Source organism: Rhineura floridana, chromosome 10 (genome assembly GCF_030035675.1).
Source record: "Rhineura floridana isolate rRhiFlo1 chromosome 10, rRhiFlo1.hap2, whole genome shotgun sequence".
Lineage (NCBI taxonomy): Eukaryota > Metazoa > Chordata > Lepidosauria > Squamata > Rhineuridae > Rhineura > Rhineura floridana.
The window spans coordinates 81,868,466-81,929,413 of NC_084489.1; the positions used below are offsets into that span (position 1 = coordinate 81,868,466).

At 43.9% G+C, this 60,948-nt stretch overlaps 1 protein-coding gene across 1 annotated transcript; it reads left to right on the forward strand.

The window, feature by feature from the left end:
- The first annotated feature begins 28,885 nt into the window (after positions 1-28,885).
- Positions 28,886-60,125, forward strand: XIRP1 (xin actin binding repeat containing 1). The gene is made up of 4 exons (XM_061586225.1): positions 28,886-29,039; positions 47,054-47,214; positions 48,623-48,676; positions 51,382-60,125. Exon 4 carries the CDS (start codon positions 51,382-51,384, stop codon positions 59,038-59,040), a length of 7,659 nt encoding a protein of 2,552 aa, XP_061442209.1. The 5' UTR covers positions 28,886-29,039; positions 47,054-47,214; positions 48,623-48,676; the 3' UTR covers positions 59,041-60,125.
- The last annotated feature ends 823 nt before the right edge of the window (positions 60,126-60,948 follow it).

The window sequence follows — 60,948 nt, forward strand, 5'->3', positions numbered from 1 at the left end:
CTCAGTTGTAGCCACCAGGGCCAGTGTGAGGGATGATGGGTGTTGGAGTTCAACAACATCTGGAGGGCAACAGGCTCCTCAGCCCTGGTTTAAGGTGACATAAATTTGCAATCCTATACACACTGGCCTGGGAGTAAGTCCCATTGAACTCAATTATTTTACTTCTGAATAGACATGCAAAGGGTTAGGGTACAAGGAGTATGGTAATGACTTATAAGAATTATTTATGGTGCAGAGAAAATGGATGAGAGATGCTTTTCTCAGTCTTTTGTGTCTGATGAAGCTGATTGGTGGGATCATGCTAATGTCAGTGAGTAGGGATCAGAACGGCACTTCCCAAAATAATATATGGACCAAAAAGCAAGTAGCCTTCAAACTTCAAACTTCTCCAAATGTTGTGATACAGTTCTCCAAATGTATAAAAATACATATATTGGGGGGATGTGCATTGAAGTGTATATATTTGGGAAGAAATGTGCATTAAATACATACGTTCAGGGGGAATATGTGCATGAGAATGCATATATTTGTGAAAAATGAGATACAAAAATGCATTCTGTTAGGGGAATTTGCTTGCAAAAGTGCATATCAGGCAAACCTGGATACAAAAGTGTGCGTATCAGAGAAATTTGCACTAAAATGCCAATGAATTTTCATGGAGACTTTAAAAATTCACACGCTATGCAGATTTGTGGAGAACTGAACTTGAGACTGGAAAATAAGAAGCTGAGAGAAACTGGGGTCCAGTGTGCTGGGGAACACCTATGCTAAAACGTACCTCAATATTGTTTGTGCCTCTTCTTTGGGGGAGGCTTCCCCTCTGCTCCTGAGCAAGGAGGGGCAAGTCTACAAATTTGGGGTTTTCTCACTTCCTCATTTTTTCAATCTCTATTTCACATCTCCACATTTTGACATCAGTTTGGTTTAAAAAAAAAAGTCCTTATGGAAATTCATCAGTGTTTGGATGTGAATTTTTCCTAATATGTATGTGTTCATATGCAATTTTCCCTAATATGCACATTTTTGCAGAGCAATTTTCCCTAATATAATGCATTTTAAATGTCATTTTCATGAATGTATGAATTTTTATGCACGCTTTACCCTACTATAGGGATTTTTGTAGACATTACTTGGCTGGAGAACTGCGCTGCAAAATTCAGAGGATTTCAGAGGACAGCTGTGCTTCAGTTGTCTTATTGTTTGGGAAAGTGCAAACTAGGTACGTTCACCTCCAAATGCAAACTGAATTTAATTTCCCTCCCATCCCTACTCCTGGGTTACACATAGCTTTCACCAAGGCTGGAAAAAAAACCCCACACTGTTATCTGGGAGCAAACCCTGCAGAATTCTCATATCCAGTTGGTTTGTAAGTTAGCCATGGGCTAAATGTACCATCTGGCTGTGGCCTGAGCTATCATCATGAGTAGATTTATTTTTTTTTGCACAATCTGCCATGAATCTTGCTCGAGGAGCGTGGTGAAGCCTGCATTGTACCCCATCTATCTCATAGTGCATTGCACCACTATCTATCTCATAGTGCTCCACATCTGGTTTCCCCATGAAACATTTGTTTGCTCTGACAGTCATCTTGCACTTTTCCTCTTTCTAATCGTTGTCCACGTTTTCTTCTCTCTCTCTTTTTTCTTTATCTGAATATTTTTTTCTTTTATGACGAACACTTACATGCATGCATCTATTCATCCTAGACATTTTGTTAATTTCTTCTGCTAATTTCTTTTAGCAGAAGTAATGTGTCTACACCCCCTGCCGGCCTGACATGGAATCACATGTCCATAAACAGGGAATCACATGTCCATAAATATGAAACAGCAAAATCTTTAGCATATTAACTCTGAAGAAATCCTGCTGCAATGGGGCTTACTTTTAGGTGAGCATGGGCATGATTGCAGCCCCTTCTGCCATTGGTGCAGAAGCAAAGTTTAATAGACAGTTAAGAACAAGCACTCAGAACTTGGGTTTTGATGGTTTCAAACAGTTCACACTTTGAGGAATGCAATCCAGTGGAAAAAAGCATGCAATTTAAATAATGCAAATGGGTTTGCACAAGGTTGAAGATAAGACTTGTTTTTATGCCACTTCCTGCATTCTTATGGGAAAGCTGTAGATTTATTAAAACAGAGAATTCATTTGGGAATTTCTTCCCCAAACTTTGCGAGTATTTTTCCACTTTTCTCACATTTCCTGAAGAAGTGATTGATCCTCGTTTTCAATCATTTCCCCCCTTTTTCTTAGTACATCTTTCCTGCTAAAACATCTTTTTCTTTAAAGCATCTTCCCTACACAAGGGATGGATGAATCTGTCATTTCAGCCCCTCCCCATTTCTCATTTTCCAATCTTAAACCGAGGTCTCTACATTTCTACATCAGTTTGCTTCTTTTCTTTTTTAAAGCCCTCTTGAAAATTCATCGGCATTTTCAGTGCAAATTTCTGGCATTCCAGAAAGAGGGGAACTTAACCAAATCTGGGGTAGAATTTGACTCTCCCTATTTGGGGCGGGGACATAGGAGGCTGCCTTGTACCGAGTGAGACCATTGGTCCATCTAGCTCAGGGTTGCCTACACTGTCTGGCAGCAGCTCTCCAGGGTTTCAGACAGGAAGTCTCTCTCAACCCTATCTGGAGATTCCAGGGCTTGAACCTGGGACCTTCAGCATGAAGGCAGATGCTCTACTACTGAGCTATGGCCTATCCCCTAAATGTCCAGAGAAATGTCCAATATTCAATTTTTTCTAGTAAGTGGCTACCTTGGACTATGGATCTAACAAATGTCAGGGCTTTAGGATCCTAAGAAATTGGTGAGTGAGTGAGTGAGTGAGTCTCTCTCTCGTACTTAGAGAGAGAGTGATAGGGATTGGCAAATTTGTCAGTTTGGTTTCTTACATTTGTTGGTTTCTTATTTTTCCAATCTTAAATTCAGTTTCCCATGTTTCCACATCAGTTTGCCATTTAAACAACAACAAAAATCCTCATGAAAATTCATCAGCATTTCAGTGCAAATTTTTCCTAATATACACATTTGTTTGCAAAGTGTCGTATCCAGGATGGGACTCAGGAACCAGACCAGTTGATGAAAGCAATTCAGTCTTTATTAAAGTAATATCCAGACACAAACTACGTCTTCTCATGAAGTTGCACTACAAAACATATCCTGCGACATACAAGAGAGTTGACAGAACAAGGGGTCACTATCTCTCCTGTCCCTTAAGAAGGGGGGAAACTGGCGCGAATTCTCTCACTCCGCCTCAAAGTGCTCTCATCCACCACCCTTCTCTCCCCCCTCCTTTCTCTTCGCTTCAGCTGCCTCCTGGTGCACGGTGAAGGAGGAAGCACGTCCCCCTCCCCTTCTGAAGGCTCTGACTCTGGTATGGGTGAAAGCGGGGGGGGCAATGTTTAAACTGTCTGGTGGTTTCTCTTTGCTTGTCCCTGGCTCAGGAGGCCCTCCCTCTCCCTCTAACTGCTCTGAACTCAAGGGGGGAGGAGGTGTGGGAACTTCAAGGGAGTCTGCGAGCCTTCCAAGGTCTTTACTGCTAGACAGTTCTATCTCTGGGATTTCCTCCCCCCCTTCTTCTGCTTCTTCGCACAACTCTGGATAAATGACCCCCTCCCTTTCTTCGTCTTCTGAATCCTCAGGGCCCCAATCCTGCATCCTGACACCATTCCCTCTCTCATGCTGAGCTCCTCCCTAACTTGTTGGCTTAGGACAATGGGGAAACTGTTGGTGAAAAAGTTTTACTAGTTCTGGAGCATGCACATCGTTTTCATTTTCCCAAGATCTATCAGCTGGCTCATAACCCTTCCAGTGAATCAAGTACTGTAATTTGTTACGTCTGATTCTGGAGTCCAGAATTTCTGCCACTTCGAACTCAGTCTGTCCATCCACTATGAGCGGCGTCCCTGGAGATTCCTCCGGTCGTAAATCACTGGGAGGGGCTGCTTTCGTTAATAAGGAGCGATGGAACACAGGGTGTATTTTAAAAGTGTCAGGCAACTTCAGACGGTAAGCCACTGGATTGATCTGCGCCTCTATTTCGAAGGGCCCCACTCTCCTATCCTGCAGCTTTCTACATTTGCCAGGCATCTGCAGAAAGCGGGTAGACAACCATACCTGGTCTCCTATTTGCAGTGGAGGCCCCTGACGTCGGTGCTGATCCGCCACTCATTTGTAATCATTTTTGGCTTCGTCTAGTTGTTTTTTTAGTACCTCCTGCACGGCCTGAAGTTCCTGCAGAAAGTCCCCTGCAGCCGGCACAAGCACACTCCCTGTACTGCTGGGAAAAGCCTTGGGATGAAACCCATAGTTAGCAAAAAAGGGTGTTTGTCCTGTACTGGTATGCAAGGAGTTGTTATAAGCAAATTCTGCAAAATGCAAATATGATACCCAGTCAGTCTGTTGGTAAGACACATAACAGCGTAAATACCTTTCCAAAACAGCATTCAGCCTCTCAGTCTGTCCATCCGTCTGGGGGTGATGCGCAGAAGACAGTTTCAACTCTGTCTGTAGCTGTTTCCAAACAGCCCTCCAAAACTTTGCTGTGAATTGAGTTCCTCGATCCGAAACTAGACTATTGGGCAAACCATGTAGTCGATAAATCTCCTTTATGAATAGCTTGGCTGTTTCTTTAGCCTCTAAAGCCCCTGAGCAAGGAAGGAAATGTGCCATTTTGGTCAGGGAATCCACGATTACTAAGATGGCCGTCATTCCTTGTGACTTCGGTAAATCCGTTATAAAGTCCATGGAAAGTTCTTTCCAGGGTTCAGACGGGGTGGGTAGAGGTTCCAGCAGTCCAGTTGGTTTTCCTGTGTCTGTTTTTGTCCGCATACAGACAGAACAGCATTTTACATAGTTCTCTATGTCCCGACGCATTTGGGGCCACCAAAAGTCCTTAGCTACATTCTGAATGGTCTTAAAGATGCCAAAGTGCCCCGCTGTGATAGAGTCATGGCATTGGCGCAAAATTCTGAGTCTTAGGTCTCCCTTTGGCACATATCTGGCAGCTTTAAACCACAACAATCCATCTCTCCAATGGAAACTTACTTCTGCATTCTGGTCCTGTTCCATTTCCTGGACATATTGTTGCATGTCTGGATCCCCCTGCTGTGCCTCTTTGAGCTCCTTTTCCCATGAAGGCTGGCACAATCCCAACATCAACTTTTCCGGCGGGATGATGTGCTGGGGAGGGTTGTCAGCTTCATCTCCTTTGTATTGCGGTTGTCTGGATAAGGCATCTGCCCTCTGATTTTTTGCATGGGCATGATAAGTAATCCTGAAGTTAAACCTGGCAAAAAACTGCGACCAACGTATCTGTCTCTGGTTCAACTTTCGAGCGGTGTGCAGACTTTCCAAGTTCTTATGATCAGAGCGCACTTCTATCTGATGTTGAGCTCCCTCTAGATACTGTCTCCAATTTTCAAAGGAGTCCGTGACGGCCAACAGCTCCTTCTCCCACACTGTATAATTTCTCTCGGCATCCTTTAACTTTCTGGAGAAGTACGCACAAGGATACAATTCCTTTCCTTCCATATCTAATTGTAACAGAACCCCCCCTATGGCTAGGTCCGAAGCATCTGCTTCCACGACAAAAGGGCGGGTAGGGTCGGCAAAATGCAGAATGGGCTCAGACGCAAATTTTCTTTTCAGATCCTCGAAAGCTCTTGTTGCTTTTTCTGTCCATTGAAACTTCCCCTTTCCCCTTAAACAGTCAGTAAGGGGGGCCGTTAGCTTGGAAAAACCTGGGATGAATTTTCTGTAGTAATTGGCAAACCCCAAAAAACGTTGTACATCCTTTTTTGTGGTTGGCTGTCCCCATTCTAATACACAACTCACTTTTCCCGGATCCATTTCCACTCCTCCTGCTGAGATTCAGTATCCAAGAAAGTCCAAAGATGATAGGTCAAACCCACATTTTTCCAACTTAGCATACAAGTGATTCTGTCTCAGTCTTTCCAACACAGTTTTCACATGATGGTCATGTTCTTCCTGGTTCTTAGAAAACACCAGAATATCATCCAGATAACAAATCACATACTGATCCAAGAGATCCCTAAACACTTCGTTCATGAACTTTTGAAACACGCCAGGACTTCCACAAAGCCCAAAAGGCATCACCAGATATTCAAACTGACCATACAAAGTAAGAAACCCTGTCTTCCATTCGTCCCCCTCCCTCATTCTGATCAGATTGTATGCTCCTCTTAAGTCCAATTTTGTGAAGATTTTTGCAGAACGCAGTCGGTCTAACAACTCCGGAATCAAGGGCAGCGGGTAACTGTTAGGGATAGTAATTTGATTTAGGGTGCAGTAGTCATTACAGGGTCTGAGTTCCCCCCCCTTTTTTCTTCACAAACAGCAGGGGGGGCCCTGCAGGGGACTGTGAGGGACGAATGAATCCTCTCTTCAGGTTTTTCTCCAAAAACTGTCTCAAAGCTGCTCACTCCATCTCTGTAAGGGAGTAGATTCTTCCAGCTGGGATGCTTGCTCCAGGCACTAAATCAATTGCACAGTCATAAGGGTGATGGGGGGGCAAAGTCTCAGCTTCCTTTTCATCAAACACATCCGCAAAGTCCCCATATTTCGAGGGAAGGATCACTTCCTTGCCCTCCAGCACTGCCCCTGCCAGCACTTTTGCGGCGATCTCTAGTTGGCAGTTCTCATGGCAATACTGGGAAGTGAACCATACCACCGCATCCTTCCAATCTATTTTTGGGTCATGCTTTGCGAGCCAGGGCATTCCCAGAATCACATCAAAACTCGAGAGATCTGACACATACAAGGAGATGAACTCTTAGTGCCCAGGAATTTCTAGTTTCAACTCTTCCGTGGCTCGTGTCACTCCTCCGGATTTTAAAGGCCTACCATCTATGGTTTCCACGGACAAGGGGGTGTCCAGTTTCCATTGAGAGATCCTGTGACGTTTTGCCAACTTGGCGTCGATGAAGTTGGTCGAGGCTCCACTGTCAATCAACACTGTGGAGTTAAACATTACTCCTGTGGAAGTTGTAACTTGAATAGGTAGTACCATTACCCCTTTGGAGGGGGGCTGTACTAGTTGAGGGCCTTTATATAATGCGGCCCCCAGCCCTCCGGCCTTTGTGAGAGCTGGGTATTTTAGTTTTCCGATGGCCCTGCTTTCTCCCCTTTTAGTCCACATTCCCTAGCCACATGGCCCGGCTTTGAACAATAAAAACAGAGGGTGTTCCCGACGACGTCTTTCTTTTTCCTCTTCTGACAGTTTCAGCCGAGCCCCTCCCTGTCCTTCTCCTGCATTACCTGACACACCTGGGGTTGAAGGGATCTTGTTGCGTGAGGCCGAAGCTGAATATCTCTGGGCTTCCTGTTTCTTCTCCAGGCGTCTTCCTTCCAGCCTGTGGTCGATCTGCAGACACAGTCGAATCAGTCCAGGCAGGTTAGTTGGGGGTGTAGTTCTGGCCAGATCATCCAAAATCTCAGCATTCAATCCACTCCGATACATAAACATCAAGGCTGAGTCATTATAACCAGTTTCTTGAGCCAGAATTTTAAAGGCATTAGTGTACTCTGAAACAGTTCCTTTCCCTTGCTTCAAAGCGCCCAATTGCCTCGCCACAGTCTCAGCTCTTTGAGGGTCCTGAAACATTTCGGTTAGGGCTCGCATAAATTCTCGGTATCTTCCCAAAAGGGTATCCTTTCTTACCAGGTAGGGAGTGACCCACCTGGCCACTTCCCCTTCCAATAGCCTAATCACAAAGGCCACCTTGGCCACATCACTAGGAAATTCTGCATTTCTAATGTCCAGATACATTTCACATTGGGCCACGAAGGTGGAAAGCTGGTCACTCTGTCCTGCATATTTAGGTGGTAATCCAATAGGGATCTTCATCACACCAGCTGGAGGGGCTGACCGCATCTGATCTATCGTGGTTTTCAAGGCTTGATTATCAGTTTTCAGCATCCTAACTGCCGCCAACAAGGTTTGGACATCTGCCTGCAAATCTGCAACGTTAGTCCTCAACCGTCGCACTTCTTCCGCCTCAGAAGTGGGAATTGTCCCCCCTGCTGCTCCCTTTTCCATCTTGTCACGTTCAAGTGGTGGAAGTGCTGAGGATGGGATAAGTGGTTCTGTCAAGCTGTCGTATCCAGGATGGGATTCAGGAACCAGACCAGTTGATGAAAGCAATTCAGTCTTTATTAAAGTAATATCCAGACACAAACTACGTCTTCTCATGAAGTTGCACTACAAAACATATCCTGCGACATACAAGAGAGTTGACAGAACAAGGGGTCACTATCTCTCCTGTCCCTTAAGAAGGGGGGAAACGGGCGCGAATTCTCTCACTCCGCCTCAAAGTGCTCTCATCCACCACCCTTCTCTCCCCCCTCCTTTCTCTTCGCTTTAGCTGCCTCCTGGTGCGCGGTGAAGGAGGAAGCACGTCCCCCTCCCCTTCTGAAGGCTCTGACTCTGGTATGGGTGAAAGCGGGGGGGCAATGTTTAAACTGTCTGGCGGTTTCTCTTTGCTTGTCCCTGGCTCAGGAGGCCCTCCCTCTCCCTCTAACTGCTCTGAACTCAAGGGGGGGAGGGGGGGACTTCAAGGGAGTCTGCGAGCCTTTCAAGGTCTTTACTGCTAGACAGTTCTATCTCTGGGATTTCCTCCCCCACTTCTCCTGCTTCTTCGCACAACTCTGGATAAACGACCCCCTCCCTTTCTTCGTCTTCTGAATCCTCAGGGCCCCAATCCTGCTTCCTGACACAAAGCAATGTTCTCCAATACCATGTATGCTATTGCCATATGCATACCTTACTGTAGTATTTGCATTTTTGTACACATTACTTGGCTGGAGAACTGCATTGCAAAATTCAGGGAACCGCGAATTTCAAGGGATGACTGTGTTTCAGTTTTGCAACTTGTTTCGGGAAGTGCAAATTGGGTAGATCTACCTTTCAATGTGAACTGAATGGAATTTCTGCCTCATCCCTACCTTACATTCTCCCAGAGGTGCACAGACAGCCAGGCAGGGTGCAGCAGGAATAGCCATGGCATCACCATCATAGAAAGCAAGTATGGGGAAACTTTGGATCACCAAGCACTGCTAAACTACAACTCCAATCATCCCTGCCCATTGGCCATGCTTGCTGGGGCTGATGGGAGTTGAGTTTAGCAACATCTGGAGGGCCAAAGTTTCCCCACCCCTGATCTAAAGTCTCCTCATCTCACTCCAGTTTCATTCTGTTGAACCTGAGTGGTTTTCTGGCCAGTCACTGCCACTACTACTGCCGCTACTACAAGAAGTCACTACTGCTTCTTTTTGGGGACATAGGAAGCTGCCGTATAGCAAAGCCACATTCACACCATCCATTTAAATCAGTATCATACCACTTTAAACAGGCATGGCTTCCCCAAAAGAATTCTGGGAAAATGTAATTTGTTAAGGGTGTTGAAAGTGATTGGGAGACCCCGTTCCCCTCACGGAGCTACAATTCCCAGAACGGTTTAACAGTCAATCCCTCTTCCAAGGGAACTCTGGGAATTGAAGCTCAGTGAGGGGAATAGGGATCTCCTAACCACTCTTGACACCCTTAACAACCTACCATTCCCAAGATTCTTTGGGGAAGCCATGACTGTGTAAAGTGGTATGATACTGCTTTAAATGTGTAGTGCAGATGGTGCCTAAGTTAAACCACTGGTCCACACCAGCATTCCCCGATCTGGTGCCCTCCAGATGTTTTGAACTACAACCCCCATCAGCCCCAGCCTACATGGCCAATGGTCAGGATTTTCTTTTATTTCAACAATTTATATACCACTGGGACTGGATGTTGTGTTGTCTGAAAGCTCAGGGTGTGTGTGAAAGAACAGGGACAGCAAAAGTCACAAAGGCAGAAGAAACTACTGTCTAGAAGCATCCTCACTCTGTTTATTACTGTTGGCCTCCTGCCCATTTCTCAGGGCATTTGCACTGCTGCTCCAGGCCAATGTGCCCTTATGCATACCTACTCCCACAAGGGTATTAAAAGGTTTCCTGCCTTGAAATGTATCATCCTCCTGCCTTGAAATGTATCTTCTCCGGACAGCCAGAACAGGATCTTTAGATTCCTTCTTCTCCTGGCTCACTGTTCAAGTTGACCTTCTGTCTCAAGGCCAATTCTTTCAAAAGCTACGGAAGTGCCTGTAACCTTCAGCTTTACATAACAGGTTCCCAACAGGAACTAATAACTCATTAGGAGAGTTGCATTCCTTCAGAAACAGCCCGGAGAATTAAATACAAATAAATAAATGTTTCGATCTCTGGTTTTTGAATAACTTTGGATAGGTTAATCCCAAAGGAGTAGGAAATAGGAAAAGCTCCTCCCCCCCTCCCCCCAACCAGTTAAGGCTCTGAGTTTGCTTCTGTTTTATCTCAGTGACTATGAAAATAGCAGCACTGTGATTATTACAGGTTTGCTAAGGAAAAACAAATGTCCGTGCAATTGGCTGGCAAGGCACAGTAACCCAGAGGGCGGTACTAAAATGTTCCCAGATTCCATACCCATGGAAACAAGGACTGGTGGATTCTGAATAAGCCGCTTGTATCTCTCTGTTTAAGCCCTCTTTCAACAAGCCTTTTAAATAGAGACCTTATCCCAGTCCACATCTGTGTTGGAATTGTTTTTAAGATGTTTTTAAAGATGTTGTTAAAGATTTTTTTCAATTTTTTAAAGATGTTTTGTGTTTAAGATGCTTTATCGATGTTTTTAGTGTTTTGCAGTTTGCAACCCTATTCTTCACCTGGGAGGAAAGACGAGATATTTATTATTATTGTTGTTATTGTTGTTATTATTATTATTATTATCATCATTATCATCATAATTTTAAAAAACAACTAGGGGTAGCCAAGATGGTGCCCTCTAGAGGTTGCCGAACTACAACTCCCATCACTCCTGTCCATTGCTTTGGTGGCAGCAGTGCCGACTGGTGGCTCCACGTTACTGCTGGCAAGGGCACTGCTGGATGAGAGTTGGAGTCCAACAACATCTTTTTTAAACACACACACACACTCTTCTTCCTCTGCTCTCCAACATCTTAGACAATGTCCCATACATCAGGAGCCCGCAATGCCTGGCACAGCCACTCTTCAGATCCAGAAAGAGCTGAGGTGGCAGAGAAGGCTTTTCAGCTATCCCCTTCTACAGCAGATTGTGATACCATGGCACAATTGAACAGGGAAGAGAGAACGTGTGTGTTGCAACAACCACGTAGCACATCACGACAGGCTTTTGAAGCAAGTTCCATTTGCTCTATATGTGAATTTGACAGATAACTTTTGGTTCCTTAACAAGAAGCCAATAATTATGGAAATGACTTCTGGGGGCTGGAAATAGCTCAGTGGGGAAATAACAAGGAGCAGAAAGAAAGAGATCTGAGACATGGTAGAGGGCCAGCTTGCAAAAAACATTAGTCAGTAGCGGAGGGTTTCAACTAGGGAGATTAGAGCACAACTCCACCAGTCTAAATGGGTCATGCTCTGTTTATCTTGCTTAATGGCAAACAGCATCTTTCTTCTCCTCCTTCCGATCCAGTCTTTCCCTGGCTGCACCATCTCATGTGCCTGCTCTTGCCCTTTCAAGCAAACTTAGAAATCCCACTGTTACCCTCTTCTTAGGAAACCCAATTGTGGCACTATAGCAGCTGTTAAGAAACAGCACACAGCACTATGGCAACTATACACACATGCTCTCTTGAAATCAGTGGTGGGCAAACTGTGGCTCTCCAGCTGCAGATCCCATCATCCCCAGCCATTGGCCATGATGGCTCAGGTTTATGGGAGTGGGAGTTGACCAATCTCTGGAAGACCACAGGTTCTGTACCCCTGATTTAAAGAGTATTACAAGATGCCACCATTTTCCCAACTGGACACAGAAGTGCAGGGCTATTTGTCTACCTTGAAAGGACTGTGACACAGAGAGGCATCTAGCTGTCCACAGTTGTAAACAGGATGCAGGACTAGATGGTCAGATCAAGCAAGGAAATTGTACGCCCTTACGGGGGTTCTGTAGCCGCTCTATCCTTCCCAGAATGAGAAACAGAAAAAACATACCAGAACATGCCCAGCAGATGGAGCCCTCCCTCATTCTTTTGCAAAGACCTCTTAGATTCAAGTTTTTGATAAGACAGAGGGATGGCGGGTGCAGTTTGAAGCCTCAAGTTGGTGGAAGGCTATTGATTTTATGATGCACCCACGTTTCTTTGGTCCTGCACTCATCACAGGTCAAGCAGGCTCTTGAAGCGATCCCTGCACTCATCACAGGTCAAGCAGGCTCTTGAAGCGATCCCTGCACTCATCACAGGTCAAGCAGGCTCTTGAAGCAATCTATAGAAAACTGGCAGAGCTCTACAAACAGGGACAACATTAGGATGAGGGTGCCAGCAAAAATAAATAAATGAAAGCTTTATATACAGGTGGCTGAGCCAAGCAGCAAGGACCACATGAACACACAATCAAAAACAACATAAAGCTGAGGGCGGGAGGGAATGAAGCCCAGGAAATGCCACCAATTACTTCTTTAAAAAAAATCCGGTGCAAATTTTTTTATATAAACTAAAGTGGAAATGCTACCATCCAAACAGGATCCTTTTAATTTTTTTATTTTCGAAAAACAAAATTCCTTACATTGGTTACTCCTTAGAATGGAAGATGATCAGTTATGGTGAATGGATGGGACACTGCCCAGCCGAGTGCTCTCTGGCCCCATTCAGCACCCACCAGCCCACCTCCTTACATACTATCAGCTCGGGGTGTGCACTGCCTTTCACCTTTCTCCTCCTTAGTCCCAGTGTTGCCCTTATTGAATTCAGTAGGGAGGGAGGGGAGGAGACAAGTTTAGAATTGGTTGGCTCTCCCTCTCACTGCCTGTGGTGCCTCCTACTGTCAGCCTCGCTGCCTTCCACCCTACCAGCCCCTGTGGTCCCAGCCTCCACTTATCCTGTAAGTTACCGGCCATTTGTTGTTGTTGTTGTTATGTGCCTTCAAGTCAATTTCGATTTATGGTGACTCTATGAATCAGCAACCTCCAAGAGCATCTGTCGTGAACCACCCTGTTCAGATCTTGTAACTTCAGGTCTGTGGCTTCCTTTATGGAATCAATCCATCTCTTGTTTGGTCTTCCCCTTTCTCTACTCCCTTCTGTTTTTCTCAGCATTATTGTCTTTTCTAGTGAATCATGTCTTCAATCTGAGCACACTTCCTACTTTTAATTCTTTTTCATCTCTTGTCCTCCTTAATACTAGATGCTCTTAGAACCTGAGGTTCTTGTACAAGGTTCTCACGATCTGGGGATCCAACACACTGACCTGAGAGATGGGTGCTACACCTCTCTGGCACTTGCACACTATAAGCTTCCCAAGTTAAGGAAATCCTTGTCTAAGACCAGGAACAGATTTAATAGACTTAAGCTTCAGTTTTCAAGTGCAATCCTCTTTGTCAAAAGTCTCTCTCCCTCCCACCCCCACCCCAGGCAAAGGACATTCCTGGATAATGAATATCCAGCAAGAAGATTCTTTTGGTCTCCAAATTGCCCTTGGTTAACGTATTAACTTTAGCTGCTTGATATCATCAAGATAGGAAAGACCAAACATAAATAAAATTGCACTCCCAGCATGATGAGAATCCTCCATGCAGACCACTAGTGGAAGGGACTCAGCAGTTACGTGCACAGATGGTTTCCACACATATAGAACTCAATCCACACAAGCCAAAGGCAGATTTATTAGCCAAGGAATACCTCCAGATAATTTGAGTAAGTTGTATGTATGTGTAGCTGACATTAGCGAGAAATCAATGGCTTGTATCCAGTAAGTTAATTGAATTTAGTTGCCAGTGGAATCAATGGCCTTGAGTTTTCATCAGCTTGTCCCATGGATTTCAATAGGACCTAAGGGCAACTTAAGTGAGGATACAACCTCACTTAACAGAGGTACTCACAAGCAGGGATGGGGGAGAAATTTGATTCAGTTCAAGCTAAATTCATCAAATCCGCACTTTCTGAAACAATTGGCCACATCCGCACCAGACAATTTATTCCACTTTAAACAGTCATGGCTTCCCCCAAAGAATCCTGGGAAATGTGGTTTGTGATGGGTGCTGAGAGTTGTCAGGAGATGCCCTATTCCCCTGACAGAGCTCCAGCGGCCAGAGTGGTTTAACAGGCAGCCTCTCTTCCCAAGGAATTCTGGGAATTGGAGCTCTGTGAGGGGAATAGGGTGTCTTCTGGCAACTCCCAGTAGCCTTCACAAACTACACTTCCCAGAATTCTTTGGGGGAAACCATGGCTGTTTAATGTGGAATAAATGTCTGGTGTGGATGTGGCCAATATGAGAACCAAAAGACAGCCATCCTTCAAAGTTTTGCAATGCAGTTCTCTAACCAACCAATGTCTACTAAAAAGGCATATAATAGAAAAAGTGCATGCATAAAAATGAATATATTTGTGAAAAAAACATACAAAATACCTTACACATGAAGAAATTGCATGCAAAAATGTGTACATTAATCAAAACAGCATACATAAATGTGTTGATGAGGAGAAATTTTCATTAAAATACTGAAAAATTGCTGCAGAAACCTGGAGTACTGAGTTTAACATCAGAGAAACTGAGAGGACCAAAACTAACAAATCCTTTCACCCCTACTCACAAGCAAGTTCTTGTTCAAACATTGTCTTCTATATCAGCACTGGGGAATCTTTTTCAAACGGAGGGCCACATTCCCATCCAGGCAACCTCCCAGGGGCCACATGACAGTGTTGTGTGGGGCCGGAGAAAAAAATGGGTGGAACAAGTGTACATTTTGCCTTAGTAAGGTAGGCTAGTTTCTACGCATACTCACATTCCTCTCTCTGTGCTCCATCCAGACAAGCAAGAGGCATGATCCAAGTTCCAGGACACATCTCCAGGCAGGCAAAAATACTCAAGGAGGGTGCGAAGCAGGCCAAGGAGGAGGTGTGGCCTGGAGAGAGTTCCGAGGAACACAAAGAGAGGGCAGGTGGGCCACACATACTGGGGCAAAGTGTGCATAAAAATGCATATATTAGTGGCAATAACATACCAAGATGCATTATAATAGGGGGAATTGCTTTGCAAAAATTTGTATGTTTGGCAAAATTGCATACAAAAATGTGGATATTAGGAGACATTCACCCTAAAATGCTGATGACATTTGCGGAGGACTTTTAAGACAAATTTCTCAACCTGGTGTGGAAATGTGCAGAACTGAACGGAAGGCTGGAGAAATGAGACGCTGAGAGAGCCAAAATGGCCAGGTTCTCCCGTCCCTTGGTGTGGCTACCATCCAGTGCATGTGAGTTAATGAGGAGCAGAGGAAGCTGCCTTATACTGAGTCAGGCCATTGGTCCATCTGGCTCAGTCCTGTTTACGCTGACATGCAGGAGCTCTCGAGGGTTTCAGACAGTTCTAATCCCAGCCCTTCTTGGACAGGCCAGGGATTGCCTGATTTATATTGTTTTAAATAATGGTGTGTGGATTTCTTTTCTGTTTTTATTGACTTCACGATATCTTTTGTTCATAATATTTTTTTTATTATATTGATTGTACTTATTTTTCATTTCATATGTTATGAGCCATGTTGGGCCCAATTCTGTGGGAAAGTGGCATACAAATAAACTGATGATGATGACAATAACTTGGCTACAACTGGGGGGAGCATCATTCCATTAAAGCTCCCATAATTCAAGCTCTTTGTCTGGCCTCTCAAGCTCAGCCATTTCTGTTCTCCAGGCCTAACTTTTAATATTTAATTTGACCCTGGCCAGGGGACTTTGCCCACCTGGTTTTTGGAGTTGAACAGTACAGGAAGAAGACAAACATCTTGAAGTCTCCATCCAGAGAAGTCCTCAAGAAGCTTCTGCAGTGTCCAATGCAGGCTAGGAGACCAGTCATTGATGTGTAAGTACCATGGTCTGTTCACCAATATCTTTCTTTAAAAAACAAAAAATTATCCTGTTTGTATGCTAGCCTTCCTCCAAGACACTCAAAGCAACAGGAAAATGGTTATTCCATATTATCCTCACAACAGCCAGCAGTGAGATAGGTTCTTCCCACCTGGCGAACCACTTCTGCCACACACCTGAAGTTGTAGTCCACCAACATCTGGAGGGCACTCAGCTGGCTAGTGTCATACTCTCAGTACCTCCACAACCCCAGCTCTGGAACACCATCCCCTCTGAGATCCAACTGGCGCCGATGCTTTTGAGCTTTTGGCACCAGGTAAACATCTGACTTTTGCCCACACCTTTGCCAAAGTTTAATGTCAGATTGATGGATGGCATTGTCTTTGCTGTAAAATAACTTACCTGCCTCTGTTTTTGTTTCATATGGTTATATTATGTTTTTAATTTTTGACCCACTCTGAAATTGCTTGTTGTGAAGAATGGGATAGAAATGTTTCTAAGAAACAAACAAGCAGAGTTGCCGATGTTGTCCTCATTTGTTTTGCATGCAGAATGTCCCAGGTACAGTCCCCAGCATTGCCAGGTAGGGCTGAGAGAAATTCCTTTCTGAAACAGTAGAGAGCCACTGCCAGTCAGTACAGACCACTGTTCTTCAGCCTTGGATCCCCAGATGTTGCTGGACTCCAACTCTCACCATCCTTGCCCATTGGCTAAGATGGCTGGGGTTGATGGGAGCTGTAGTCGGACAACATCTGGGGACCTAAGAGTTGAAGCACATTGGTATAGACAATACTGAGCTAGATGGACCAATAGTCAATCTCGGTATAAGGCAGCTACCCATGTTCCCATGTTCTTTCACTCAGTCTGAGACTAGTGGCCAATTCACACACACACACACACACAGATCACTTGATAGCTCATCAGTCAATCATTGCTTGGTGATCTTCAGATGAATGTCTGAATTGTCTGTTCTGAGAAGTCTAGAATTTGTTCTGTCTGCGGCATGTAATCTGTGATGGTTGGGTTTTAATCAGTTTGAACATCTCTCTCCTTCCTTCTTTCCTTCCTCTTCAACATACCTCCTTCAGTACAACCTTTAATGTTTGTTTTGCTGGTCACCTGGAACTTTTCGAATCTATTCCTTCAAGGGCTTCTTCTTAATGTTACCCTCTGTTCCAGTAGGTGAGGGGATGCAGTGCTGTTTCTCAGCTGACATGGAAAGAGGTTCCAGTGTGAGAACCCAGGCTTCCCAGACCTTTCCTTTAGGATCTCCAAGGAGAAAACAGGGTTTTAGAGCTGGACCTCTGGGACGGAAGTCCATTTCTGAATTAGTGGTGAGGTAAGCAGCACATTGTTTTTAATGTGGCTTTAATTACTTATTTCCTTGCCTTGCTTTGCTTTGGGGGGGTTCTTTGATAGGTAAAGTGTTGTTTTACTATACAAGCAACAAAAAAAGAAAAGGGGGCAATTCGTCAACAGTCCTCATGAACAAGATGCCTCAAAAAAAGGAATATTTTTATTAACTTTGCAGTTGAACGTTAGTTACTTTGAATAACATTACTAGAAGATCTTGGCCATGGGATAGGGAATTGCTGGATTATATAGCACTCTGCTAATTAAATGCTGTGTGGAACCCTCCATTTTAATTCCATTTCCAGCTGATGGTGGATAAACAGCCCCTCAAAGGCGAAAGAGCTCTAGCATGAAAGCACGTGCGCATAGGTCTCTCAGCAGACTAGTTAATAAGTAAAGGGTTTCCTGAAGAAAGACCATTTGGAAACCTCTTTGAAAACCACATGTTTTACAGCCCAGTCCTATAGATGCAGCCAAAGCCAGGAGTATCCAACATGGTACCCTCCAGATGTAATTGGACTCCAACTCCCATCAGCCCCAGCCAACAAGGTAAATGACCGGGGATAATGGGAGTTGGAGTGCAACCACATGTGGAGGGCATCTTGTTAGCTACCCCTGGCCTGAGCTGTAGTGCTATAAAGACTGCTGTGGTGCCCAGTAGCTAAAGTGACAGACCCCCTGTGCCTGGCGCTCTTCTGCCTGAGATGGCAATGGCATTCTCCCCAGCCAGGCTCAGAACCAGACTTCAGAAGCTGGTGAACACTCAACACTAGAGCTGAGCTTTAAAAACCCTGAAATTTGGGTTAAAAAACAACCCAGAGAAGAATTCCTGGTTTCCCCCATTTCCACACACTCTATACCCCAAAGCTGCCCCCCCCGCAACCCTAAACATAGTCCCTCCCTTCTGCTAAATTCCTGGTGGATCAGGAGCACCAGGTGGAGAGAGAGAGGGAGATTGATTCTCTTCCCTCCCTTATTTTATATCTGCCTTCTCATCACACTGGCCAATAGCATGCCAGGGTGTAGGAAACTATGGTAGATGTAGCTCTCCAAAGGCAAGGGTGGGGAACCTGCAACCCTTCAGATGTTGTTGGACTCCCATTCCTATCAGCCCCAGCATGGCCATTGGTCAGGGAATCATCAGAATTGTAGTACAGAGGCATCTGGAGGACCACAGGTTAGTCACTCCTGTCCTGAGGGCTCCTCAGTTAGGTGGTGTGGACCATTCATTTAGTTTATCTGAGGTCTATTCTCCTTTTTTGTAGGTATCAGAATATTTTTGATTGTGAAAATGCTTACTCAGCTGATGAGGTCAAAGGTGAGTGGCAGGAGGTTTAGATTAGATAGTAAAGAATGCTGGCTTCTGTCTATCTTTATAAATTCAAGTTCAAGGTGCTGATTTTGGTGTACAAAGCTCTATATAGTTTGGGACCAGGATAGCTGAAATATCTTATCCCTTATATACCTAGTCGATCACTGCACTCTGCAGGTGAGGGCCTCCTGCAGATGCCATCTTATCAGGAGGTCCATTCCATACAACATAGTGTAGAGGCACCTACTGTTTGGAATTCCCTCTCCTTAAATATTACACAGGCATCATCTCTGTTATCTTTTTGATGCCTACTGAAGACCTCCTCATTCAACAAGCCTTTTAAGTAGAGACCTTATCCCAAGAGGTCTTCTGTATCCTTAAAAGTTGTGCAGGGGGAAGGGGGAATTTCACCTTGTGGTTTTTCCCATTACAGTGTTGCAAGAAAACCTGCACTTGGCTGAGTTTTCTCTTCTGTTAAAGATACAGAATCATTCTCAGGCCCTGAGCCTGGCAAACCTAATTTAAATGGAAAAATGGACTGCCTTCAAGTCGATCCCGACTTATGGTGACCCTATGAAGAGGGTGTTCATCGTAAGCGGTATTCAGAGGGGGTTTACCATTGCCTCCCTCTGAGGCTAGTCCTCCCCAGCTGGCTACGGCCTGCTCAGCTTCCCACAGCTGCACAAGCCAGCCCCTTTCTTGTCCACAACTGCCAGCTGGGAAGCAGCTGGGCTCCTTGGGACTATGCAGCTTGCCCACGGCTGCACAGGGGGCAGGACATGTAACCCCTGAGCCACTCACTGTGATCTTTAGCTGGCCCTTGACACCCAGGAGACACGAGCGGGGATTTGAACTCACAGTCTCTGGACTCCCAGCCAGTGAGGAGGTGGGGGGTGGGGCTTTGCTTCAGAATTTGGGACACTGAGACCTGGAGTTTAGGAGCAGATAATTTTGAAATTCAGTGGGTGTAGCCTTTTTAATAGCTACCCGGATCATGAATAATCATAGCAAAGAGAGTCATTCAAGTGTAAAAGGCAACTTAACTGGAGAGTGAAGTTCAAAGTGAGACCAGGTTAAACATTGCAGGATGGGTATCACACTATTGGTATGTGTTAAAATAACAGTTTTTTTAATACAGTGTAGTAAGCAAGCCTGTTCTTCTGTTGATGCACTTTTCAGATCCGAGAGAAAGGGTTTTTACAGAAAATGCTAGCAGGTGGGACTGGCCCCAAATCAGTCTTTCTTCAAAGCCATGACCACAGAATTCCCAGGAGCAGATCTACAGATAATTTCGCCATTCGACAAACAAGCCCCTCTGCAATGGATGAGAGCTTTTCCCAGGCTAGCTTTGGCTGTGGAAGAGCCGTGTCCTCAGCAAGCCCTGCAGGATCCTTTGCCACAACATCTGCCACTGGCCTTCACTGTAAGAGCCAGATGAAGTTCAGGAAAGTGGCACCCATCCACCAACCAAACTCCAGGTTCAAGCTTCAGGCAGATCACCCTGTTTCCTTGCTCCTGTTCCAGGATAAAAGCAGAAGAGAGCCAGGATGCTCCATTGCCCACGTGCAAGAGAACGATTCGGATGGGAAGGTGGGTGCCCTTTTTTGTTCCAAAGCCCACAGGAGAGGGACAAGGGTTCAGAGTTACAGTGTGTACTTTTCATGGAGGAGGTCCACAGCTTGGTGGCAGACCATCTGCTTTGCAGGCAGAAGGTCCCTGGTTCAACCCCCAGCATCACCACACAGGGCTGGGAATGTCTCCTGCCTGACATCCTAGGGACTTGCTGCCAGTCAGTGCAGACAATACTGAGTAGATTGGATCTGACTAACCAAAATGGAGACAATAGTCAAGAAATCAGAAGAAGGCTAGGACTGGGGAGGGCAGCTATGAGAGAACTAGAAAAGGTCCTCAAATGCAAAGATGTATCACCGAACACTAAAGTCAGGATCATTCAGACCATGGTATTCCCGATCTCTATGTATGGATGTGAAAGCTGGACAGTGAAAAAAGTGGATAAGAGAAAACTCCTTTGAAATGCAGTATTGGAGGAGAGTTTTGCACATACCATGGACTGCGAAAAAGACAAATAATTGGGTGTTAGAATAAATTAATCCAGAACTGTCACTAGAAGCTAAAATGATGAAACTGAGATTGTCATACTTTGGACACATAAGGAGAAGACATGATTCACTAGAAAAGACAATAATGCTGGGAAAAAGAGAAGGGAGTAGAAAAAGAGGAAGACCAAACAAGAGATGGATTGATTCCATAAAGGAAGCCACAGACCTGAACTTACAAGATCTGAACAGGGTGGTTCATGACAGATGCTCTTGGAGGTCACTGATTCATAGGGTCGCCATAAGTCGAAATCGACTTGAAGGCACATAACACAGAGCTTGGAAAAGTTACTTTTTTGAACTATAGCTCCCATCACCCCAATCCAGTGACCATGCTGGCTGGGGCTGATGGGAGTTGTAGTTCAAAAAAGTAAATTTTCCAAGCTCTGCAACAACAAAGCTTCTTTGAGGAAAAGCAACTGGCTTTCTTGGGGAAGGGCCATATCTCAGTGGCAGAGCACCTGTTTTGCATGCAGAAGGTCCCTGGCATCTCTAGGCAGAGCAGGCAAAGACTCCTGTCTGAAACCCTGCAAATCCACTGCCAGTTAATGTAGACAATAAGACAGTGTAAGACAATGGGCTGTTGCAGTACAAGGCAGCTGCCTATGTGCCTATCTTCCAGGTTCAATCCCTGGACTCTCCACTTTACCAGAGTGAGGCAGCAGAGATGGGAAAGCCCTCTGCCTGATGGATTACTGTCTGGCCTGGGACCAGGAATGGGGGAAATATTCGATACAGTTCCGTATTTAAAGGCAAGCCTACTTCGTTCACACTTTCCAAACTGAAACACAGCCATCCTTCAAAATTCGCACCGCTCTGGATTTTTCAATGCAGTTCTCCACCCAAGAAATGTGTACAAAAATGGATAATCCAGGGCAGGAATTCCCAAACTGTGGTTGGTGGACCATTGGTGTTCCACGAGCTTCATTCAGGGGGTTGCAATGTATCTGTAAAAATAAAATTACGGCATCTAGCACGGTGCGTTACAATTGCTACAAGAGGCAGAAAAAATATTAAGTGGTCCGCCAAGACCCTTGGCATTTGTCACGTGGTCCATGGTGAAAAAGGTTTCGGAATCTCTGTACTAGGGTAAAGTGTGCATAAAAATGCATATATTAGTGCAAATAACAGACAAGAATGCATTGTATTCGGGGAAATTGCTTTGCAAAAGTGTGCACATTAGGCAACACTGCATACAAAAATTAGGAGGCATTCACTCTAAAATGCTGATGAATTGTCATTCCCAGTGGAGAACTGAATGTAAGATTGGAAAATAGAGAAACTGAAACTGAAATTGACCGATCTGCCCACCCCCACCTGGGACTGCCCCTCTCTCTCAGTGACAGGGAATGGCAAATCAGATTGGCCTTGAGGGCTCCTTGTTAACAGATTCAGAAGATCTTCTGCATAGTTAAGTCCTCCTATGCACAGAAGCCCTAACAAGGTTTACCCAGATCCTGGCGCAACCCAAATTCTTTGCCATTGGCAATCGAGCTGTGCAAGTCCCCAGTGGCTTTCCTTAATCACACTGCAAATTCTCTCTAGAAACAGCAATTCGCTATGTTTGCTCTGTGTGTGTCTTCCCCCTCCCCACATGACATTTGGGTAATTGAGCAGGATCTGTTTGTGTGTGCCTTTCTCTCTCTCCCCTCCCCAAGAGCAAGGAACAGAAAAGCTGGGAGCTGTCTGGAGTGCTTGGTATAAGTTTTATCTTGACAGCAGATAACGGGGAAGAAATAGAGTTTTTAAAGGCTTGGAGAGACACACTTGCAGTGAGGAGAGATGCCAGATCAGAATGAAAGCTGCTGCTGGTGCACTGTGAAGAGCTATGGAGCCTGTACTGTTATTCTGGAATAAGAGCATTCCTGCTATGTTCTACAGTGTTCCAGTGCTATGGAATTAAACATCATCATCATCATTGTTTATTTGTATGCCGCCTTTCCATAACAATTTATGCACAAGGCGGCTCACAACATGAACAGAAAAAAGTTACACAACTCACTGTAAGAAATACATTCAAATGGTCAGTAAGTTAACAAAAACAATGATCTTCTAAACCAAGGGTGGGGAAACTGTTGCCCTCCAGATGTTGTTGGACTCCAATTCTTATCCACCCCATCCAGCAAAGCCAATGGTCAGGGATGATGGGTGATGTAGTCCAACAACATCTGGAGGTCCACACATCCCCCATGTCTGCTTCAAAAGAAGAGTTGTTCATTAGAATAGTGCCTTTAAGAGAAAGTCTTGGCACCTAAAAGACTAGCAAATTTATTATGGCATAAGGCAGGAATGGGGAACCTGGTGACCTCCAGATGTTATTGGACTACAACTCTCTGACCATTGGCTTTGCTGGATGGGGTGGATAAGAATTGGAGTCCAGTAGGGATGGGCGAGAAATTCGATTCAGTTCGCATTCCAAGCCGAGTCTATTAAATTCACTATTTTGAAAACAATATGAGAACCAAAACACAAGCATCCTTCATAATTTGCAGTTATTCATATTTTGCAATCCATTCGTCAACCAACCAATGTTTACAGAAATGCATATGTTAGGAGAAAGTGTACATAAAAATGAATTTATGAGTGAAAATAACACACACAAATGCATTATATGATGAGAAATGGCTTGCAAAAATATGTACATTGTCAAAACTGCCCACAAAAATGTGTTTATTAGGAAAAAATTCACACTAAAATACTGGATAATTTTCATGAGGATTTTTTTTATATTGCTACAGAAATGAGGAGAACTGAATTTAAGATTGGAAAAATGAGAAAGCGAGACAACTGAAACTGACGTCTTTTTTCCATCCCTAGAGTCCAGGAACCTCTGGAGGACCAACTTAAGGTTGTATCCAGTGTTAATTCTACTCAGAGTAGACCCAATGAAATGAATGGGGATGACTAACTGAGGTCTATCGACTTTAATTGGTCTGCTCTGAGTAAAACTTAGTTGGCCACAGCCCTTAGCAATTTTGTAAAATTTTAAAATGCCCAAACTCATATGCACAGAGCAATCCTACTGTTCAAAAGTTAGTCCCATTGAGTTCCTTGGGACTTCCTTCCAGGTAGCGATGGAAAGATCTGTCCATTTTGGCCCTCTCAGTTTCCGTTTTTCCAGTCTTAAATTCGGTTCTCCACATTCCTGTGGCAATTTGCGATTTTTTTAAAAAAAACAATCCTCATGAAAAGTCATAAGTATCTTAATGTGCCTTTCTCCTAATAAACACATTTTTGTATGCCATTTTGACTAGCATACACATTTTTGCAAGCAATTTCACGTAATATAATACAATGTATTTTATTTTTACTAATACGTTCATTTTTATGCACACGTTCCCCTAACATGGGCATTTTTGTAAACCTTGTTCGGTTGGAGAACTGCATCACTAAATTCTGAGAAGTGTGAATTTTGAAGGACACTTGCGCTTCAGTTCCATAATAATAATAATAATAATAATAATAATATCCACTCTTCACCAGCAGGTACTAGGGCAGGTTACAGCAGTTAAAAACTAAATATTAAAAACAGATAAATTACAATCACAGGAATAGGGAAGTTTCAAAAAGTGCACATTTGATAGATTTGGCTTTAAATGTGAACTGAACTGAATTTCTCCCCCATCCCTACTCCCAGGGAGGTGAGTACAGGCAAGCAACCTCAGTCCACAAGCCTCCTAACAGCCCTGCAATTATGATCCCTTTGGAGCTTGGCACAAGGAAAACGAAATCTACAGCTGGGACTTGTGCTTTCTAATGTTTGTTCCTGACCTGTTGAGAATTGAACCAATGACTTCAGATCCTTCATCAGCTTCTTAACACACCTTGTATTGTCATTTTGTCACCAACAGGAGGCCCGACTTGCAAGGAGAAAGGAGGCGTCTCTTCTTTCCACAGTGCTCAGTACGCCACGCACTTCAAGAAAGGTCAACAGCTGTGAGTGCAGTGATCTCTTTGGGTCCCTTGGGGGAGCCTTCCTTTTCCCCATCAAGATGCAATCAAGGCCTCACAGTCAGCGGGACTACAGATGACTGTCTAGAAGGGGAGGAGGAGGGGAGGACATGAATCTGATAAACAGGGTATGATGGGAAACCAGGACCAGCCTAATATATTTTGATGTCCAACAGAGAAAATATACATATGGCACCTACCCTCCCTCCAGTATAAATATACAACCATCTGATGGCCTTGAAAGTATCCCAAAATGTGGCTCACCTGCTTTAATATGGGAACAGCCCTGTTTACAGAAAATCAAATGCAAATCTCTCATTTTGATTCAAATCATTCAGGGCTTTCATCCCACTGCCATAATGACAGGAAACTGTTTGACAGTATTTCCTACCTGACATACAACAATATTTAGTATTTGCTATGCCCTGTGGTAGACAAGCAAAAGTATTGGCATCTGACAGCATCAACTGTTAACCACTTGGATATTTGTCTCTCTCTATATTTTTTTAAAAAAATGTCGGAATACACCAGCTGGATTTTAAATACTGCATTTTTATATTTTTTAAAAAAGCAAAATTCAAATTTTCGTTTTCTTGTTCAAAATATAAATGACAAAATGGGGCATTTTGGCAAATTTTAAGTATTTGTGAATAGTTGTTTTAGCCTCTGTGTAAAACAAGCCTCACATCTTTATCTTGCACAACATTCAGGGCAGTTCAGCAATGATAAAACATACATTTGGCATAATGACCCAAACCCACCTTATCCTTGTCTAGATTTTCCAAACTCATTAAAAACACACGAGTGTGAAGCACAAGAAGGAAAATATTGGTGTTTCCTACCCCCACACTGAGTAACAATTGCATATTTTTTGCTATAAAAGATCATAGCACTTTTATGACTGAAGTGCTGTTATACGTTGACCGGTTCATTGAAGGGTCACTATTAAAATACCTTTAGAGCACATTGTGGGAGAGATTACTATTGGGAAGTCTTAGAGTGCCATCTGGTGGTTTCCTTTTTTCCTTGTTTCCTTTTTCTGGAAATCCTAATTTAGGGATGGGAAACCTGTGGCCCTCCAGATATTATCTGTTGGACTTCAACTCCCATAATCCCTGGCTGTTGGCCATGCTGACCAGGGCTTATGGGAGTTGCAGTCTAACATTATCTAGAGGGCCACAGGTTCCCCATCCCTGCCCTAACTGGTTCGATATCTAAGGAAACAAGAGCTCTGCTGGATCAGACTGAAGGTCTATCTAGTCCTGCATCCTGTTTTCATCACTGGACAGCCTAATCTTTGTGAGAAGCCCACAGGCAGGATGCAAAGGCTACAGACCTCTCATCTTGGCCACCTCTTCATGTGACATATGTGTGAACATGAAGGTGGGAGAAGGAGGAAAGGGTTGCACCTCCCACTCTACCCATCTCCATGTATTCATCTGAAGCATGTTTGCCCTTCACAGTTTCTGACAAATGTGTGGAAGTCAGGGGGAGAGCCAGCAGGCATAATTCTGCTGATCTGCTGATCTTTTCCATGCACTGGTGCCACTGGGGCAGAGCTTTAAGGCAGAAGTCCAAGACCTACTCAGCAGAATGAGCAGGAGGGCAGCAGTGGCTGGTGCCCATTGGGACTGATAGGGCGGAAGACAGGGAGGCCAACAGCAGGTGGCACCAGAGCCAATGACAGGCAGAGCCAACTCATTCTAGTTTTGCCTTCATACCCTTGCCTCCTGAGTTCTATAAAGGCAACAATGAGGCTAAGGACAAGGAAGATTACAGCCTGTGCTGCACCATGGACTGGTTGTAAGTAAAAAGGCAGCAGGAAGGGGTTGGCTGAGGGCAGACTGAAGTTGGTGGGGCAATGCCCCACTTGCCCTAATGGACCAGCCTCCACTGCAGGAGGACCCCCAAATGCTACAGGGGCAGCTTACCACATTTTGAAGAAAGTGAAATAATAGATATTGTGCAATTTGGTCAACACATTTTTTGCAACCAATTTCCCTGGTATGATGTTTTGTACTTTATTTCCACGGCTATATGCATTTTTATGTACACTGTCCCCTAATATACATTTTTGTGCAGATAGTTTGGTTGGAGAACGCTCTGAAAAATTCAGAGAAGTGCAAATTTAAAATAATAGCTACGTTTCAGTTCATGTATTGTTTTGCGAAGTGCTCATGAAGTAGGTTCACATCACAATCTGAGCCAAACCATATTCCTCCCTCCCCCATCTAATTAAGCTTGATTAGAGTTTTAGATTTCTTGGTTGCATTTATCCAGGACTGTCTGTATGTCGTGATTATACACAAGCAGAGAATACCCAAAGGGCACAGGCTGTTTTTTCATTTTAAAATGTAGCATCCCACCGGGCAGCACAAGCCCTCAGATGTACTTAAAATAGCTCTCTGGATCACAGCTATTATGTCTGTGTTCTAAAGCCAAATATTGTCTTAGGGATTTGCCTTAATCTGGAAGCTCCTTCTTAACTACTTTGTGGTGGCCTAGCTTATCTCTGGGATGTGTCATCCCTGTCCCCTCTGTAACCAGCCTCCCCATTCTTTGTGATGAGCTGTAGAAGTTCTGGCTCCTGTTTCTTTCTTCACACAAGGTGTCAAGTTAGGGCGCCGTGTTCACGGCAGGCCTTTGGCGGTGGGCCCTCTGGAGGGCTCAGGCCATTGACACATGCCTAACAGTGTCAAAACCTGGCGCCAGGCCTGGTTGGTTTGCTGGTGTTGCTCTTTGCCTCGTTTTCATGGCTATTTATCTGACTTGTGTTATGGAAGGTTAAGGGAAGATGGATATCACCTTGGGTATCTTTTACGCAGAAAGGCAATAAGCGCCTTTAATGCATAAACAAGCTAACTGTGATGAAGTGGGCCTTTCTGTGCACTGTTGTCTAGTGTCCAGGGTGAGGGAGAATGACTCCGCAAGGGTCACTCATTCACCCTCATGATGTAACCCCTGCAAACATTTCCGTTCTTGGGGAAGCACCATTTCCCAGTCCCCAGCCATTTAAGTGGAGTTGCTGGCTATGACATCTGACACTCAGTCAACAGTTATTCTTGCCCCAGCTATGCTCCTGAGATGTTGGTCATCTAAACGTCACCAAGCGCTCGACTGTCACAAGCCTGAATGACACAGGGATGCACCCATGACCTTATTGTGAGGTGCAGAAGGTTTCTTATTTTTCCAGTCGTCACTTTTCCACATTTCCACATAAGTCTGTGAAAATTCCTCATGAAAATTCATCAGCAGTGTGTGTGTGTGTGCGTGCGTGTGTGCGTGCGTGCGTGCGCAAATCTACACATTTTTGCAAAGCAATTTCCCCTGATTTTGCCACCCTGGGCTCTTACTGGAAGGAAGGGCAGGATATAATATAATATAATATAATAAATATAATGTAATATAATATAATATAATATAATATAATATAATATAATATAATATAATATAATATAATATAATATATGCTATTTTCACTAATATATGCACATTACTTGGCTGGGAAATTGCATTGCAAAATTCCCAGAACTACAATTCCCAGAGTTCCCTGGGCTAGAGGGACTGATTATTAAGCCACTCTGGGGATTGTAGCTCTCTGAGAGGAACAGGGGTCTCCTAACAACTCTCAGCACCTTTGACAAACTACAGTTCCCAGGATTCTTTGGGAGAAGCCATAACTATTTAAAATGGCATATTACTGCTTTAAATGTATAGTCCAGATGGGGCTTATTCATTCTTTTTATGTGAATGGAATTCAATTGGCTTAGAAATCCAAGGACTTAAAAAAAATCCAAGCCTTTAGCTTAATTGGGCTTTAGACGGGCTATTTGTCTGAAATTAGTTTCTGATCTCATGGGACACATTTGACATGGTGGTGACGATGCTGATGTTGAGGGTGTCATGATATGACAACTTAGAGTATGACTCAGGGACGTGTTCCTATTCCCTGACGCGCTTCTGGGGGCAAGTATCCCCTTCCCTCACTGGATATCAATTTACGGAGGTGGGGGTGCGGGTGGGAGGGCTTCATTGACTGAGTAAGCCCTCTTGGTATCACAAACTTGCAGGTAGTGCCACTTCTCCTTCTCCCCTCCCGAACAAGTTTACAAGAAACCATGATTGACTCAGCCTGATGGAAGAGCAGTGCCTGCCCCCTAAAAATAGACCACCCATTTCATCCTCCCAACATAGCTCGGGATTCCAAGATATAATCAGCTGTGAGGGGCCAGCAGGAGACTCAGAGCCAGGATCACACAGCAGAGAGTGGAGCAGGTCTCCTCCGTACGGGTTTCTGACTACTGGGCCTTTCCAAGATACCCACCACTAGGACTAAGGCGACGCCATTCCGGACTGCTGGGAACTCTCTGTAAGTTGTTTCTTGGATACTGTAATGGGAAGGGGAGTTTAACTGTTGAATGGCACATGCCGTCTCTCACCCAGCTCAAGCCCCAGTGGGAGTCCAGGATTGCTAAATGTCTCGTTGATCAAAGCCAGCTTAATACACCCAGTTTTTCTGTGCTTAGCCAAAACTTCTGCTGGATGGAGACTGATGTGTTCATTCACCCTAGTGAAAGGTTCAGATCACATCCAGGTTGGGGCAGAATGCTTCAACCCACATTTTAAAAACTTGACTAAGTTCTGATGTAACTTAACATATCCCAATTGCAAAGGGTGAATCTGGATTCAGGCCACTGGCAAATCCTCTGAGAAATGGATGAAGCCTGTGTTTCTCAAGCGTTTTGACCCCCCTCCCCCAACACACACAAACATTTTGACTTGAATGTTACTTGATATTGTGGTTTCAGGATGTTATTGTAATTGTAATTGTTTGAATTGCTGTGATTTAATTACCTGAGTAATGGTGGGGCAAGATTTTAGAGTTGGAAAGGATCTTGGAAAGCTTTTAGTCCAACCCTCTGCATAATGGAGTGATCAGACCAGAGCACATTCCCTAGACCAGCCTTCTCTAACCTGGTGCCCTTCAGATGTTTTGGACTAGAACTCCCATCAGCCCCAGCTTGGAAAACTACACAAGGGGACCTCCTGCAAATATTTGGTCTAATGTAGAGAGTGGATAGTTTAACACCAGGGGTAGGGAACTTGATCTGGATGGTGGGCCAGCTCCTTATCTCCCCTACCCCTCGTGGGCCAAATTTGGCAGGTGGGCAGGGCTACTTACCTGTCAGTCACCTGGTGTTACAATGACATCACTGGTGATTATCACTAGGAATTCAAAGCACCATGACACCCTGGGCTGTTTCTGGGAGGAAGGATGGGATAGAAATTTAATAAATAATAAATAAATAAATCTGCAGTGACTTCTGCAGACACCAGCTGCAGATCAGTTCCCCACAGAGAACTCGGTGCCAATCCAGCCCATCTCTACCTGCCCCACATGTGACATCATATATGATGTCAGGTGTGAGGCAAGTAGGCGTGGTTTGGGGAAAATAGTCTTGCAGGTCCCCAACGTTTAACTTTACGTGCATATATATACACAGAACTTTAATGTATTTTCCACAGACTAAACCTCTTTCATAACCTAGCAATTAAATATCAGAGTCGAGCATCTGGAATTTGAATTTCTGCATTCAAAATGGATATTTCTGAGCCTCAAAATCTTCACATTTAAGTTTTTGCATTTCAGAATGTTAGCTTTAGTTGCCATTCTTTTCAGCATCCTCTGGTTACCAACTTATTTATCTCAAGGGAAATCGCTGGGACAGCAGATGACTTATTTCAGTGATATAAGAAAAGGTGCCAGGATTTCTAGAAAAACCCAACTTCATGTGGTTTAATACTTCACCTTGTTTTTGAAATGTTAGTTTTGTAAATCTAGTAAGTGCTGTCCTAGACTGGATCTGCCCAAACTTATGTTAGTGAAGGATGCTTCGTAGCTGTGGTACCAGGCCTAGAATTTGAAACTTGAGAGGGAACAGTTCCAACTGGAATTATCCAGACACAAAAGAGGAAAGTCTGGAGTGTGGACATCACACAGTTAATAGTAAGATGAAAGGGTTAGGGTCTTGCTATGTGGGGGTGCTTCCAGAAAGATATCTGTAATGCGAGGGGTGACCATGTTCCTGATCCATGAAAATATCATTTTCAAGTCAACACAACGCCATTGGCATCAAAAGGCCAGCCAACCACTACCACCCCCGCCATTTCATCCAGATGTACTGTTCCCAGGAAAAATCTGATAACTAAAAAAAAAACAACAGGTTGCCAATGTCCTGTTTGCCATACCTCAACAACCTGTTAACAGTCTCTGTCTGGAAGCAACTTCAGTGTTTTCCTGTTAAAAAAAAGTACAGGGAAGGGGCATATAGTTATGAAGATTGCAGGTTTAAGTCATCCTTCCCCAACTACAATCTCTTATAACAACACACACACACACACACACAGAGTCACACAAATTAGTATTTGGGGGTGGGGAGGTTCCCACTAGTGCCAATGGGAGCTCTTTTCATGGAGATTTCACCTTAGGGTTGTTCACACATTACACTGAACAGAGGTGCAAGTTGTCTCTACACACAGACAACTGTTTGTGTGAAATATGTACACTTTTTGATTTGTGTACATACAGGTACACAGACTGTACACTCATTGAATGTTACATGTGAATAACTTCCAATGTACAGCTTAAATATTTGTGTACCATCCCAAGTACACAGATTGTATGCTCATTGACTGTAATGTGCGGCCACATCTTTTGTTGACGTCACATGTAGTCAGGCCCTTGCCGTCTAACATTTTATCTCTAGAATTGTGTAGCGTTGTCTGATTAAAACAACAGACTGGTAGTTTTCATTGAGGAGGGCCCAAATACAGTGGGAGGGGGAGAGATCCTGGACTTGTGCACATCTGAGGATTTTGGCAAGCCCATCCAGCCATGCCACACTGCTGTCACAAAGCTTTGCTGCCACAATTCCCTTTTCTGCACAGCTATTGAAGGTATTGAGCTCCATTCTCTATTGCACCCTGCCTCATGCTGGGGGCCTCCATAGGTTTTGAAGGACAATTCCCAGCAGCCACAGCTAGCACAGCCATGATGAGTTTGGGCCAGGGCATGTTTCTCCAGGAAGTTCCACACAGGAGATCAGAACATGTGACTCATCCCCAACGATATCATGGGTACTATCCAATTGGGCTATACCAACATTTCCTTTACTTTTGTGAATGTTTCTATATCTGCGGAAAGTGAGCCCATGTTCTCAGAGGAATTATCTATAAAATTATCAATAGCCAGTCTTGCTATTGAAAAGAGCTATTGCTCTCATGTGTTTCCCCACTGAGCATTTCTATCGCTATTGTGCAGGCTACTGGATTTCCCAGACTAAGTTGAAACTTTATAATGGCTTAATTGTGCAAAATCAGGCTCAAGACACCTTATTATTTATTTTTCCATGGATCTAATTTTTTTTGGTCTGAAACCTATTGCAATTTAGGGGACACTTTCCTGTACCGCAAAGGAAGGCAATGGTAAACCACCTCTGAATACCGCTTACCATGAAAACCCAATTCATAGGGTTGCCATAACTCGGGATTGACTTAAAGGCAGTCCATTTCCATTTTCCTGTAGTGCAAGTATGCAATTCTAGCACTGGGAAATAAATAATAATAATATTCACTGCGATCATACATACATCCAATTTTTTTTCTAGGAATTCCCTTATTTGATCCTCACATTAACCCTGTGAGGCAGGTTAGGCTGATGGACAGTGTCCGGCCCAAGGTCACTCAGTGAACTTCATGACTGAGTGGGGATTTGAACCTGGGTCTCTTCGGTCCTAGACCAACACTAACTACTGCACTACACTGTCTGCATCCTATAAGTGCCTGCGTAGCCCCACACAAACCTGATTTGTATAGAGATGATGGGCTGTGCAGAGGAACAATGGCCACAGGCAACGATGGATCCACAATACCCATTTTGGGATATGTGATGAGGAAAGGGTTTTTTTTGTTTTTTTGTTTCACTTTATTTTTTGTTTTATTGTTTGTTTTAGTTTCAGTTTGAAAGGAATTTTCATTTCCCCCCATAAATCTCAACAGAGAAAACTCCTCTCTATTTTCTGCTGCCGTTTGGATGGAAAACAACTTTCCATGCAAAAACGGCACAACATTGTCAAGGTTTCTACTTGCCTCAGAGGACATAATACTTGCCAAGAGCCAGGCACATCAGAGAGAGGCTCCCTGAGTAAAGTAAAGGTGAAAAACAAAAATGAAATGGACCTGCATTCATTGTTCCCATTTGTTTCTGGTTTATTTTATTTTACACTCATTTCATTGTCTAGCAAATGTAAAATGAGGGTGACCTCCATGTCATTTTTCATTCATTTTTTAAAAAAATGTACAGCCCTACAATACTGCCCTCTGCCTGTCTGGACAACTATGTTCCATACACCGCCAATAATATGATAATCCAAACAATACCAGTGGCTCATCCATTGTACTTTCGCTAACTCTTTAACATTCCAAATGCTTGCAAGATTTCCTCCCCCCACCCCCCGCTGCTTTTGCACAGAAATGCAACTGGGCTTCTCTAACCAGCTGCCTGTTAAAAGGCAAAAAAACCCCAAACCCACACACATCTCAAAATGCCACCGGCAGTTGTCACTCAGAGAACGTCTTTGCATTTCTGAGCCAGGAATAGAAGCTCTACATTCTTTGAAGCATGATTATCTCCCCATGCCTGCCGCCCCCCGGTCACCCTTCCCCAACCCCAGACCAAATGTAGCGAGCACAATGACTTTGTCTCAAGCAAGTCCCTGCTGGAAAGGGCCAGGCACTTCCTCTTCCTGGTGTCAAAATTACAGGTCATCAGAAGCATCTGTATTTTTGACCGACTAACTATTGTCTACGCTGACTGGCAGTGTCTCTCCAAGGTTTCAGGCGATGATCTCACCCAACCCTAAAGTGGAGGTGCCAGGGATTGAGACTGGCACCCCCTGCTTGCTCTACCTGTGATGAAAAAATGGACATGGCCTGCCTTCAAGTCAATCCTGACTTATGGCAGCCAGTAGTGTAGTGGCAAATTCAGACATGCAGGGTCCCTTCATGTTAGTCATAGCCATGCCCCCTCCTCCCTTTCTTTGCTGCTGGATTGAGAATGAGATCCTTGTTAATGCCTTCTCCCACAACAGCAGAAGCCCCTGGGAACCAATAAAGCATAAAAGAGGAGAGTCTTAGCTACTGAGAAGAGTCTTCTCGGTGGCTGATTCATCTCCTTTAACTCTGATTGGCTGGTAGGATGCTGGAGACATAGGGACCCTGCTGGGACCTTGCTCCCAAAAAAGTAAGGGTCTAAGACCCCATGAGACCCTGGATGACTACACCCCTGATTGCAGCCTAAATAGATTTAGGTATGTCAAAAGGTATTTTATTTATTTATTTTATTTATTTATTATTTGATTTATATCCCGCCCTTCCTCCCATACCTCCCACAGGTATGATGCTCTTGGCTTAAAAAAGGGAGGGGCAGAGTGACTATTTGACCTGTGCTAATAATATTGCTGTAGTTAAAAGATATTAAAAAGTTAAGACTACTTTTTAATATTTAAAATATATGGATGCTGACTTCAACGGGGTGGAGGGTTACCTCCCAAGGCGACATACAGTTAAAATACAATGTAGACCAAGAGCTGATGCCAGAATAGTATGCCTCTGAATAGCAGCTGATGGGAATCACAAGTGGGCAGAGTGCCATTGCCCTCAGGTCCTGCTTGCAGGCCTCCCATAATGAGCATCTAGTTGGCCACTGTGAGAACAGGATGCTGGACTAGATGGGCCACTGGCCTGCTCATACATTTGTAGGTTCTTGACTTTAAAAGTCAGTAAAACCACAAACATCCAGCCCCCTGCAATACTAAAATACACAATCACAACAGCAGCAGCAAAAATCAGCTGAACAAAAGAAAAAGTGGATGGGTGAGTGGGTTGCATAACTAGTTAGCATGCCAGAATCCCACTTGCTGTGGGAATTAACCAGAGAAATTGCTGCACACACCAACTAAGAATAGCCATGCAACCCCCTTCCAGCCCCCCCCATCTAACCCCACACATGCACACACATCCCCATTCTAATCCAGTGCCTGGCTGTGACAATGGACTGGATGAGGGCTAATAAACTGAGGCTCAATCCAGACAAGACTGAGATGCTGCTAGTGGGTGGTTCTTCTAACCATATGGTGGATGTCCAACCTGTCCTGGATGGGGTTGCACTCTCCCTGAAGGAGCAGGTTAGTAGCTTCGGGGTTCTCCTGAAACCATCTCTGTCACTTGAGGCTCAGGTAGCCTCAGTTGCACGGAGTGCCTTCTACCAACTTTGGTTGGTGGCCCAGCTGCGCCCCTATCTGGACAGGGATAACCTGGCTTCAGTTGTCCATGCTCTGATAACCTCCAAGTTAGATTACTGCAATGCACTCTATGTGGGGCTGCCTTTGAAGACGGTTCGGAAACTGCAGCTTGTGCAAAATGCAGCAGCCAGATTGGTAACAGGGACCAGACAGTCCGAACATATAAAACCGATTCTGGCCCGCTTGCATTGGCTGCCTGTATGTTTCTGAGCTCGATTCAAGGTGCTGGTTTTAACCTATAAAGCCTTACATGGCTTGGGACCACAATACCTGATGGAACGCCTCTCCCAATATGAACCCACCCATACAATATGCTCAACATCAAAGGCCATCCTCTGGGTGCCTACTCCAAGGGAAGCTGGGAGTCTGGCAACAAGGGAGAGGGCCTTCTCAGTGGTGGCCCCCAAATTATGGAATGATTTTTTTTGACGACGTGCGCCTGGCGCCAACACTGTTATCTTTTTGGCACCAGATCAAGACTTTCCTCTTCTCCCAGGCATTTTAGCATGTGTTTTTAAATTGTTTAAAAATTAAAAATTGTGCTTTAAATTGTTTTTGAAAGATGTGTTTTAAATTTGTATATTTGTTTTTAATGTTTTTAGTTACTGTAAACCGCCCAGAGAGCTTCAGCTATGGGGCGGTATATAAATACAATATATAAGGAAATAATCCCATAGATGCTCACACATTCTCTGAACATCTGAAAAGGGCTCTGGGACAATATCATTTAGGACAGAATCCAATAGGCTTTGCCATTTTTACATGTCCTATTGATTTCAATTTGCTATTAAAGATTCAAAAAGAAAAGAAAAGGCGTGATTTCTAGAAGTTGTGCTAGATCTTTTAAACTGTCATTTCTATTTCCATTTGCCTTCAACCATATACTTTCTCTGTTACCTGCCTGTATCAAAAGAGACTCGGAGAGAGAGAGAAAGAGGTCAGGAATGAGCTTGCTCCATCAGGAATGCAGACAGGATCAGGGGCTTCACAGTAAAACAATGGCCCACCAGCACGCAGAAGAGAAGGGGGCAGGGTGGGAAAAGGGTTGAGTGTACAGCCATGGACTGAGTGGGGTTGCACATAGCCAACCCCATCACCTTCAGTTAAAATGCCACATTGGCTTCTCCACCAGCTATTATTACTGCTTATCCATCTATGAGTGGCGCCAGTGCTTAGCAAGCCTTTTGTCAGGGCCCAAATTATCTTGCAGCAAAGCAAAGGGAGAGAGGATTAGGGGGGAGGCCACGCGAGTGAATTCCTTAACTTCCAGCAAGAGAGTCAGGAGCTGTTAAAAGGAGGGGCTGGAATGCTGGCGTCATTGACCAAGGCTGACATGCCTTTCGGTGAAGGCACGGGCAATGCTTGGAAAGGCAAAGGCAGATGTGGTAAAAGAGCAATTATGGCAAGGTCTTCCTCCATGAAGGGTGTACCTGGCCTCACCATTTGCATGGCGTGTTCCAGCACATCAAATGCTGGTTCAGTTGCCAGTCTTGCCTTGAATGTCAACCAGGCTGAGCCCACTTTTAGTTACTTACATGTTTGTTGTTGTTATGTGCCTTCAAGTCGACTATGACTTATGGCGACCCTATGAATCAGTGACCTCCAAGAGCATCTGTCATGAACTACCCTGTTCAGATCTTGTAAGTTCAGGTCTGTGGCTTACATGTTTATATATTCAGAATTCATCTTATTTTTTTAAACCAGGAGTGCAGTAGTTAGGCTGCAATCCTAACCCCATTTACCTGGGAGTAATCTCCTTTGAATTCAGCAGGACTTACTTCTGAGTAGGGGTGGTGGAAGAAATTTGATTCAGTTCACATTTAAAGACACACCCGCATAATTTGCACTTCTTGATACAATATGTGAATCAAAAGAGTGTCATCCACCCTCATCCCCCACATCAGGAATCCCCTTGGATACACCACAGTGTGATGGCATTCAATCTAAGGGCACCCTGGGGGGGAGAAAAAGTTGCTCAGAGGCTTCCTGCAGCCAAGAAAATCTCTGATACCATTTTTGTCTTTAAAAAAAACACTTAAAGGAACCACAACTGCTGCTTCAGTAAGAGAACAAAATTTTAGAGAATTTCATCCCCCCTTTTCCTTTTCTCAAGCCCCACTCCCCAACTTTCAAAGTTTAAATTTTTTTGTTTTAGTTTAGCACTAAAATCCCCTTGCTTGCCCTCTTGCCTCTTCCCCTGCAAGGAATAAAGTTTGGGATTCCAAAAATTTCATGATGTTCAATGCACACTATCCCACAAATCACATCAAAAAGGGTTTGGGTATATTCCAGGCAATCATGTCTACTAAGCCACAGCTGCATGGTAAGGATGGTAAGTTGTGTCAATGTCAGTTCTCTCAGTTTCTCATCTTCCAATCTTAAATTCAGTTCTCCACATTTCTACGGCAATTTGTGATATTTTTTTTAAAAAATCTCATAAAAATTATCCTGCATTTTAGTGCAAATTTCTCCTGTTAAATACATCTTTGTAGGCAGTTCTAACGTACAATAATAATAAATAATAATAATTTTATTTATTGGTCGCCTATCTGTCCAGGTTAATGGACACTCTAGGCGACTTGCCATAAAAAACAATACATCATATACAATATACAAAATAAAACACAGTCAATTTAAAATCAGTTTCCAATTAAAACATCATAAAACTAACCCTCCCCAATCCCATAGGCCTGCCTGAATAGCATTTTTGAAAGTATTTTCTCGTCATATAATGCATTTTTGTATGTTATTTTCACTCATATATTCATTTTTATGCACATTTTCCCCAACTTATGCATTTTTGTAAATAACATTTGCTTGGCAAACTACATTGCAAAATTAGAATAAATGCAAATTTCGAAGGATGGCTGTGTTTCAGTTCTCATAGCGTTTCAGAAAGGGCAAATTTGATAGATTTGGCTTGAAATGCAAACTGAACTGAATTTCTCCACCATCCCTACTGCATGGTGGGTTTGAATGCAAGAGATACTCTTGCAATCGACTGTCATTGACTGTATGCATACTTCTCATTACCGATAGGACCAAGAAAGAAAGAAAAGTCTGCTTTTTCTAGTACCTGCTTCGCCCTATATATTTCCAGTACTATGCAAAAAGTATCTGAGACTGTTGGAAGTAGCTAGCAAATGTTATGACCTGATCCCCAACAGAATTTCAATTTGAGAGATTTATAGAGGTAAATAAGTCAATAGAAAGGAGACTCTGGGAGCTCCTCTTATAAAGAATATATTCATTAATTAGGATGGATAGCCCACTATCTGTAATTCATTGTGACAAAACTGTCACATCAATTTTGTCGCATCATTATTAATTTTCATGTTACCAGCGTAGAACCAGGAGCGACAGAATATGACTTAGCTACAGCCATCAAGTCAGTCTGGGCTTCACAGTAGAGATAAAAAGAACTGTCAGTTTCAGTTCTCTCAGTTTCTCATTCTTCGAATATTAAATTCAGTTCTCCACATTTCTGCTGCAATTTGCACTTTAAAAAAAAAAAACTCCAGCATTTTAGTGCAAACTTCTAATAAACACACTTTTGCAGACAGCTTTGATTTAATGTACACATTTTTGCAAGCAATTTCCTGTCATATAATGCATTTTTGTGTGTTATTTTCACTCATATATTCATTTTAAGCACATTTCCCCCTAACGTATGAGTTTTTGTAAACATTGTTTGGTTGGCGAACTACATTGCAAAATTCAAATAAGTGCGAATTTTGAAGGATGGCTGCATGTTGATTCTCCTGTTGTTTCAGAACGTGCAGTTTTGATCGATTCAGTTTGAAATGAGAACAGAATTGAATTTCTGCCCCATCCCTTCTTCACAGCAACATATCACTCTCTCTCTCTCTCTCTCTCTCTCTCTCTCTTGTCCAAACCCAGCATTCAGTCACACGGGCTCAATTGCTGCATGGACCGAGCTCAGTCAAAAGTGGTATTCAAGCTGAACTGGTGTATTCTTGCTCAGTGGAATTTCAAGCGCATTTCTATAAGTCATGGGGTGTTTTTTTCAGGGGTGGTCTTTATACATTTTATTTATTTATTATTTATTTATTAGATGTATATCCCGCCCTTCCTCCCACTAGGAGCCAAGGGGGGCAATACATCCCTAGAGCATTGCCTAACTTTGCCTACAGTTTAATTTAAAGCTAGGTTGCAGGTTTCATAGAATCATAGAATAGCAGAGTTGGGCCTATAAGGCCATCCAGTCCAACCCCCTGCTCAAGGCAGGAATCCAAATCAAAGCATTCCCGACAGATGGCTGTCCAGCTGCCTCTTGAATGCCTCCAGTGTCAGAGAGCCCACCACCTCTCTAGGTAATTGATTCCATTGTCGTATGGCTCTAACAGTTAGGAAGTTTTTCCTGATGTCCAGTCGAAATCTGGCTTCCTGTTTCTCCTTAGGTGAACCAATTGGGTAATATCAAGAGAAGCCAAAAGAGTTTTGATGAGGGTAAAGAAATTCCTCGGGGGGAGGGGGTGATACATAAATGGCAGTGTGTGAAGGCAGCAGTGCTGATGGAATTAAGCAGGGCTAGGTGTGGTCAGTAGGTACGATTGCTACCTTGAGCTCTGAGGGAGAAAGGCAGACTTTGAAACACTTACAGAGCTCGTATCGTGCCAGGCTGGGTTCTGTGCATCTCCACCGCTGCGGAGAGACAAATCCTGTTGGCATTTCGGTCAACCAAAGCAGGTCTTGCGCAGTGACACAATAGGGATTTTGCTTACCAGGTCTATTTGTTCAGGGCAGATGGTTTCAGCAGTGAAGCTGACGACATGCTCTTGGCCACCTCCAGCAGAGAGGCTGGGTGCTGAGCTTGCAGCTTCAGCTTTTTTTAGTAGGGGATTCTGTATGTCGGCAGCCCGGGGTGAATGGTGGCCCTCAGCCAGCCCAGAGAAGGAGGCGATTGATGCTAACAGGTGGGTGGCATTGTTGGACGACAGGCTCAGTGTGGTTTTATATAGAGGCAAGACAGGGCAGGGAGGGAAGAGGGAGATGGAAAGTGGTGTCTTAAGGGGTGCTCTGAGCAGCAAAAAATTAATAATAGTAATAACAGAGTTATGATTTATATATTTTCCTCCCCCTTGGTGGGATTCCAGCCATTGGCCCTAATGCCGACATTGCAGCAGCATTTGTAGTAATGACAGCTATTGTGGAGAGATAAAATGCTCATGGTGTAAAGCATATGCTGGCTAGAGCTGATGGGAGCTGCAGTCCAAAACATCTGGAGGGCACCAGGTTGGCAAAGACTGGTTTAAAGGGCATCACAGAATGAGTCTTGTTTACTGCTCAAGATTCTGGGCAATTTCTAGCAAGGAAGAAAAATTCACTCAGGACAAACTAGCCGATCCGGCTCACAGGGAGGTTGTCCGCTTTCGCTGTTGGGTCATGTGATGCTGCGCTCATGCTGCTGTGTCTTAACATCTATCTGTTAAATTATGCCTTTGTTGGTGCCAGTGAGAGGCTTTCCTCCAGATGCAATAGTGGTTATGTGGGAGGTGTTTGAATCCAGATTGGAACAGTGTGGGAGGCAAAGGCTTAAATCCCCTCCCTCCTCTGTGGTCCCAATCTGGATCAGTGGGCCCCTACAGCTACTGTTTACAAAATATCTTGCAGCCAGTTGCATGATTATTACCATGTCTCGTATGCAAAACCATATCTGGGTTTGCTTTACACAGTGTCACACACGCCTCCAACAGAATGCAGCTTAGGGTCTTTAGTTCCCCACTCTTGGCCCAGCTAGGGTTGCCAGGTTCTTGGCCTGATCCTGATCTTGTATCTTTAGGAGAAGAGAAAGTCAGCCAAGTGCAGGTGTTCTTGCAACTCTGTAATGGGAAAAACCACAAGGTGGAATTCTCCCTTCCCCCTGCACAACTTTGAAAGATACAGAAGACCTCTCAGTTACCAGGCCCAGCCTCCACGAGGTCTTTTGTATCTTTAAAAGTTGTGCAGGGGGAAGGGAGAATTCCACCTTGTGGTTTTTCTCATTACAGTGTTGCAAGAACACCTGCACTTGCTGACTTTCTCTTCTCCTAAAGATGTAGGATCAGTCTCAGGCCATGAACCTGGCAACCCTAGGCCCAGCTGTAGTCTGGACAACACGAGTGGAACCTTCTTAATTTGGCACCATGACTGAGGAACACCCTCCCTCGAGAGAGGTGTAGGGTGGCCTAGGGTTCGGGGAGAAATTTGATTCAGTTCACATTTAAAGGTGAACTGACCTGTTCTGAAACAAAACATGAATCAAAACACAGAAATTCACGCTGATACGGTTTTTCTAAAGCAATTCTCCAGCCAGGTAATATGTAAAAAAAATGCATATATTGGAGTAAAGTGTATATATTCGTAAAAATATAGAAGTGCATATATTAGTAAAAATATTGTACCAAAAATGCTCTGTATTAGGGGAAATTGCTTTGCAAGAATGTGTATATTAGGAGTAATTCACACTTAAATGCTGAAGAATATTCATGAGGGCTATTTAAAAAAAATCACAAAGTGATGTGGAAATGTGTAGAGCTGAACTTAAGATTGGAAAAATGAAAAAGCAAGAGAAACCAAAGCTGACATTTTCGCCCGCCCTTTCCAATATAGTGCTCCTCCACCTTTAGCAGTTGCGTAAAAGAGGCATTTCAGCAAGGGTGAAACTCCCTCTTCTGCCCAACTGTTAAAGGAGCAGGAACGCTGTCTGCTTTTACGTCTGCCCACCCTAGCAGAGGTACCCTTATGTCAGGTTTTCAAGCACTTTGAACCTGAAAACATTCCTCTTCCAAAAGCCTTGGAGTCGGAGTGCTATTGCCTCATGATGTTCTATTTCAGTGTTTATTCCTCTGATTTGATTTTAAAATGTTGTACGTTTTGCATTATTAGACACCTTTGGTACTTATTAGAAAAAGACAGTCCCCAAAGAGAATAAATAAATTCTAGAAACCCCAGTCTCAGACAAAGGGTTGGGATTTCATGGAAAGGTTGGCTCTCAGACAGCCTTCCAGCCATTTGCAATGTTGTGATTCATGACTGTGTGGCTGGGTTTTTGCAGTTCAGCAGCATCTGTCCTTTGCAGCGTGATTAGCAGCAGCATCCAGCCCTTCTTGGATAGGCTATACTCCAGAGCTCCTGATGCCCTGGAGAGTAGCTGATCCAAATGGGACTTTGAAGTCACTCCCAAGCAGCTGCCTAGGGACAATTGAGCATGCATTGTTCCTTTGCAGCTGAGTCTTTACTTGCCCATCCCTGACAGCACGTGTTATGTCATGAGAGGGGAGAGTGAGTGTGGCTTAAGGAAGATGACCACATGAAAAATAAACTTGGTTTTTAATCCATCTAGATCACTGTGATTGGAGTGCTCTGGGAAAATAATTCATTGTGATTAAAAGCTAGAGTTGTCCATCAAAAAGGAAAGATCTGCCCACCTCTCTACCACCTCCCTTCTCAAGTTCTGGGCGTTTCCCCAGGCAGCAGGCTTCTTGGAGGCAGGATAGTTACGTAGTTTTTGGACAGCCAAGGCCACAGAGCAACTTGGAAACTTAGGGAGTCTCTGATCCGACTCAAAACACAGTGCGTTGAGATATGAGAACCTTCCCCGAATCAGCCCGATTCACCTCGTAATTCAAGGCACACACAGAGCGAAGGCACACCCCTAGCCTTATGCTAGGTCAGACTGCCCATCCACCCCAGTAATGTCTACTCTGACCGGCAGCGGCTGTCTAGGATGACAACCCAAGGCTAATGCAATTAGAGGCTGCCTCGACAGAAGTAATGTGCCCAATGGTACAGCTGTATTCTTCTCTGGCTGGACCTCACCTGGAGTACTGTGTACACTTCTGGGCACTGCCATTTGGGAAGGGTATCAACAAACTGGAAAAAGTCCAGAAGAGGGTGAGAAAGATGGAGAGGAGCCTGGAGACCAATTCGAATGAATTGAAGGAGTTGGGTATATTTAGCCTGGAAACAAGATTATTTAGAGAGAACAATGCAGGGGAGAAAAATATATTCAACACTAACATTTTAAAGATTGATGCTGAAATGGAACAGAATAAATTTATGAATGAACAGATGTAAAACGGACATGGGGTGGAAATAGACTGATCCTCCCAGCCCTTGTCAACTGTAGCATGACCTTGGGATGTAGAGCGGGGATTATAGAAACAGACACCCAAAGAAGCATGTTTCTCAGCAAAAGATGAAGGCTCAGTATTGTGGGTATCAGTACAGTGAGTGAAATACCTAGACTCACTGGGGCCACCACGGATAGCTGGATTGTTGCATCAGTTGTGTGCATGATAGATGCGCCACGCATTGGAATAATAAATATGAGGCATTCCCACAGTTCAGCTTGGCATTTTCAGCTGTCTGGAATGTTTCAGTGTTAAGGCCCATCATAAACCGGTCTCTAGTGCTGCCTCTCATCCCATGCTGAACTCTGGTGCAAGAGTGCAAAATAAATGTAAACTACGTCAGTAGTGAAATCATACACATATGTATTCTTCACAAGTTCTCTTCAAAATACACAGAAATGGTGGCAAGGAAAGCGCTGGCCTCCATTTCCATGTATTTTAAGTGGCGAAGAATACACAAAGGGGCCTTTCCTGATCAATGCTGCATGTGCATATCTTATACTCTGCAACGTTCAAAACTTTGCATGAAAAACCACCCTCAGATGTGATCCCTCAAATCCCAAAAACCATGAGATCTCAACGTATTTAAGGTTTGTTGTTGCCATGGATTAAATTAGCACTCCCAGATATGTGTACACGGCTGTTTAAAGGTATGGACATGCCATCCACTTGACAGTTTAAGAATTTGGTGCCCAAGATTGTGTGTGTTCCTCATCCCTCCCCCTTCCCTTTTTCCTTTTGTGTTGTGTACTTTTAGATTGTAAGCCTGAGGGTAGGGGCTGTGATATTTATATTGATATATAAGCTGCTCTGGGAGACTTTTTGGGCAAAAAGTGGGATGTAAATACTTTGAATCAATAAGTGCTTGCTTTGTGGGACATACATGGTGATTGTGCTTGCCACATCATGGTTGGAACCCTCCTAATTCTTTCTTACTACAGGAAACTGTTCATTATATTTTATACCACATCTTTTAGCAAATTTGGTCCCCCAGAAGGGAGCTTTCTTCTCTGGAATCAGGGAGGTCCAAGTAAGCATTGTACAATCGGTCACATCCATCCACACCATACATTTAAGCACACAGCTTCCCCCAAATAATCCCTTACAGAGCTACAGTTCCCAGCATGCTTCACCAACTATAGTTCCCAGGATTCTTTTGGGGAAACCATGTGCTTTAAATGTGTGGTGCAGAGATGCAGCCTTCGAAGTGTAATTGCATCTTCCTAAGCTCTTAAGGCACATGGGCTCAGGCTGCTGTTTGTGACTCCTTTTCTCAGAAATACTGCTTTAGAAAAGCTGACAAGCCAGCAGCAAGCTGAGAAGTATTAAACTCTATAAAAGTGGGAAAAGGTGAGCATTGCAGTCGATTAACCTACACAGAGAACCTTTCAATTGCATCTCAACTGGGCAACCACACAGGACAGGGAGCAAGAGGCATCAACAGAGCAATGAAAACCACATTGATATTTTTAAGTGTGCACATTGTTACACTCTTAAAAGTGGACCTTGTGACTTGATTTAATGAGGATGTTATGAAGCCTTTTTTAAAAGGTAATGAAGATAATCTCAGGCTAAGAGATTTGATAAGTACCAAAGTTCACTTTTGAAAGTGTCAGTTGGGAACACCTCTGTCCGCTACAGATCTCCAACAAATCGTATCATGAGTTATTTTGATTATTGTAAATGATATCACAGGGCATGTTTGTTTGTTTGTCATAACTAGGGACCTAATAAAAAGAGCTTAATGATCCTTAATTGCTGGAAGTCTCTCTCCCGTCTTTGGGATGCCATACCCTTCAGAGTTTGCAAGAAGGACAGGGAGATAGCTTGAAGCAGGTTTGAATTTAGGCAGACACACAGGGTAGAGATTCACTGAAAATGGAAATGAACTGCTGTCAAGTCAATTCCAACTTATGGAATAGGGTTTTCATGGTAAGCAGTATTCAGAGGTGGTTTTACCATTGCTTTCCTCTGAGGCTGAGAGGCAGTGACTGGCACAAGGTCACCCAGTGAGCTTCAAGGCTGTGTGGGGATTCAATGCTGGGAAAAACAGAGGGGAGTAGAAAAAGAGGAACACCAAACAAGACATGGGTCGATTCCATAAAGTGAGCCACAGACCTCACTACAAGAACTGAACAGGGTGATTCATGACAGATGCTATTGGAGGTCGCTGATTCATAGGGTTCCCACAAGTCACAATCGACTTGAAGGCATATAACAACAACAGGGTAGAGACACATTCACTGTTCTGCTGGTTCCAGTGGATCGCAACCTCTTTTCTGAAAAAAAGGGCACGTGACGATAGTCAAAGCCTGCCCCTTTTTACTGTAAAACCTGGTGGAATCAGCTTGGGTGTATTTTTTTTTATTTGCTTCAAACAGATTTCACAATTGATCAGCGGATCAACCCGTTCCCCCTCCATGTGTGGCCAATGGAAACACTTTGCAGTAGGCGACTAGTGTGTTCACAGACACAGAGAGAGATGGCAAGCTGGGAGTTTAGCTAAACAAGAGGCAGTGGGGCTGTGAGGGGTCCAGTCAGTAACTCTTCAGGGATCTGAAATAGGAATAGCAATTGTGCTGCCTGCTTCCTTACCATTTCCTCTGCTACACTATTTGCAAATAAACAACTATGATAAAGACACCATAAGGCTCCATTATTTTATACATCACAAGGAAATGAACCCTGTAAAGATGTCAGCACTGGAGCTTTCTACCACACAGGGAAATGGGTTCAGTCCTTTTGTTCCAATATGAAAATGCATCTATATGCTTTTCATGGATCAGTTGATGCCTCATCCTCTCTCTCTTCTAGAGTTGCCTACCATTTCACCCACTGCAAAATCGGCTGCTTTGTTTTGCCTATATTTCAGGGGTGAAGTGAATGTCTTTTGAGGGGAAGAGGAGAAGCTGCCATTTTGTTTTCCCCAGAAAGTCCTGTTCTGAGGTGCTTTGTGAATTTTGAGAAATTCAAAATGGCTGCCACCATATAAAAAATGGTTGCCTCCATTGCCACTCACTGGGAGCAAGCATTATAGTGGACAGAAGTTGAATATATACCAAAAGGCACACTTTTGCCAAGCGGGAGGGATTATTCCTCCATATTATTTTATTCAAGGTGCCGTTTCAAATGCCCCCTCAAAAGAAAGTACAGTGATAGAAGCAGGCTTGTTCAACATATAAAGTCATGAGGTACTTTTCCATTCAAACCTATATTTAAACCTGAAATACTAGGGAAAGTCTCTTTAAACATTTGGCTTTCTTTCTAAATAACCTTCCTCTTTCAGTCTTTAAGTAGAGACCTTATCCCAGTCTGCGTCTGTGTTGGAATTGCTTTTAAAGATGTTTTTAAAGCTTTTTTATATTAAAAACGTGTTTTTAAGGATGTTTTGTTGTAATATGTTTTAAAGTCAGTTTTATGATGTTTTAGAGTGTTTTTAGTGCTTTTGTTTGCCGCTCTAGGTTTCTACTGGGAGGAAGTATGGGATATAAATTGAATTATTATTATTATTATTATTATTATTATTGATGATGATGATGATGATGATGATGATGATGATGATGATAATAATAATAATAATAATAATAATAATAATAATAATAATAATAATAATAATAATAATAATAATAATAATAATAATAATAATGGAGAAGGAGGAGGAGGAGGTCTCCCAAGACCTAACCACACTGCTCTTTTGCTTCTAGGGTTTGGCAATTGGAGGCCAGATTTGGCTACATGACCACCAGTTGCTGACCCCTCCCACCAGGATCATGCATCATTTGAGTCCTGAAATAGCAAGCTTTTCAGCAGGAGGGTAACAAGTAGTATCTAAACTGATGCTGGTGCACTGGCACATACTTCAGCATATATCTCTGTCTCTGTTCCAGATGAGAGGACCCTGGGAGTTTTAAACAGCTCAGACCACAAAAGCCACATACCTCGTCAAGGACACAGGGCGGCCTCTTTCCCCTCTGTGAAGGAGAGGTCTGCTCTCTATCTGTCTCGGGCAGCTGCTGCCGCTGATCACGCCGGTGGTCTGACAGAACCAGTAAGTTTCTCATCCTTGACATTCCTCCCATTTTTCTGAGTCAACAGAAGTATTTAAGCAATGTATTTCTCCAGCAAATGGTCATCATGGAGCAAAAGAGAACTGGGGAGGGAGATTGATGCCATTTTGGGAACATGTGTTTGTGGTAATCTCCTTCTGAACAAGCAGCTATTGCATATATCTGAAATAGCTGTGGAGCCATTCAAAAAGTTCAGATAATCGCAAACACAGATAAACAGAAGTGCTCTTGCGTTCACGCTGATATCACAGTGTTTTGGGGCACACTTTAACTTATAGTAGTTTTAAAGCAATTTAACTGTCATGAATTAAGGATAGGGGAGAAATTTTGGTTCAGTTCACATCTTAATGCATTTACACCTAATGCACACTTCCTGGCACATTAAGCAAATTGAAACACAGCTACTCTTTGAAATTGACACTTCTACAAATTTTGCAGTGCAGTTTTCCTACCAAATAACGTATACAAAAATGCATATATTAGGGGAAAGGGTCCACAGAAGTGAATATATGAGTGGGGGAAAAACAAGAATGCATAATATTCAGGAAAATTGATTGCAAAACTTGCAATACAAAAATGTGTATATGCTAAAAATTGCATGTCGAAATGTTTAGAATCAGGAAAAATTTGCACTAAAATTCTGATGAATTTTCATGAGGACGCTTACAAACTAATGTGAAAATGTTGAGAACTGAACTTAAGACTAGAAAAATGAGAAAGTGATAGATTCAGCCATGCTTACAATGGATGCTGGTCCATTTGAACAAAGGGGGCACTGCCCCACCAACTTCAGTCTGCCCTCAACCAGTCCCAGCTGCCCGTCCTGTTACTTATGCCCTGTTCAAGGGGCGACACTGGTTGTGTCAGCTTCCCCCTCCATAATCTGTGTTGCCCATGTAAAATTCAACAGGGAGGAGGATGGGGACAAAACTAGAGTTAGTTAACTCCACCTGTCATTGGCTCTCACTCCACCTATTGTTCTATTCTATACAACTGTAGCCCTGTTCTCTTTTGCATCTGGACACCCTACATGAAAGCTGCCAAAGACTCTAGGAAATAACAGATGGCAAGAGACTTCTCTGTTAGGAATCTTGAGCCACCCCACTCCCTTCCTATCCTACTGCCACAGAGGACTACAATTCCCAGGATTCCATGGCAAGCAGCTGTTAAACCAGTCTAAGTCTGTGGCACAGTACAGATAAGCCTGCACTATGGTGAAACTGAAAATTCAGATAAAATAGCTTTATAGAATTGTGCCTATACATTAACACCAAATTTGATGTTTACATATATGTAGCTTACAGAGCTATAAATATATATTTAGTTACCTGTGTGTGTATATGTGTGTGTAGCATAAAAATACTTTCTGTTGTTCTGTGTTTCCTTCAGCATTTCATACAAGAGATTTCTTTCAATTCTCTTGGTAACCAGAAAGCTAATAAGGTAGGAAATTCTACAAATATATGTGCAGTTGCCTAACCCAATATCTGTAGGCAGTTGTGTGGTTTAGGCTAACAATTAATGAAGGCTTTGTGTCTTTAAAATTATCTTGGATTTTAAATTTCACTAATGTAGAATTGCTTGAAAGTACCAAAAGGCAACCGAAACTAGAGTGGCTTGTAGTTTGGTTTGCAATATACTGATGTTTGTTTGTTGACTAATACATTGTCTAGGTTCTTGTTTAAAGGAAATATTTGTGCATACAACTGAGGGACTCATATGTGCAGTAAAGGGGATGGAACAAAAAAGGTGTGTCTAATTCTTAGGCACCCCATTAGATTCTCTGAGATCTACTAATGATGCCTGATTTGTCTGAATGGTGCTATCTGTGTATGAGGAAAGGAATTAAGTAGGGCTGACAAAAAATTGGTTGGTTCACATTATTTATAAAATTTGCATTTCCCAAACCAACATGTGAGCTGAAATACAGCTGTTCTCTGAAATTTGCATTTCTCTAAATTTTGCAACGCAGTTCTCCAACCAAAGAATGCCAACAAAAGTATATATATATAAGTGAAAACTGCATGCAAAAAAGCATGAACTCATAAAACAAAATGTACAAAAATACATTTAATGGGGGGGTGGGTGGAATTGCTTGTCAAAATTCATATCCCAGACAAAATTGTATACAAAATGTGAATATTAGGAGAAATGCATGAAAATGCACATGAATTTTCATGCAAACATTTTTCTTTAAAAAAATCACAAATGTATGTGAAAATAGGGCTAAATGAACTTAAAACTGGGAAAACACAAAACTGAAATTGTGTTTTGGCCATCCCTAGGGGACGTTCCTGGTGACTCCCCTCCCTAGTTATGCAATTCCCTCTTATTACAGACTTGTCCAAATCCAAACCTGAGCACCTTCCCCAAGTGTTGCAAGTCCAACCTGTTTTGTCTGGCCTTTGAGGCTCAGGATTAAGGGATCAAGGAATGACATTGAATTGGATAAAACTGCTGCTGGGAAGGAGGGCTGCTGTTATCATCAGCCCCCAGAGCTGGCATCAGAGGTCAGCATTGCTGGCACTTGCCCAGCAGGGGAACGACTACCAAATCCTGGAACCTCCTTTGCCCTGCTGAGTCTCCTTCTTGACATTGCTGCCTGTTCACCTGCGCTGAATGAGCAACAAAGCTGTGAGAGAAGTATGGCCGTTTTTTCTTCCTTGGAGGTGGCACAGATCCAGCCCAAAGAAAGAGGCAAGCAGATGGACAGTGGCAACAATGGCAAAGAGAAAACGGTGGCTTGGGAGCATGCATGCGCACAAGAGCTCTAGATCACAAAGGTGCTCAGATGGGAGCTTCCTGTTCAGTCGCCATTATGGGTCTGTTGCTTGTTAGCTTTCACTCACCACCAGTAGAACTGGGAGAAGAAAGTTCCTTGGCTGTCCTCTACACCAGCCTCCAACATGCACACTGGACAGGAGATTGTGGAGAGGACGGCAGACACCCAAGTGCATAGGATGGAAGGTGCATGCACTAGGGATGTGCTAGAATTCTGTCCAATTCAAATTTGGTACTGAATTTTCCATTAATTCGCTTTTTTAAAAATCCTCTTCTAAAACATCAATCATAAGAATGATTATCAATATTTCCTTTAAAAATATCGATATACTCAAACTATGTTTTTCAAGAAAATATTGATATTTCCTTTAAAAATGTTGATAGTAGTATCAATTTTAAAAATATATCGATATTTAAAAAAACCATGGATTGGTAAAAGGAGCAGCTAGTGAATACAGAATGAACTCAAATCGCTGCAAGCCCATTAGGTCGACAGGATGCTTGCAAACCGGCATTGGCCAATGGATCCCATCCCTAGCATGCACACAAGCAGTGGTTCTGCAAGAAATGGTGCCCTTCCTGCTCCTCCTTACATGCTTCCATACCCTCTGAAATGCTTTTGTCACTCTCTAGCAACATGGCACCTGACGTCTTCCCCTGGCGCCCATGAAGCCTCTTGAGGGCCTTTGAGATCTTCCCCTGGTGCCCATGAAACCCTTAACCCTCTCCCCATTGCTCCCTTAGTCATTAGGTGGCGAAGGTGATTATCTTTTTCTCCCTTGAAAAGTACATAGAGCTTAAGGAGGAAGTTGGAAGAATGACACTCTTTCCCACTTCTTCTTTCAGCTCTATGCATTTTTCAAGACTCAGATTAATTTTACTAGATACTGTGTTTACCCAGATGTCTTGGAAAAGGCAAAGTAGGTATACACACACTTTCCCTCTACCTCTCTGTTTGGTGGAGGGGAATGATCCGGGAGAGAACTGACCAGAGGTGGGGCACCCATGGCACTCACTCAAAAATCCAAATGTGTCCTTGGGCTTGAAAAAGTTGGTGACTCCTCCTCTAGCTAAATAGACAAATAGGACTTAAAGGCTGAAGTAACTACATGCCTAGACTGAGTTTGTTTTGTAGCTTCTCGCTGTGAATAGGGATTTCTTTAACACTGTTAATCACAAGCCGGTTGTGGTGATCCTGGGGATTTGCAGTGGTATGATGCCTGATGTTCTTTGGAGGCATGGAATGGACATATGCACACATACATATTAACCAAAACTGCTGCATGAGTTTGGCCTTTCTCACTAACAAGCTGGTGCATGGATGGAGAGATTATGCTGACTGTGAAAAAAAACTTGTTTCTTTAAAGATGGCAGAAACTCAGAATGAGAAGTCTTCTAAGGCACACATCAAGAAGTCAGATGAGGATCTGCCCCCACCTCCACCTCCTCCCCCCCAGGATTCTGCCCCAGCCCCAGCTTTCTTTACTGGGAATCAGGATTCTAACCCACTGCCTCTACCTCCTCCTAAGGAATCTTTCTCCAAGTTCTATCAGCAGCGTCAGGTGAATGAGCTGAAGAGGCTCTACCGTCACATGCATCCAGAGCTAAGAAAAAATCTGGAAGAGGCTGTGTCAGAGGATCTAGCAGACATGCTGAATGCAGACGATCCTGGTGCTCAGGCATCAGCAAATCTAGATGCAGTGCTTCCAGGAGAGGTTCAATCCATGCGCTGGATCTTTGAGAATTGGACCCTGGACTCCATTGGTGAACATCAAGCCACCAAGAAGCTGACCGAAGAGGAAGCCATCCCAAATGGAGATGTGAAAAATAGGTCCATGAGGTTTGAAAGTCAGCCATTCAACAAAGACAGGCTGCTAGTTTCGGACAAGGCATCTGAGAAAGCCAAAGGGGACGTGCACACGGCTCGGTGGTTATTTGAAACTCAGCCACTAGACTCTTTGAACAAACTGTATTTGGATGAGACTGACTTGCAAGAGGCAGTCCTTAAAGAGCCTGTGCAGAGCGGGGATGTAAAAGGGGCCGCCCAACTGTTTGAAACTCATTCCTTAGATGCCTTGGGCCGCTGCAGTTCGGTCGAGGAGCAGAATATCTTGCAGCTGAAGTCAGAAATTCAAGAACTCAAAGGCAGCGTCAAGAAAACCATCAAGCTCTTTCAAACTGAGCCCCTCTGTGCTATCAGGGACAAAACGGGAAACATCCACGAGATCAAATCTGTCTGCAGAGAGGAAATACAGAGCAATGCCGTGAAGACAGCTCGCTGGCTCTTTGAAACCCAGCCCCTGGATATGATCAACAAGGACACCTCCAAAGTGCAAGTCCTTCGAGGGATATCACTGGAGGAGGCAGCAAAGGGAAACGTCAGTGGAGCAAAATGGATCTTTGAAACTCAGCCCCTTGATGCCATAAGAGAATTCACTGTGGAAGAAACAGACTTCAAGGCTTCTCCAGACCTTATCCAAGGGGCTGATGTTAGTAAGCAGTGCCACATTTTTGAGACTCAACCTCTTGACACTCTTAAAGGAGAAACTTCTGACAGCATCCCAGCCAAACAAGAAGTTGTCAAAGGGAACGTAAAGTCAACCCTCTGGTTGTTTGAAACCCAGCCAATGGAAACACTAAAGGATAATTTTGAAGTGGGACATTTGCAGAAAGTAGAGCTTTCTGATGAGGAGAAAGGAGCTGTGAGACAAACCAAGCATGTCTTCGAGACCTGTCCTTTGGGCAGCATCTCCAAATCACCACCTGAGGACTCCTCAGTCACTAATGTACAAGCAATTGAGAAAGGTGATGTGAAGGCCTTCAAGAGCCTCTTTGAGACTCTCCCTTTAGATAGCATTAGGCAAGCAAGCACTGAAGAGATGGTTAGGGAAGGAGAGAAAATACTCCCTGGGAACGTCAAAGCCAACCAGTTCCTGTTTGAGACAACACCTTTGTATGCCATCAAGGACTGCTTCGGCAATTTCCACAAGGTCACCTCAGTGAGCAGAGAAGAGGAAGTTGTGGGCGGAGATGTCAAGAACTACAAATGGATGTTTGAAACCAAGCCTTTGGATCAATTTGACGACAGTGTCCAAAAAGTGGATATTATCCGGGGGATCACTAAGCAGGAAGTGATGGCTGGGGATGTCAAGACAGCCAAGTGGCTCTTTGAGACACAACCCATTGATGTCATCCATAATCAAATTAACCAAGCTGAACAGAAAGTCACTGAGAAAGGAGACTCTTCCCAAGGGGGTGATGTGAAGACCTGCAGGTGGTTGTTTGAGACACAACCAATGGATACTCTGTATGAGAAGGAGGAAAAGCAGCAAGATGAAGAAGAACCTGTGCCACGAGCTGATGTTAAGTCATGCACATGGATGTTTGAAACACAGCCCTTGGATTCCCTGAAAGGCCGAGAGGAACAATGTTTGCAGGTCAGCAAGGCCTATCGCCAGGATGAATCACAAGGGGTAGATGTGAAAATGGTCAGGCATGTATTTGAGACAGAACCCTTAATCAATGACATCACTAGTGACACCGATTCAAAGAAAATAATCCGGTACTCCAGCCGGGTGGAGATGCAGTCTGGAAAAGTCTCCAGGGTGAAGGAGTTTTTTGAAGCTAAGCCCTTGGACTCGGCTGATAAATCAAGCACAGCCATGAAGGGAATTGATATCCCAGTAGATGGAAACATTGAGCTAGGGGCAGTGCACAAGTTCACCTGGCTCTTTGAAAATTGCCCCATGGATACCTTGAAAAGCAGTGAGGGGGGCATTCAAGAGGTGCCTCCTCAAAAAGACATTCAAGGTGGAGATGTTGGAGGCAAGATATTTGTTTTTGAAACCTACTCCCTAGATCAGATCCATGACAAAGAGAATGAGAAGCAAATCAAGACAATTCAGGAAGAGACCATGAACAAAGCCAGTGTTAAGTCCTGCATGATGCTGTTTGAAACCCAGCCTCTATATGCCATCCAGGACAGAGATGGAGGGTACCATGAAGTCACATCTGTGAAGAAGGAAGAAATCATGAAAGGTGATGTGAAAGGTGCCCGATGGCAGTTTGAGACCAAACCTTTGGATCAGATAAAGAAAGATGAAGAGGTATTTGTGATCAGGGCAGTTACCCAAGAGGATTTCAAGAAGGGCAATGTCCAAACAGCCAGGTGGAGGTTTGAAACAGAGCCTCTAGATTCCATCACTGATGAAAAGAGGCCAGTCTTAAGGACTGTTGATGATGTCCCAAAGGTAGATGTCCAGTCTAATAAGCAACTCTTTGAGTCAGAGCAAATGGGTCAAAAGAAGTATGTGAGGATGGTCAGTGTCAGTGATGTCCAGCAAGGAGATGTCAGGACATCTACCTGGCTTTTTGAAAACCAGCCTATTGACTCCCTGAGAGGAGAATCTGAAATCACCTCCAGCCTGACCACTGTACAGAGAGAGGATATCGCTAAAGGGGATGTGAAGCGCTGCACATGGCTGTTTGAGACTCAGCCAATGGACAGTCTCAAAGACACAGAGGCTTCTGCAAATGCTGAGCCCCAAGAGGTGGTACCTCAGGCCAATGTAAAGAGCACCACGTGGTTGTTTGAAAGCACCCCTCTGGATAAACTCAGCACTTCTCAACACTGTACAGAAATGGAAGTAAGAGAGAGAACCATAAAAGACACTTTGGAAGTTCTCCTCTCCCATCAAGTGATCCAACATGATGGCATCCTTATAGAAGCCAATGATACCGAGAGTGTCAAGATGGCAAAATATCAACTTGATCACCAAGGAGCTCCTGAAATCCAAAAGGAAGAGGTCATGAGGGGTAATTTGCAAAGAATCTTGATGCAGCTGCTGCAGAGGACCAATGTGGAGACCCAGGGAGTTTTGGTGCAGGAAGAAGAGAGTGGGAATATCAAAATCAGTGCAGTGCAACTGTTGAACTCTGATAAAGTTGAGAAGAGCAAAGAGGAGTTGAGCGACAATGTGGCGAAGGCTCTCCGAGAACCTCTTAGCCAAGATGCCTCAGCCAAGAAAGGAATCATTATGCAGGAGACAAGGACTGGGTCAGCAAAGATTACCATCTACTCTCTCTTTCACCATGTTGCTCAACATCAGGAATTTGTCAAGGGTGATGTCAAGTCGACGATTGGGAATCTGCTAGCTTCTTCACAAGAGCAGAGGGCAACAGCAACCATCAAACGAGAGGAGAACGAGAGAGGCAATGTCCAGCTGTACACCAGCTGCATCGAAAAGGGAGACCTTGACTACTTAAAGAACCTCCAACGGGAGTCAGAGATAGAATCCCTGGTTTCCTCCCAAGCAAAAGAACAGCCACTGAAAACTGTGCAAGAGGTCAAGTTACCTGCCCAGCTACAGGAGGAAAAAATAGTGATGACAACAGCAGCAGATATTGTATTAGGGCATAGCGATGGGGCTAAGCAAGCGTTTGTGGGGGAGAGCAAAGAAGGTACGTTAGAAAGGGAGGCAGTGTGTGCAAGTGATCTAGGTCCCCCTCCACACTGTCTTGTGCAATCCCCATCCTCCGTGATAGCCAAAGAAAAGGTTGTTTCTGGGAATGTTAATTTGCCCACCCAGGCAGCACAAAAGGCACAGAATGGTAGCCACAGGGTAGTCAGAGAAGAAAAAATGATCATGGGCAATAGAAAACAGGGTACAATCACCACCAACAGAGTGGCCAATCAGAAGGATGCTACAGCCGCCCACTGTTCCACAGTAGGGGAAATCAACCAGATGACTGCACAGCCCAAAACACAAGCTCTGGGGAGTGATCTTCAAGCAGCAATGCAGAATCTACGGCTAGCCACAGCAGAGGCCAAAAGCCTCCAACACCAAGTCCAGAGCAAGCTGCAAAAGACAACCGAAAAGATTCAGCTCGGCCCTGCACAGCCCCAGGCGGCAGTCATGCAAACTACAGTACACAAAGAGGACTGTGTAGCTGCCGAGCAACAGCAAGCTAGTAACGTCACCTTCATCAGAGTGCAGAACACCTCCAAGCCCCATGCAAATGTGTCTCGGAAGATCATGACGTCACACGCAAAGGTCAGTGCCTCTGAGGAAGTACAGGGGGGCACGCTGCCACCTGCAGCCTGCCAGGATGGCCACGTTGTGCCCAGTGCAGATCTTAGTGTTAAGGACGGCCTTTATACTGCCAAGCCAGTGAAGTCCTATGTGAACCCATTTATTGAGTCTGATTACAAAGAGCACTCCGTTCCAGAAGAACGAGAGCAAGATGTGATAATCAGAGGGGATGTAAAGACAGCTATCAGAGCCTTGCAGACTGCTGCAACAGAACAGAGGCAAGTAGACAAAGAGGATGTTGTCCGTGGCAACTTAAAAGCCACGCTCGAGTCCCTGGAAAAGTCTAACGTTAATGTCTCCAAAGGAGATTTTAAAGCAGCTATGATATACAGAAACGCAGGGCAGTCCTATCCCAGTTGTAAAAAGAAAAACGAGGCTCATTCTGTTAGTAGTCAGGCAGCTGACATTGCAGCTTCAGGCTCACAAGCCGTTAATGACTTTCCTCCTCCTCCTCCAGCTTCAGCTTCAGTGATGACAGAATGCGACTCATCCTCAACCAAACCGAGAGAAGCAGAAGCTGTAGGGCATTATCCACCCTTACAACCGCATGTTCCTAAGACTCTCTCTCCCTCCCCTGCCAAGCCAAGTGGTCAGAAGCCTTTAGAGAAGCCACAAGTTCCCCCCAAGCCAGATGCTGTTGCCCCACCAAGGAAGAAACCTGTTCCACCTCCAAAACCAGGGTTCCTTTTGAAGGAAGTAGTACCCCATCCTCCCTGCTGCAAGAAAGGACAATCAGAAAAGGCAGCGGCTCCTCCTTCCCCTCTCACACCTCCTGCCGTGATTGAGCAGAGCAAATCAAAGGCTTCCCCCATCAACCAAACAAAGGCACCCGGTGGGGCTGAGGCATGGGAGCCATCTGCATGCAGACAGCATTCAACAGACTGCCCTGCGCCCCCATCACCTGTGGCAACTGTTGTCAAGGACATCAGTTCTGAGAAAAAGGCAATGAAAGATGTTGTCAAGACACCTCTGCAAGTAGCAGAAGAAAACTATAAGGCAAAGAAGAAAGAGCAAAGCAAAGTGGAAGTGGTTGAACGCAAGTCTTCATCAGAGGTGATTAAAAATGGCTCAGTTGGCTGCGAAGGCAGGGACTGCCATCCAACTAAGGAAATTCAAGGATCCGTGGAGTCATGCCAACAAGAAAATGGATGTGTGCTGCCAGGTAGGCAAGACACTGTCTTGTCTCTTGGATGTCAAACGGGTCTCCCTAACCTGGAAGGTCAGAGGAAGCCGTATCTCTCTGCAAAATGTCAAGCCAATATCCTGAGAAAAGGAACCATCACGACACATGCCTCATCATCGAAGATGGAAAATACAAGCACTCTTGGAGCCTCAAAGAACAACCAGAGAACAACTCCAAGAGCACAAGAAGAGGCATCAGAAGCTGCTGTTTCAGCATCTTCATCGGCACAGTCAAAGCAGTTCTTTAAAGGGCATCAGTTTGTGAACAGCAAAGGGTTAGGTGAACCAGAAATGAAGAATGAACAAGACACAGAGAAGGAAAAGCAGGCAGTGGTCATGCGGGGAAAAGCCTGCAGAGAAACAGAAGATGAACGTTGGAAGAGATTGTCTGTTCACAAGGAGGAGATCATGAAAGGGAATGTCAAGGAAGCCATGGAGATATTTGAGAACTTGCGAAGGCAGGAGGAGCTGCAGGAAATCCTAACCAGAGTGAAGGAGTTTGAGGGGGAAACCTCTAAGGTGGATGTGAAAGCCTTGAGGAGCCTCTTTGAGAATGTCCCTGAGTGGGTGGTGTATCACAAGACTCACCAAACTAAACAGCCCAAGGTAGAGAAGGCTGAACAGACAAAGGAAGTGAGGGAAGACGTGGACAGTGTTTCCTCTGTGGAGTTAGCTTTTGAAGATCTAGAGAGAGCAAGTGCTGAGATCATTCACTTAAAGGAGCAGACACTTAGCAGGCTGCTGGACATTGAAGAAGCCATCAGGAAAGCTCTGTATTCCATTTCTAGCCTGAAATCTGAATCGGATATAGCTGGACTCTCAGGACTTCTCAAGGAGTCTCTTGGGAGTTCTCAGAGCCTTGCTGCTGGCAACAACATTCGCAAGATCAGCATTGTCTCCAGCAAAGCCAAACAAGAGAAAGGAATGCAGAACTCTTCCTGGGAAGATGAAAAGGGGGCTGAAAAGCATGAGATGCCCAAGGTGGAGCTAGAGGTCCCCTGCATCATTCAGCCTCGAGCGAGTTCTCCTTTCTCCCCTTTATACATCTCCATTCAGTCTGCTGCACGGAAAACTGCAGAATCACCCAAAATGGTGCATTCCTCTGCCTCCAATTACATGGAAAGGGCAACAACAGAAAGGGACACATTTACTAAGGATATTTTTAGCTCATTGCCGCGTAAATCAGTGAGATCCGACGGCTGCAACTTGGCTTTCAGTGACAGCGAACAGGAGCGAATCAAGATGACAAAAGGAGGAAGTTTAATTAAGCAACAATGTCTCAGCAGTCCTGAACATCTCCAGCATCAGCTTAGCAGCAATGGTGATAAGGAACGGGACATGTCCCAAAGCTTGATCCAAGCAGGAGTATCTGACTATGCATCCAAAGGTTCGGTGTGTACTTTAAGCCCATCAAATCCAAGAAGGCAGAAAAGCATACTAGAACTCCAGACAAGTCATGATGGATCCAAGCTCTATGGGGCTACCAGAACTGTGACTGAACAGTATGAGGAGGTGGATCAGTTTGGCAACAAAATAATCACTTCCTCCACCACCGTCACCAAACAGTCAGAGACTCAGACATCCTCCACATGTGATATGGTTTCCTGCCCTACCAGATATGAAGTGACCGCCTCTCCAATCCTTCGTAAATACCTGAACAGCCCAGTGGAAGACTTCCACTCAAACGGAGGCCACCAGGAAACAGGAGTGGTCTTTGTCACTTTCAGCAACTCCAAGCCGGGAAAAAAATAAACCAGTTTTTCCTACTAGAAGATATCAACAATGGTGGGATCTACAAGCCAGCTAACCCCATAGTACTCACAGTTAAACCATCTTAATCCAACTGATTTTAATAGGACCCACCAACTTAAATGCAGCATATTCAATATTAAGCAATTTGTGGAATGGGCCTGTATATTACAAAAACTGCATGATAATAAGGAAAAACTCTTCAGCTTTGCAAAACCTTTGCAATGCGGTCCTAGTGTTTGTGGAAGAGTATGACCAATGAATTGAGAACCAGTTCCTCATGAAATGTCCACCAGCTTCATGCCATCACAGTATAGAGCTGGATTTCAGGTTGCACAAATGAAAAAGTGAAAACAAATAAATGGGGTGGCTCCTGTCAAGAGCACACTCTGTGCTTTTAAGACTTCGTATAAGAATCACCCTGCTGTACCAGGCAAAGGGTCTAAAATTCTTTTCCCAACAATAGACATTCAGATGTTCAAAGCAGAAGCCAAAGAGATTGGCACTGAACAGACAATTAAAGAATCAGTGGGCCAATATTTTGGGAAATATGCTCATTCTGCTGTGCCTTTTCCCACTCTTCTTCCTAATGGCAGAAACTTCCCAGCCTGTTACTCCTTCCTCTTCCCTCTTACCCTATCATTTGCCCACAGAAACACACAAATGACTTCTCTCATATAGATGCATCAATATCTGGAGGTGAAATAGTTTTTGTCATAGCTATTAACACCCTCAGCTTTATTATGTATTCACCAAGATGTTTAGTGCTATCCATATTTAGCAAGGGATACATATCAGGGGGAACCTGTATTTTAAGAGCTCCCATCATTGTCCTTCCCCCTTAATGAGAAAATAAAAGAAAAAAATCCAGTAAATACATGGGTGGTTTTTAGCATATTGATAGTTATTGCTTTTTTTATTTTGGAACTGTAATTTATTATTCATTGTTAACATGTCTTTAATTATGTATTCCTCGCTTTCTTTATGAAACCATGTAAAAGCAATTTTATTACAAAGTTTTGTACATTCTCAAGTGAAGATTTTAGTTATTTTGTGGTTGTTTTTTAATTTGCATTCTGGAGGTAAAGTTGACTTCTGAAAAATAGCTTGAGCTGGTTTGTTTCGTCTGCATATGTGTGTTGTGCCAAAAGATTTGATTCCTTTGAAATCACATTTCAGATCATCATTCTTTATGAGCTAGTCAGATTTGTCTATCAAAAGAGCCGGGTGACTGAATGCATTCAAAATTATCTTGAAATTACAATGAAAACTCTTTAACACTTTTAAAATGGGAAGCAGAGAGGGCTCTTCTTTTTTGCCTGATTTTCTAGAATGGTGAAAGGCCTGTTTCAAAAAAAACACAAACCTGACCAGCTCAACACCCGTCAGTCACCCTTGATTTCTTTATATCTGTACCTTTAACCATAACCTGATGTACAACAATGAAGAAAATGAAGTTTTCCTCATCAGTTTTCCTGGCCAGGGGTAAAGTGGTGGTGAAAACTTTCTTAATTTCCGTACTTCATTGCCTACATCGCTGTATACCAGAATGGTATTAAAGAAAGAGAGGTAGGACCAGAAAAAAAGAATCTACATTTCACCTGGTTCATAATACCCATCTGACAACACTGAAACAAGTTTTTTTAAGACAGGTGGCCACAGGTGGGGCAGTTCTCCCTCCATCCCAGGATGAACCATCATCTGTAGATTCCCATCTCAGAGTGGTTTATCAATCAATCCTACTTCCCTGGGAATTGTAGCTCTGGGAAGGGGAACAGGGGTCACCAACTCTCAGCACGCTTAACGAGCTACAGTTCCTGGATTCTTTGCGGGAAGCCATGACTGTTTAAAGTGGTACAGTAGTGATTTAAATGTATGGTGTGTATGTGGTAGGTTTCTAGCATTTGTAGA

Coding starts and splice junctions, on each gene's coding strand:
- XIRP1 (XM_061586225.1), top strand. CDS start 51,382: ATGGCAGAAACTCAGAATGAGAAGTCTTCTAAGGCACACATCAAGAAG.